Source organism: Silene latifolia, chromosome X, assembly GCF_048544455.1.
Source record: "Silene latifolia isolate original U9 population chromosome X, ASM4854445v1, whole genome shotgun sequence".
In the NCBI taxonomy this organism is placed as follows: Eukaryota; Viridiplantae; Streptophyta; class Magnoliopsida; order Caryophyllales; family Caryophyllaceae; genus Silene; species Silene latifolia.
Window position 1 is genome coordinate 340358402 of NC_133537.1, and position 72089 is coordinate 340430490.

The following is a 72089-nucleotide window of genomic DNA, read 5'->3' on the forward strand; positions in this document are numbered from 1 at the left end:
TAAAACAGATCTGCTGTAAACTTGTTCTCATCAAGCAGCACTTGGTAGCATGTGAGGAGCTAAGGCAGATCTGCTGTAAACTTGTTCTCATCAAGCAGCCCTATGCCTGTTGCTGCTTACCATCAGCAGCGGTAGCCACGTCTTCTTCATTGGGCAACCCAGCAGCTTTCTTAGCAGCCTCAGCTCTGGCCTCGGCGTCATCAGCCGCCCTCATTCTGTCAGCTTCCTCCTTGGTCGCCTTAGCCTTCTCAGCAAGAGCAGCTCTCTCCGCGGCCGCCTCTTCCTCAATTTTCGCCCTCACCGCCTCCTGGGCCTTCTCCGCCATGGCTTTCTCCTTAGCCGCCAGCTTATCATCGAGCAGCTCGTTATATCTGACCCACGGAAAGGCATCCTCAAGAGGAAAAAGCTCCTCGATCACTTCCCTGGCGGCTCCTTCAGCCAGATCTCGGAATTCGGCGCACAGATTGGGGAGCATGACGGTCTGGAGCATCTCAATGTCCTCCTCCTTCTGCTTGATGACGGCCTCTTTGCCCCGAATCACCCCCGCCTGGGCCTTAAACAGGCCCTCGGATTCGTTCCTCTGCTGGAGATAGAGGTCAGCACGCCCCTGTACAAAGTTACACTTCTCCAACAACTTCGCAGCTTCGGCTGCCGCCGCCTCGGCCTTGGCTCTCTCAGCCAGGACGTCCTTTTCAGCGTCCTCCCTGAGTTTTCTCTCAGCCAAGAGCGCCTTCTCAGCATCTTCCCTAAGCTTCCGCTCATTGAGGAGATCAAGCTTCGCCGACGCAGCCACCCGCTTAGTGGCATTGCGCTCATGAACAGCTCGAGCCACGGCCTTCTCTTGCTCCATGAGACGAGCACCGGTGATGACGTTCCACCTTGCCAGCTCCCTAATCAACTTCGTGCCTTCCTCCATAAGCTGGGAGACGGAAGCCCTCTGGGATGAAGGGACGGTGGTGACAGTTTGACCACCAGCCCGCGGCTGGGAGGAGGAAGCCTTTTGGGATGAAGGGTTGACGGTGACGCCTTGATCACCGACCTGCGCAGAGGACCCCCCTACCTGCTGCCCAACGAGACCAAGAGCCGACTGCGGTTGGTCTGCAAGAATTTAATAAAGACATCAGTATCAACCTGTATCGACATATCAGAAAGCCCGGCTGAATTTGAGTCACGAGATAGTTAGTTACCATGCTTGGCCTTCTTGACCGGAGGAGGCAACTCCTCGCCAGCAGTAGGGGCTGTCTTCTTCCTCTTACGGATGAGAGGAGATCCCTCCCCATCAGAGTCCCCCTCAGAAGGAATATCAACAATCTCCACTTTCTTGGGGGGAGGGATAGGAGATGGAGCCGGGGTCAATGGAGTTTTTCGCGTCCGACGCACTACACCGCTAACGATCCTCGCCTGAGCCTCCTCCACGCTCAAGCTCTTCAGCCTTTGTTCCATAAGGTCATTCACCGACTTCCTACGGTCGTGGGCTACAGCTTTCGGATGCAAGTTAGCAACGGTCCCATCTTTGTGCAGTCCCATTCTCCGAAGAAGATCCTCAGACAAGTCTTTTCCAAAGTGGTCTGCGAAAGGAACAAAGCAAGAGTTAGGAGGAAATAAACCAAAATCCAAGGAGCAAGAGCATTAAGAGCGGCGATGGGCCTCACACCGACCCCACTCACCCTGTGCTAGGGCCGGTATGAGGCCCACGTGGCAGAGCGGCTCATCCTGAAGGATGATCTGCGTCGGGGGAATCCATTTTTTCGGTACCCCACTCTTATCCGTCTCGAAGAGCCTCATTGCCAGCCTCTCATTCAATTGAAGGTAGACACTGCTAGCATCCATTTTGAGCTTCTTCCGGGAAACCCATCTATCATGCTCCGCCTGAGTCTCACACCGCAAGTTAACTCGGTGCTGGAAGAAGCAGGGCAGCGGATAGTCATCCGGCACCTTAACGTACACCCACCGGCCCTGCCAGTCCTTACAAGAAGGAAGTTTGTTGACGGAGACATAACCCGGCTCCATCTCCACACTGTACCATCCGACGCGGCCAGAAAATGGTTTGAGATGGTGAAGCCGGCGGAATAAATTGACCGTTGGAGCCTCCCCTTTGAAGAGACAGAGCCAGACAAAGCCGATTATGGTCCTCATAGCCAACGGGTGCAGTTGTGCAACGGCAACGTTCATGGCTCTAATAATGGCCATAACATACCCATTCAGCGGAAACCGGAGCCCATACTCCAGATGGTGCATATATACGCCGGTGTGGCCCGGTGGAGGGCAACAGACGGCCTGACCCTCCTCGGGGATAACTATTTCGTATCCCCTACCGAAGAAAAAATGGCCCTCGAAAAATTTGTCGCCTGAACAACTGGCGAGCTTATGAGTCCAAGCACGGTCAAGACGAGCCTTACAGGCGTCGCCGTGATCCATAACGTACTGCCTCCCTTCATTACGACGAGGCCTTTCCACTTCATCACCAAAATCATCACCAAGGTCACCATAGGAATCAGAATCCTCCCATTCCTCAAGAATTTGAGGATCAACTTCAGGAGAAGGAGACCTAGGGCCCCCCGACGCAGGTATGCTAGGTCCAGCATCAGCAAAAGACATGTTCACAACGAATTACCAACGAAATAAAAGAAAAGTTGTTTGATTACCTCGAAGAAATACACTCGCCGGATCGACAACCGAAGATTTGAAGAATAGAAAGCCCTTGAGAGTTTAGAGAGATGAAGATTTTGGGAGAAAATTTTCGAAAATTTGAGGAAATGAAAATAATGGCCAAAATCACGGAATAACTGCCCTATTTATAGGAAATAGCCCATGAAGAAGGACCAATCAGGGCACAGCCCATGAAGCGTCAACCAATCAGCAAGCAAACACGTGTCGAACATGCAACCATGGAATGTCAATCAATACTACAGTTACCAAGCGTATTCAACACGCCCATTCACATCTCTCCGCCTGTTCATCTCCCTCAGAAAATTCCTAAGTTCCCGCTCTCCGCCGGCCACACGATCGACCAACCCATGAAGCACCGGCCGGGGGCAATCAGAAATAACCGGCACTCACAGCCCTGGTCTCGGCCGGCATCATCATTCTTTCCCACATCGGATACCCTTTACGCATCCATATGGAGGGGGGATATAGTAGGCCTACGAATGATCAAGCCGATGCATCAGAAGAAGCCGACGCAAAAATTTTTGCAAAATACTTGCGCAGAATATACGCTCAACATACATCGGAGCCCATGCCACGGCATAGACTACGCTGGGGGCAAATTGATGGGGCATATTCTGCACCGCTGACCAAGTCAACATATCGAGCAAGGTCAAGGGTATCCATAGCAAAATCAACGACTTAGACAGCCTAGCCGACACAATCCATCGGCCTGTCACCTGGGTCTCGGCCAGACAACTAGCCAGCCGGGACGCATATCCGCGTACTCATATCCAAGACCCTCGGCTAGCCTCCTCAGGTCCATCGGCCGAGGGTAAAACGGTCTTTCCACCTAATGAGCCACTTGGCCACTTGGCCACTACGTGACAAAAGGTGAATGCCTATAAATACTCCTCAACCTTCATTGAGGAAAGGATCCACAAATTGACCTAATAACCACTATTCATCTGGTAATATCTTCCTTATCTCTCTACGATACACTCTTAGCCAAGTAACAACGACTTACCTCTCTAAGTTTACTGACTTGAGCGTCGGAGTGAGTACGCTCGGCCAAAGCCGAGCCCTCAGTTTGTTCATCGTTTCAGGAGACCGCAGGAAGGATTCTAGCAAGGACATCATTCTACTAGCTACGAGTGGTATCAAACATCTGCTCTGGATTTACACCCGGAACAAACCTAATGATTCTGTTTCGGTTCACACCGTAATTGAGTCAAGGGATGCGATATTTGATGAGAGTCGTTTCTCATCAATGCCGAAGCCAAGGGATCTAGTACCTAGTTCTAGTGGAGCTATTGAGGGAAGTGACAATGTCACAACTCAAGAAGCAACACCTGAAATTCGTAGGAGTAAGAGAAAAAGGATTGCTAAATCCTTTGGTCCCGATTTTCATACCTATTTGGTTGAAGGTTCAAGGGATGGATGTGAAAACTATTATCCATATTGTTTTCACATTGATGAGGACCCTAAGACATTTGATGAGGCGATGAGGTCTCATGACTCTTCCTTTTGGAAAGAGGCGGTGAATGATGAGATGGATTCCATAATGGGCAATAATACTTGGTTGCTTGCGGATTTACCTCGTGGTTGTAAACCATTGGGTTGCAAGTGGATCTTCAAAAAGAAGATGAAAGTTGATGGTTCTATCGACAAGTTTAAAGCTAGATTGGTTATCCAAGGCTTTAGACAAAAGGAAGGGATTGATTATTTCGATACCTATGCTCCCGTAGCTCGCATTACTACTATTAGGTTGTTGATTGCACTTGCTGCAATTAATAATCTAGTGATCCATCAAATGGATGTCAAGACGGCGTTCTTGAATGGTGAGCTTAAAGAGGAGGTGTATATGAAACAACCGGAAGGATTTATTATGCCCGGTAATGAGCATAAGGTTTGTAAATTAATTAAATCATTGTATGGACTTAAACAAGCTCCTAAACAATGGCATCACAAGTTTGATGAGGTTGTTTTATCTAATGGGTATAGACTAAATCAGTCGGATAAATGTGTGTATAGCAAATTTGATGACAACGGTAATGGAGTCATTATTTGTCTATATGTTGATGACATGTTGATCTTTGGTACCGACCAAAATCAAGTAGATCTTACTAAGGCCTTTTTGTCATCAAGTTTTGCCATGAAAGACATGGGTAAGGCGGATGTGATACTTGGTATAAAGATCAAGCGTGAGAACAAGGGATTCTCTTTGACACAATCTCATTACATTGAGAAAGTGTTAAAGAAGTTTAATCATGGAAATTGTTCTCCGGTTAACACTCCAATGGATCCTAGTGTTAAGCTTATGCCTAATAAAGGTGAAGCTATTTCACAACTTGAGTACTCTCAAGTGATTGGGTGTTTGATGTATGCCATGACAAGCACAAGACCGGATATCGCCTTTGCCGTTGGCAAGTTGAGTAGATACACAAGTAATCCTAGTCTTGAACATTGGGTTGCGGTAAAACGTGTATTGAGATACTTGAAGCAAACCATGGATTATGGTTTGAACTATGTCGGATTTCCTTCCGTTTTAGAAGGGTATTCCGATGCTAGTTGGATCACCAACATGGAGGATCATTCATCTACTAGTGGATGGGTCTTCTTGCTTGGTGGAGGAGCTATCTCATGGGCTTCTAAGAAGCAAACTTGTATAACAAGTTCGACCATGGAGTCGGAATTCATTGCTTTAGCTGCGGCCGGTAAAGAGGCGGAATGGTTAAGGAATTTGGTTTATGAAATTCCGGTTTGGCCAAAACCTATTCCTCCTATTTCTATCCATTGTGATAGTTCGGCGACTTTAGCTAGGGCTTATAGTGAAGTTTACAACGGAAAGTCTAGACACCTTGGTGTTAGACATAGCGCGGTTCGTGAGTTGATTACTCAAGGAGTTATTTCCGTTGATTTCGTGAGGACACATCATAATTTGGCTGATCACTTGACGAAGGGATTAGCTAAGGACTTGGTTATAAAGTCGGTAATCGGGATGGGTTTAAAGTCCGTCTAGATCTTTATGATAAGATACCCAACTTCCCTCTAACAATTTTTAGAGGCTAAGTTCAATGTGGAAGGCTTATTGTGGAAGATTGAGGCACATGTTATAATCCCGAAAGGTATGTGCATGACCTGCATGACAAGAGGTTGAAGTTTAATACTTCTTAATGAAATCTTTGACAAAGTGCATTTTGCAGGTGCACGATGAAAGATTCACTTATGTGAGTGTGAAGTGTAGCCGCTTCAAGAGGCTTGGACTTGGCTTCCTATACTCTCATGAAAGGATATGGACACAAGGCGGTCAAAAGTGTCAAGTTTGTAACTTTAAGAGTTTATTGAGTCTATGTGTATGTTATCTTCATGTATTCAATATGGGTTGAAAGGTTCAATCCGTGGGACACCTTGATTCTCGAATATTTGGAATGTGTAATGTACTAATGTGGAAGTTCAATCCTTGGGACACTTTCATTTATGCATAGATTTGTTTACTTTGTTGTCGTATTGGAAACAAGGAATACACTTAAATGGGGGAGGAATGTTAGTGATTTTGATCACAAAAACATTTAAGTGAATTCGGGTTTTCGAGTCAAAATCGGGTTGAGCTCGTAATGGATATAATGTGAGTCGGGAATACGGAGTGTATGCTCATATAATCGTATATCGAGTTCATGTTTGAAATGGATATGTTTATGATAATGTAATTTATCATGTTTTGAAGAATTTTCTAAGTATTAATGTCGATTATTGCGTCCCCTATCGGGATTGGATGATCGGGGTTGTGTTTTATTTATACTTAGTGAAATTCGAGAAAGCAAAAATGACAATTATGCAAATGGTTACGTACCCGATCGGGGATGCTAACCCCTATCGGGGTTGGATTGTTTTACGGAAAACTTTTGTGAGACTTTGGAATGTCATGCATGAAAACATGTGTCTGTTTGGCAGTTGTCATTGTGTTTGATTGGCTGGTAACAACCAACAAACATGCTTATCCATTTATTGATATATTTTACGGAGTATGTGTATTACACATGCATATATATATATATAATGTGTAGAATTTATACGTACAAAAATTCTTGAGCATTTCTTTTCAGATTTTGACAAAATAAAGTAAAACAAACTCTCTTATTGTTCTTTGTTCTTTGCTCTTTGCCTTAAGACAAAGGAATCGTCTTATCCTACAGAGATTTCGTGATACCCAAAGGCTATAGGGTCGAAATACTCTAAGGAAAGTGTGTTCAACACGATTCGATTGGGTGTAATAAACCGTCTTATATTGTTTTCATTTCTGTTTTAGTGCCTTTGTTTGTATTAGTTACATATTGTAATCTTTTGTAATACAAAAAATACAACATATGTGACATAAAACAATCTTAGTCGGGAATACGAGTTGTTGTCGAGAATTTTAGCGCATTCCGATCGTCCAACATGCCGGTCCAAAAAGTGAATTTAATTCACCATTCGGAAACGACTTGGGAGCTATCTTTCCGGAATCCATTCAAATTTGTCACTGAGGGTCCTTAAGATATGTAATGAAGTGAGAAACCTCAACTGAGTCTCATGACGTGTAGTTAATCTCCCTTAAGACGGAAGTATGTCTTAATAAGACGAAAGTTTTTTTTGTTATTAAGTATATATACAGAGTAGTACATAATTTCATAACATAATTATGAATAATAACTAGTTTTGCTACCCGTGCAATGCACGAGATTTTCATATTTTTGTCGTTATGTATTTTATTTCAAAAACTTCTTATTTAACTACTATAATAGAAAAACTATTGACTAAAGCTTCTGGAAAACAAAACTCTATAAGAAATGGAAAGTTTTCGCAAAATTTTTGCTTCGATTGTTTCTAAAAAAATTTGGATAGTCTTGTCACTTTGTATAAGATGGTTTTACATAAAAAAAGTATAAAAGGGATCCAAACATTTAAAAAAAAATATGAATAAAGACCCTTACTAAAATGACCGTTTTATAATAATCTTGTTGAACTCTGCGTTACACAAGTAAATGGGTAAGAGTTGTTGCTTGGTGGACTTTTCTTTATGAAATGGGTAATGAATACAAGGGATGATGAAGAATTGTTGCTTGGAGGTCTTTTCTTTATTCTTTTTCTTTTTTAAGAAAATGTGTTGGTGAGGTGGAGAGTAAATGAGTGAATAAATGGTAAATGTTTATGTGGCAAAAAGTTCAATTTTTAGTTTGTGTTTTTATTATTATATATAAATGTCAATAATACACTCGAATAATATAATTTCATTAAACATTGTATTTAAACTAGCGATTAATAAAAGTGTAAGACTCACGAACTTACAACCCAAAATGATATTGTTGCTTATTTTTTTTCATCTAAACACGACCAAAATAACGAGTTACATTCCCCTAGTACTTGTCGAAAGCAACCAGGGGAGGGGGGAGGAGATAGCTGGTTGCAACTTGCAAGGGTAGCATCTCCCACCCCAAACTGGAAAAAATCAGTCAAAAAGTCTGTTTCGTGCAATCCTAAATATTTCTTTAAATGGGACATGTAGAAAACAACGCATAGAATTAATCATCCAATCCTTATAGATCTAACGTTACACATTTTGAGTGATTAACTCTGGCCCAGGGGCGGAGCCAGGAATTCAATTTACCTAGGGCTAAATAGTACAATATTGCAAAGTGATATCGAGTAAAAAAAAAAGATAATTCTTTTGACGTTTAAAATATAAGGTAAGTATAAAAAATGGTAAGATGTTAGTTTATAAAAGATTTTGTGGATATATAATATTTTACACTCCTCTTTGAGCCAAATATAAAAATATTAAGCACAAGCCACTAATTTTTATTCATATTATACTACTACGTATTTATTTATGTATGTTGAATATAACTAATTTTTAATTCTTCTAACAATTTTTTAGTGACGAATTATTTATTGTACTCCTAAAAAATTTTAGTAAAATTCTTTTAAATTGATGTAGTGATACTCCAATCTAAAAACAAATATTTAAATTAGGACGGAATCTTTGAAAAAAAAAATGTATAAACATCATTGTAATGGAAGAGTTTTTTTCATAGTAACAAATGGATATGGAAATAGGAAGAACCAAACTAAAGATTAAAGAAGGCACCATTAAAGTAATGAAAATTTCCACCATAAATTAAGGAAGACACAATCAATAATCAATATAAGGAAAATATTCACCACAGCAATAGCAAAAACTTCCACTAAAGAAAATATTTAACGCAAATTAAGAAAGGAACAATAAATGTAAAGAAAATCTTTAACTATTAATTAATAGCAAAAAGCCAAAAACTGTTTTCATTTATGGGTTTCGAACCCAGGTCTCCTATGTGAAAAGCATGTACACAAACCACCACACCACAAAGACATTAGTGATATTCTAGTAATGGATATAATATTTATCTTTTTTCCAGAAAACTACTCGGGCTTAAGCCCGAGTAGCCTAGCCCTAAATCCGCCCCTGCTCTGGCCTCACGCATTTTTCATATATATTGCATTATTGCACTTTTCCTTTTTTTTTACAACTTTTTTTTTTCATACCCTAATTTTTTTTTTTTTTTTTTTTTTACAATTTTCCTAACCGGGGGAAATCCTGACTCGGCCCCTCAACGCAACCTTAATACGACGCCAGATTCTGCCAAAGTAGTAACTCAAGCCTGATGTTATTCCGATGAGGGCGAGTACAAAAAGAACGACTACGAGAATCACCAGAGGCACCGGGGCTGACGGCTCGGGATCCTTGGACTGCACTGGTGATACCCCACATCTCGTGTGGGCGCACTCCAGAGCAGTGGCTCCGGTAGTAGTGGCCACGAGTAAAAGAAACAAAGCCTGCAAAAAAAAACACAAAATTTACTATATTTGACTATATCTATACATGTGAGTTTATTTAACGCGTCATAATTCAGAAATATGAGAATTTGTGGACGAGTCTTTCTATTTGTGCATGGTAGGATAGGACGTAGTGGAGTTGTAACAATATACCTCCTTGATAATGCACGAGGGTATTATTTACAGTTCGACTTAACCTTGTCCCATCCTCTTACCATTTTTAGTTTTTAATCTTATAGTGTTGAGAATTAATTAGACCGAGTCGCAGTGGCGGATCTTTTGACATACTTTAGATCTTACCAAAATGTACTATATAAACTCTATAATACATAATCAAATATAGATGCAGGGTTTTCATTTTTCAACTCACATGAACCGCTCTCATTAAGTTTGACAAATACGAAGTAATACAAATTATAAATGAGTACGAAACTCTAGATATATTGTATTAATGTACTTCGTAATACATTTTATAGAGTAAGGGAAGACATAAGTATTAGGGTAAATATATGTGAATATATTTTACACTAATATACTTTGGTTATAATATCTCTAACTAATGATAGACCGTCTCTCTTAAGAATTTGTCAAAATTAATAGAGCATTATACTCCATATAATTTGTGTTGGATAAAAAATTTTTTTGATGGAATTTATCAATGGTGAATAATAAGTTAATAGCAAAAACCTGATCCGATATTAAACAACCTAAGCTATACGGTAATAATTAGAAATAAGAGTAGTTATTGTGTGAGATAGTCTTACACGGTGAGACGACACTATTATGTAAAAACACAACTCATATTATTAACATTAAATGAACAATGTTTTTATAAAAATGGACTCTCATAGTATGACACCGTCTTACTCTGTAATTTGAGTGAAAATAAAACTGTAGAGTTTTCTTATCTACAAAAAGTGTGTTGTGCACATTTCATTAAAAAGAAATGCATCAATTAAATATTTTATGGTAAAGTTCATGCTATTAACTTGGTGGGAAACATTAGAAAATGTGATTATCACCATAGTCATTAAATAAGGTAATAAAGATACTCATAAGCCATAATCCCGTAAATGGTAAACTTGGGCCTGGGGTAAAAATACAAGGGGGGCCAACCAATAAAATCATTCCATTTATGTTGCATCTAATAGAATATGCTTTGGAGTTGTTGAAACTTGGGCTGAACTTCAGGGGGGCCTGGCCCCGGTCCAGGACAACCAAAATCCGCCACTGCTTACAAACTCAGTTCCGAACGCCGAGTCGAGTCGGAAGACTCGGAACTGAGTTTGTAAATATGAAATTAACTCAAAAGTATCCAAACACTTTTAATTACTCCGTACGTTTTTTTGTACATTTTTAGCATTCAGTAAAAAAAGAAGGATAACAATATTGTGAAAAAAAGAAAAACGACCTTTATTCTTTCCATTCGAAAGGCCGGGTTGAGAATATTCCGATGAAATAATATCCGCTTTGGTATCGGAGCCATTTCTAACTTTCGGAAGTCGTTCGGTTTCATCCATCCCGGATCTCCAACCGTCACAATTGGAGTCGGACCCTTCCACATGAAGCTTTTTCCACCTGTCCAGATAAATCAAGTAAAAATGTGTCTAAGTCTAACGCTTAAATAATAAACCTACCTCAAAAATGTCCGTACCGTCTTTAAAAAATTGATTTTTTTTTTCCGAAATTGCTTTTAGTTGCTCTGTTTTGTAAAGCTTTCGACTGTATTGATGATCATTTCCAGTTTTTTTTTTACCAAATCACTTACTAAGTAACATTGTCGTATCGGTTAGTACTTAGTCATATACCACACAACTGTAAATTATTGACTTTATATATTATCGAAAAGAATAAATTAAAAATTACTCTCTTTTAAAATTCTGTTTTCTAAAATTACTCCATTATATAATTTTTACCTAAAATTACTCTCTTAATAAGCGCTTTAATCAAAAATTATTTCAAAATCCCCATTTAGGTGACTTATTACGTCTTTTTCTGAACTTATTCTCAATTGACATACGTTTCAAAGTATAAATTGATCAAGAAAGAAACGAAAAAGTTCATAAAATGACGGAAAAAGTAATTTAAATTGGTGTTTTGAATCAATTTTTGATAAAAGTGCATTTTAAGAGAATAATTTTAGAAAAAAATTATATAAGAGAGTAATTTTAAAAATTGGATTTTAAAAGGAAGTAATGTTAATTTTACTCTATTGAAAATTAAGAAGTATTAGGAAATTTACCGTATAATTTCCTCAAAGTGTGGTGGTACGAGGAATTGAGCCTGCGATGAGAGTCATTAGAGAAAGTCGGCATTGGCTTCGACACTGCTTCAAGACGAATCCCGGCTTCTTCCTTGGACACTGTCTTCATTACCACAATGGAGTACAACAATAAAAGGCCTTGAGCCCTTGACTTATATTTATAAAAGACTACTACCAGCAATAATATGTAATGCCGTGTGAGTTGTGATGTCTAAATATAGTTACTTCCCAAAATAGAAATCATTACATCATTTCGCATTAATTCCATTGTTTGCAGTCCGTCTTGTTTCAGACGGACTAAAATAATACGGACCAAATGTCACCATTTTTTAAAAGAATGTAATCATTTAATGACAAAATATTATAACTATATAAAGTTGTCAATTTTTACCATCAAAATGATGGTAATATTTTATCAGAAAATAATAACATTTTGCCCGTCTTATTTCAGACTGGAAATAGCCCGTCTGAAATAAGAATTTGCGCATTATTGTCAATAGGTGAAGTTAAAGAAATTCGAATGTTAAGCTCTTTGATTTGAGTTTTGCATAATTAATCTGGGTTATCTTACAGTGTATGCCATAACGCATGCATGAGTGCATGACATAGTACTGATAGTAGTCTGATCTAACTGCAACATTTTGGATGTGTTGGTTTCCGACTGAAATTAAGACGTGAAAATATATATGTTCACACAAATGAGAGACATTAACCAAATGTGTTTGGTGTAGTAGTTGCTCACCTCAGATCAGGAGTTCGATTTATGTTGATGAGAATAGAGCAAACTCTTTGGCCATTGTTATCGACGTGGATGTCCCGTTTTTACACACACAAAAAAAAATGTGAAACGTTAATCATTATTACGTAATCAATGATGTTAAGGAAACATCACGATCCAAAACATTCTTGTTTTGTGTAGTTATTTTTGGGAGGACAGGTGTCTACCCTAAATAATAGATAAATTATTATTAGTGCTTGATATAAACATTAATAGTGATTCAATGGTTAGCTCTCTCCATCGGGAGCAATAAGTTTGAGCTAAGGTTTTTCCATTTCTAGATGGTCTATTTTTTTCAACGGACCCGAAAGGAAAAGGGGCATTAGCAACCAACTGAATTGGTTGCAAATGACTAAAAATCGGTCGCTAATTGGAATTACAGTTGGTCGCTAAATTAGTTTACCTTGACTTTCCATTACACTTTCGTTCTTCCTTTTTGTTTTTCATCTTCCCTTTTTTTATTCGCATTTTGAGGCGTGCGTTCACGGTTCACCCATGAACAGTTCGAAAGGATGATTCATGTCAGCCGACCCCAAATCATTTTGGGATTAAGGCTCTGATGTTGTTGTTGTTGTTGGTTATATACTCACATAGTTCTTTATTGTTTATTTGTTATTGCATCATGTTTATATTATTCTCTTTTGTTATTTATAGCCAAATGATATCGTTTTTACTCGACATCTAAATGATATTTATTCTAGTTTTCAACTTTATAAAAATGCTGATATCTATTAAAATAGTAAGTAACATCAACCATAATTATATTTTTTATGTTTGAAAATAGTAACTATATTGAAAAATTAAAACATATATCACTCATTTTCGCTTAACCATTGTTATATTTAAATCAAAGAAAAACAATTTAAATGAGATGGATAGAATAGATAAAAAGAAAGTTAAAAATATGTTACTATTTGGTAGTCAAAATACAAGGAAAATATAATTTTTTTAGTCAATACATATGTAATAGGGTGTTAATATCAATCACAACAAATATACTAAACATTATAAATTAATGAATACATTAAAAAATATTTCCAAAACATTACATTGATATTAATTAAGAATGTGAGATTAAAAAGTGAAGGCTAGAATTTGGCCAAGCTAGAGTTTTATTCACCAATTTTGGACATCCTTCCGCCATAGTACGTGGATGGTGATATTCGATCATCGATAATCTCAAGTGTTATTATCAATATTCGACTATACAAAAAACGAATAATACAATACAAATGCTTGTTAATTCTTCTCTTTTCTTCTCTTTTCCTTCTTATCGATCTCTTTATTTCTCGTTCATTTAATTCCAACTCGCCACAAAAGAAATTTATATATGTGAATCTTTTGAAAATCAATCAAATGAAAACAAATAGGTAAACTAGATTTCTTATCAATTGATCTTATTTTATAGCTAAAAATTGTTGAGGGTTTCATAAGCGTAGAATATGAAAAGTTTGATATTAAAGAGGGAGAAATTGTAATTATGAAGTAGATTAATGTTTGAAAGATAAAAAATTACATAAGATGGATGATTATATATTATGAGTAGGTCTCCTGAGAGATATATTATTGAGAGACGGTCTCTCACTAAGTTATTGAGAGACCAATATTTCGTATCCTTTTATTTGTATTTCGTACCTCTTTTGTTTTTGATCGTAACATAGTAATTTCGTACCTATTTACATAATAAATGTACCCATCTCCTATTTACTAAATGAATAGGCGAAACTTCAATTTTCCCCGCCTAAAAATATCTCCTAGAATAACGCTTGATATTTTTAGCATATACTATATGTGTGGACATGATAAGTTATAAATGGATATAATCTTTTGTATTTAAATATTTATAACATCTAATATTTCACGCACAAATTTATCTCCGATCTTTTTAGCATAAGGAAATTTTTTTTAAAGAACTTATTGATAAAAATTTATTGACTTGTTAAAATTTATTGATAAAAAGTTGCGGTTAAAAAATAGGAGTATTGTATTAGTAAATATTGTTTAAAATTCATTTTTATGATAAAAATTTGCAGCTAAAAATATGTTATTTTAGTAAATATTTGTAAATTAACATCATTACTTTCTCGGTAAAAAATAAAATAAAAAATTCAAAAAAAAAATACTCATTTTATTACTTCTTACGAATTAAACTTTTATCTATTTCTCTAATCAAAATAAGTAAATTGTCAATTTAAATTCTATAAATAATACACTAAAAAGTTAAATTCTCTAAATACCGTGCATATATTGCATGAGGTTTATATTAGTAACTCTATATATAAATACCGCGCATTCATTGCGTGAGATCTAAACTAGTTTTTATCATTAATCATAATTTGTACCTATTTTATTACCTTTAGTACCACTTTTTCTTAAAATTGTACAATGGTCTCTCAATAAAGCTTATTAAGAGACCGTCTCTCCGGAGACCTACTCATAATATATTGATTATTACTTTGCCTTTTTGTATTTTGTTTTTAATTCATTTTTTCATTAATTCTTAATCTAGCTTTTTTTATGTTATTATATAGCTTGTATTGCACCACGTGTTATTTTATTAACTACTCAATTTAAGTTTTTTATGTTATTGTATACTCCCTCCATTCAACTCCACTTTGCAAGTTTGCTTTATCACGTTTGCCAACGCAGCTTTTACGCGATAAATATCATTAGCTGCGTATTTGCAAAAATTATAAAAGTTAGATATTTTTAATGTACTCTTAAAGACGAATCAAACAAGATCCCACATGAATATATTTTCACTTGTGTATCGAAAGAAAATTGAAGTTGAATGTTCGCTTGTGAATAGTGCGCAAAAGAGAAACTTGCAAAATGGAGTTGAATGGAGGGAGTAGATCTTAGACAGAAAATAGAGAGGACTTGTGGGCCTCAGTGATTCAGTGGTTAGCTTGAAGTTTTTGATCTTTTGATTGCTATTTGTTGTTCATTGTTCGCATAAATTTCGAAGATGAAATTAAAATAATGAAGAGGGTTTTTTGTCAAACACAACCTTTAAAACACTTTTTTTTCAAACACCACCTTTAAAAAAAAAGTTTGTCAAACACAACCTTTAATAATTTATTTTTTGTCAAACACGACCTTTTGGTCGGGGAGTTTCTGTGAGATTTTCATTAGGGTTATGATGCTTTATTTGGTCTGAATTTTGGTATGTAGGTAGAGGGGAGTGCAAGGTAGGTCGTAGTTGTAGTGGTTGCGGTGGTTGTTGCTTGCAAGTGGTGGTTCGAGAGGAGTAAATTGACTCACGAATAAGTCATACTCTAACTTTTTTTTTTTTTTTTTTGTATTTACCTCCACTTCGCTCCTCCATCCCTACTTTACACACCGATATACCCCGTATAAAGCCACCTATTGTCACCATATTGATAACCCCTGCAAAGCTTACACTCTCACCTTTCCAATGAGTCTAAAAACACCTCAAATCGACCACGTTTGCTATTTCAAACATTGACTGAAAATCACCGCATTACAAGTGATCAAACTTTGGCCAAAAGGTTGTGTTTGAGAAAAAAAAAATTATTAAAGGTTGTGTTTGACAAACTTTTTTTTTAAAGGTAGTTTTTGGAAAAAAAAAGTTTTTTAAAGGTTGTGTTTGACAAAAAACCCTAAAGAAGAAATGTATTCTTAACTTGTACTATGATTATGTTTGCAAAATCGATTACACTTTTATTGTCCACAATACAAAGAAGTTTAAGCATGCATGGTTAGCTAGAAGAGCATTATATTCCAGCCCAAACTGGACCCCCGTAGAAAATAATGCGACCCAAATTTGGATCGCTCTTGTAATAATCTAAAACGGTATAGAGTAAATTACAATCTTCAAATCTTTCGGTGTCTGGGGGATTTACATTGTTAAATCTTTCGTCGACGACTGTCACTTGGTTAATACACGAGGAATCATTTGTGTCTTCAATGGCCTGCCTCCCATTTCCCATTCCCGGCGGGGGATTTACCATGCCTGGATTATCTATCTCCCCTCCAAAATCTATTTGATTAGCGACATCTCTTAACGTTGTGAATAAGTTTTTCGGCCAATATCCAACTTTCACATCAGCTACTGTTAGCCACCAATTTCCATCATCTTGATGCTATAATCAAGTAAATCATAATCCAAATAAGCACATATATATGCCACCCATGTATCATATTCAATTATTTAACTCTTTTTTTTTTCAATAGCGCTTAATCAAAGTTACATAAATAATCAGAACAAACAAAATTAATATAAATGGTTTTAAAAACATGATTATATAAGTAGGATTAATCAAGTAATAAAATTATAGATTATAGTTATGCATATTTTCATACAAAAAAAAATTCTTTTAGTTCTACAATAAACGTTTGTGTAAAACCAACTACTAAAGGCAATAATGCCCTTATTATTCTAGAGGGGGCCATAAAGCGATTTTGATGCCGACGAAATTTAAATTCATGTCATGAGCATCACTTCTCATAACTTAACCAACTAAGCTACCTAATAACATTCCTGGTTTAATTTATTGATGTTTAAATTTGAACTCATAAGCAAGTTCAATGGTTGAGCAAATATTTACCATCCTAACTTTACCAAATTAAATTTTAGGCTACAATAATTTTAAGATACAAATTACACCAATGGTTTAGCCAAGGTACTTGTAGTATGGATGAACCCCACATATCATATTTTCTTATTTATTTATATCACCACTACTTATTGGTTATTTTATTCTTGTGGGCTCATTTAAGCTAATAGCTTCATGAAGCTACTAGCTCAAACTAAGCTTGTTTACTGGAAGCCTCCAATACCATTAGCTTTCAATTTTCTAAAATTGGAAGCAAGTTCTCAAACCAAACCATTGGACTTGCTCTAAAACCACCCTAAATAAGTAGAGTAAATTTATACCTTGTTAATCGATATGCTCCAACCAAATTGTCTTCCTCCAATTACTGAATATATAGGCGAAGCTACACCCAATGGTATATCAGTCGACACTTGCACAAAACCTGGGCAATCCATATTTATGCATCGTTTCCCCCCCGCCTATAACATCAATATAAAACAAAGCAATGCATAATTTTTTTTTTAAGAGATTTAAGATTAAAGACACGGATAAGGTCAATGTTCTTACGCTAAAGCTTGCGTAAAGATGAGCTTCATTATCTTTGAACTCTTTGGGATTAACCTATATGACAAAGAGAAATAAACTAGGATTAGAGATTTAAAAATTATTTTCAATACAAAGCACATAAAATTAATTAGACAATTATACAAGATAAGAGTAATTTTGTGCCATAGAAAAGTTGTAATACGATGTCAAAAAGTCGGGATTAAGAATCTAACCATCCATCCAGCTTCGATACTCTCGGCTCCATTTAAAAGCTTGACTCGAGCAGAAGACCATTGAGAACTTTGAACTAGAGGTTTGAAAATATTGACGTGACCACTAACTCCAAAGAATTTTTTATTCGGATTATTTGCTCTTGTTTGAATTTTAGCACTCTGCATTAGGAAAATAAATTATTACTTCGGATTAATTGTTATTTATTTTTATATGTGGTAAGTTTTTCCTTATAAGAGAATATTTACAAATGGGTGAAGTAATGTAAATAATGTTTGACGTAAAAATATACATTAAGAAGCTAAAAAAAAAGAGAGATTTACATGATTATTCCATTAACACAAATTAGGCTAAAAATGAGTTTGAATATTACTTTCTCTGTTTCTCATGATATATTCTTAAGAATCTTGCTTACGTTTTAAATATTTTGTCTAAGGATACGCGTTAGAAAAACCAATTCACTACTTGTTATAAACATATAAACACAATTAAAAACTGGTTCGCTTATTATACACTAAGTTTAGTTTCCGGGTCTTTATAGAACAATAATAGATAATTTTTGACCGAAACTAGAATTAATATATGTGTTAAGTACATAAGGACAGTAAAATATTTCTTACAAAATCATGGAAACATAAAACTTACGCAGTGTAGATCGCGGTTTTCAACTGCATGAGGTAAAGAGTGTGACTTAGGGACAATAAACTCATCGTCATTTTGTTTAGAGCGAACCATAATTGGAACTGTACCGATAGGGCACCTTCGACCTTCAAGTCCAAAATCACTTGCACTTTGTTGTTGTTGAAGTTTTGCCAAGTTTGGTACCACCTGTTTATGTAAATTACTTGCATAATGACATACTCGATCTGTAATTATCTTAAATTCATAGTAGTACGTTGAATAACACAGAGGTTTTGTTTGGTAAATAACATGTTAGTAATGACAAAAGTAGATTACGAAAATAAATGATTACTCCCTCGTCCTGGTCAATTGTTAATTATTTCTATTTTAGTGTGTCTTATTCATTTGTTTACCTTTCTATATTAAGGGTGTTTTTATGAGTATTTTGATCGTACATATCCATCCATAATTATCCATTTGTCATTCAATAACACAAACCACAAATGGTTCCCTCTTATATCCTTAATAATTGTTTTTTTTTGGCGTTAATAATTGTGTCAAAACCAAAGATAAACAAATGGCAGTTAAGAGGGAGTACTACTAATGTATTAATAGGTTTAATCATAGTATATAATTAGTAGAGTTTATTAATGACGTTTGATAATCGTCAATTTAAAAAAAAAACATATTGGTAATTTTTCTAAAAAAAAGACTAATTGCATACTGTAGCCTGTAGGTAGGATAGAGTCGCATATAGTAAAAGAGTATACTCCATCTTAATTTATAATTTTAATATAGAAAACGACAATAAAAATTTGTAAAAAGGTGTGGATTTGTAAAAAGGTGTGGCGTTAATTAGACCCGTTTTCGACTCAAAACCTGTATAAACCCTACCCCTACAAACCTGTAAATTATGATTCCAAAATAGACCCGCTCGTATTTTACGCGAGTGAAATGACAAAACCTGTGACCGTCCGTCCGACCCATTTAACAAGTCCAAACTTCAAATGTAGTTGATTTTTGCTTTAAAATTATCATAATCAATAAGTGTGATAACTTTACCTCAAGATTTAACGAATGATTTCCAAATGCTGGTTGTTTATAGTAATCAACACACTCGTATATTTGTCCATTATTTGCCTGTAAGTGGGAAAATATTATTGAAAAATAAACTAATTATCAGATTATATGAATAGAAGACAACTTTTGATCAAAATAAACTTAAAACTGACCTTGATAAATTGTTGGCCAAAATACGATCGTCCCGAAACTACACCGAGAGTTAAAGAAACCAAAATCACGAATAATGTCATTTCTTTCACCATAATTTGTTGTTAAAAAAAATTTAGTTATTGTCTTCTTAATGTAACATAATCAGCATTCTTAATCGTATCCTTTTATATACATATACATACATATATTTATATTTCCTCGCAAGGAAAGCAATCGTTTCATATTAAGATTTTGGAAAAATAAGGAAACAAATTCTTAATAATCTCCATTTTTAGGCGGACATAATTATCATGACTTGTTAAATTGGGATCAAGATTTGACAAGATAAATTATTGTGAAACTATTTAGTAAAAGGTAATTTACGATTTTTCTAACACGTGTCCTAAAGTACACATGCAGTTAAGAATGTTCATTGGTTCGGGGGGACCGGATCGGACCGGACCAAACTCTCCGGACTGAAGACCGAATAAAGGTTAAGAGGTGGACCGAGGACCGGACCGTATTAATATTGGTCCGGTCCGATCTGGACTAAAAAATCGCGTAGACCGGGCCGGACCAAAGTGGACCAAATATGATCGTCATTGACATTGTTTGGCATGTATTTATAAAATTAGAATTCGAGAATTTCGTAACGATCAAAATAAGCAACATTATCTTCTTTGTTTTAAGTAAATATATTACACATCTTATAATACTGTAAATAAAGTAGAATATAAAATCAACAATATTCATTGCCTTTGTTATTGGGCAGGTTATGAAGTAGAAAATAAAATCAACAATATTCAGAAAATATATTACACATCTTATAATACTGTAAATAGAGGTAGTGGTTCATCGCAGGTTTGTAATTGTGTGTGGGATATTCATTACGAGTATTTAGTTGTTTCTATTGGGGTAATCTCTTCTATTTAACCTCTTTTTATTGTTATTGGAACCGTTTTATGCTATAAGACGATTTTATAGGAGAGTTACTGTATCGCATTACTTTGCCTTTGTTTTTGGGCTTCACAAAACGTTATTGGGCTATATTTTCACGCATCTCAGTTTGCTGAATGGACCATCCTCATATTGGGCCACATATAATCTACTGCGGGAAGTCTCACTTAAGACGGTCTTACATATTTGATTTGATGCATTATCAAACAATAATGTGATACATGTCATCTTCGACTTCTCCCTGTATGTGACAAAAACAATATTCGTCGGGGAGACGAGTTGTTGTCGAGAATTTTAGCGCATTTCGACATGGTCGAATATGATGGTCCAAAAAGCGAATTTAAAGGCTATTCCGTATAATTCACCATTCGGAAATGACTTTAGGAGCTACCTTTCCGGAATCCATTGAAATTTGTCACTAAGGATCCTTAAGATATGTAATGAAGCTAGAGACCTCAACTGAGCCTTTTGATGTGTAGTTAATCTCCCTTAAGACGGAAGTCATTGTCTGATAAAACAGGTCAAATATCATCCCACATGAGCATTAAAACATTTTTTTTGCTTTTTTGGGCCTAAAATCAAGAACTCGAATATGATATTCGTACACAACTTCATTTTACTTTGCCTTACGATTACTTGCTAAATAAAGTTCCGGCTTATCCGATTCCAGATTTTCTCGTCACTAATACTTTGGGATCCGAACCAACCGTCCATACTCCATACACACCCTACTCGGCTGGCAGCTAGCATATTCCAACATGTTTCAGTTTTTCTTCAAAAATTACGATTCATACAGATGCTAAGCTCTTTTCCCCCCTTTTGATCAGTGTTAGTATCGGTATGTTTTGATTAATGGGACGGTTCAAAGATATCGCTTGCAAGACTTTTACAACAGGTTTGCTTCATCATCAAGAGTTAATTTCAAAGATGTGTAACATGTCATGGAAGAAAACTGTACAAACACTGTAATTGAATTTATGAAATTCAGGAAATGCTCAAATACTATTTCGGAAACCCAAGCGCGTGGATCCAACTTCTATTAAACTAACACAAGGCATAATTACCACTACGACAAATTCTACGAAGGTGAGCGAAGAAGTATCCCCGTGACAAATTCTTTATGGAGTATCCCGTGTTTCAAGCAGCTACTTAGATTTGTTTATTCCATTGACTGACACATCGGTGTAACAAATCGGGCAAGCCTGGCAAAATACGCGAGGCTCAGTACATGAATGTTCAGGTTCTAACTTCTGAAATATAAAACAGTGTCGAGGGTGATACCTTATTTATGCTAAGCCATTTGGTTGCGCAGCCCAGATGATATTTATGTTTGCAGGGAAGGGTGATAAGACGAGCTCCCCGTTTGTATTCCATCTGACATATTACACACCTGGTTCAACACTCGACCATGTCAAATCAACAAATATTATTGCAGGAGAAAGGAAAGAAAAATTATCTCGATAAAGATTCAGGTGAACAAGTTGAAAAAAAAAAAAAACAGCTGCGAGTATTAAACTCTTGGGATGACGAACAAAGAAAGTACATCAATGGCAGGAATTACAGTTACTACCAACAAGCATCTGATGCTCATTCTCTCGAGTTTCCTAATAAAATGATCGATCTTCATATATTTACGACTAAAAACACTGGGGTAGTCAGGAAAACAAAAGGTAAAAATTAACATGAAATTTGCAGATGTATAGAAGTACAATAGTCTGTGCTGATTTTAGGTAAAAATGTAAAAATGGTTAAATAGGGAAAACAAAGTTACCTTTCAGATCGGGACTTTCTTCTCAAGAAACAACATCTAAACTTTGACACTGGGAGTACAGAAATCTGTTCGTGTGAAAGACCTCGACTTTGACTTCCCACTGTCTCGCCTAATTCTAGTAATTCCTGCATTATAAGAATGAAAACTAATGAATTTAGGTTTAAGGTGGATAGTGACGGGAAGAATAATGCCATCAGGAATTTTAATATTTGAAGAAACAAAAGTAGGAAAACTACAACTCTACAGTCTACACAGCTAGGAAACCACGCTTTCAGCTTTCAAACATACATTTAATCTTTATGTTTTACCAAATATGGTGTACAACTGTACAATTTTCAGAAAAGAAATCCACCCATGTACAGGGGTAGACAATCTGAATATCTGATCTTGCACAAGCTAAACAAATATATGGAGGCATGAAATGAATTGTGCAGGTTCAACTATTCTCCTATATTCCACTTGCAGTTAGAACCACATTACAGTCAAAATAGGAGGACTCAATGGCAGTCGGCAGACATACATATAGTTTAATAAAACGACTCTCTCAGATAATAAAGTTCGTGTACAGCCTACTTTTAAAACGAAAAATTCAGTTGCCATCAAATGCCCAAACAGTGACTGAATAATCAGCTAGTTTTTCTAATAAATGTTTGCAATTCTGAACCTCTTCTCTTAACGAGACCAACTCAATCGGACATTACGAGAGGAAAGGGAAGGGGAAAGAAAATGAAACAAATGAGTTTTCCCTCCACCATATCTCTTCGATGCGGGAGAGAATTTAATTTGCCTTCTGGGAGGACTCCAATCCATAAACATCCAACTTCATTTTCCTAACCCAACAAGGAAATTCCCCCTCTCCCTCTCCCTCATTCCCCTTCCTTTCCCTTTAGATCCTTCCATCCAAACAAAGGGTTAAGTAATTCCCAACTCTTTTATCTAGACACATTCTCTCTTTATATATGTTGTATGAGTAATAAGGATGCAGCCTGCATCACCCTGCACTTTCACAAGTTTACAACCCCGCTCTGGAAGTTAATATTTTTGCTGTTGTTGACATTCTAAGTCACAATCCTAACTATTGTCTTCTATACACCGCTTCCATAACCATTTGCAACACGTTATTCACACTACAAAGTACTGGGCACGTAAGTTATGATTATTTTAGGCTTGACAAAAAAGAATTTCTGGCTGTTCATTTCACAGCAAGCATAATTACAATGTTTTATGTAATCGGTTATTCACGTATGAACCGTAGGGGAACAAGGAATCAAATATCAAATTACCAAAATACCAAAGAGAGGAGAGGGAAAACAAGAGAGATATGCACCTCATAACTCATGTGGTCTGGATCTATATGGTCCTGCCAAATAGCCTGCATTGTACAATGGCAATCAAGGACAGAGAATCAAAAACGCTGTTGAATTTTACACCAGTGATACAATCTGAAAATATATGAGCCCAGCAAAATAAAGTTCCATAGCAGTCCAAAATAATCAAAAATACTAAGTTAAAAATGTAGAGGCAGACATATCATAAACAGCTAAAAGCTTACAGTTGTATAACATACTGCACATATTCCACTAGAAAAAAATTTGACTTGAGAAGGAAAGGAATTTACCTGAAACTCCTGTGTATTATTGTGACTTCTGGGGCCTGAAAAAATCAATCAAAATAAATCAGAAGATTGAAATAAGCAATCTATAACTCTATAAGAAAGAATATTGCAACAGTCATCATAAAGCCAAAATATTTGGCAGTATTCTTTGACACAAGTTTGCAGAATTCAGGCTTAAGATTACAATATCTACAGCACCGGACCCCCCTCCCTCTCTCTGAAAAAGCAGATTACAAAAGACGCAGGTCCTCATCAACAACTTACTGTTTTGTATTCAAATATCCGAATAAAGTAATTGCAGTTATCCTATCTGTCAGCAGTATGCATTGAAATGGGAAAAATGAAACTGATATGACAATGAAGGAACCACAAGGGCTTATGTTTAAGGTCCATTGGCCATGAGGATGAGCTAATCGAACATATTACAGAAAATATATACGTTATCTGAGTTAAAGTGGACCAAGACAGCTTCATTTGGCAAAGCAATTCAAACATCAATATGACGACCAGCAGAAAGATACTTCCAACAAACATGGAAGACACAGCCATGACTAATATCCGATTTCATTACGTAAGCAAATAGAATAAATAACTTACAATTCCTATTCCTCGTATTTGACACTATATCCGACTGCTGATTTGTTGTTCTTGTTTGTTCAGTTGTCAGTGTAGAGGGAAACTCGCTATCCCTTCTGCTGTATTCATCAATCCCCACCAAATGGTCGAAAACCTCATAAGACGGACTATTACCGTAGTATTGTGTTGGAACAGGGTCAGAATAACCATACTTGTAATAATTCATACTATCCGGTGAATATGCATCATCCTGCACCAGTTTATACCGAGTGTTAAGCAACAGAATAGAACATGACCCACAATCATTATTAAAAAAACACTTTAATACAACTACTCGGGTTAGATCCGTTTATGGAAAGAACTATCAAATGTCAGTCTTCTACCCCTTTCGATAGTGCATCTTACACCAATAACGGTCTTAATAGAGATAGTCAATAGATCGTTTAATGCACCAATGTCAGTCACCCCTTTTATGAATAGTTCGTTTTTATGCACACATCAGTCATGCCTTTTGAAACTAACACCAATGACGGTCTTAATACAAATACTGCTGTATCCCCAACAAACATAAGAAGAAAAGCGTATATACACCTGCAATTGGGAAGAGCCTGAAAAGATGAAATTGACATGATCATAAGTAAGACCAGCAAAGAAATCCACGAAACTTCCAGCACTGTTATAAGGGGAAGGGCACGCCGCGTAATGTGAATCCATTTGGGAATTCCAACTCATTTGAGCAAAAATCCTGTGATCCAAAAAACAAAACTAATCAGTATGTACACGAAACTTCCACAGCACTGTTTAGCTGAAATTCACAATTTATGAGAACAACCACCAGAATTATTAGTCTGTATTAACCTTGATATGGTAACAATTTACGAAGGCGCTGATAAATTAACTCAGTAATAGCAGACAGATTGATCAATGCTGAATCGCCGTTGCATTAACCTGCATAACAAAAACACAAATTAAGTTCAGTTCAACTAAAGCATAGACAATCAGCGAAATTAAAGCGTAGACAATCACGGATCACACCCAAAATCGGCAAAATCTAAGCATAGACGATCAGGAATCACGAAACATAGATATTGAAAAAAAATCAATCAGAAACATGATTAAAAATAGAATAAAAAATTATGCACATTCATCAGATCATAAACAAAACTAAAAAAAAAAAAAATTAAAACTAAAGAAATCAATTTGAACCATTAGCTGTTAATCACATTGATCATTAACAACATGTTCAACAATAATTAAACTAAAGATTGATCAACAACATTATCACTATCAATCAAAAACTACATCATCATTATATTTAGTAAAGATGAGGATAAGTACTCCATCCGTTCCAATTATTTGTTTACCTTTGATTTAAATACCTCTTGCAAAGAACATAAACGTAAACAAATGATTAAGACGGAGGGAATACACCTCATAAACATCAAAAATATCTCCAAGATTAATCCTTTTACATCCTAATCTGAATCTTCAAACATCATCAATACATTTATTGAAGACGCTCCGTCCCAATCATTTGTTTACCATTGATTATGAAACCGCTGACAGAGAACATAAAACGTAAACAAATGATTGAGACATAAGGAAACATCTCCGATTAATCTATCTACATTGTACTCTCTCCGTCTCAATCATTTATTTACCTTTAAATTAAAATATCGCTCACAAACAATACAAAACGTAAACAAATAAACGAGAACTAAAAATGATCATAGAATCCAGTAATCCACACTGACAACAAATGTAAACCAAAACAGATTCAACATTCAGCAACGCAGTAGACGAATCAAATCATACGGAATTCATCAATGATCAATAAACCGACGTCGTTCGATGACGGAACAAAAAGTAATAGTATAATAAACAAAGTAATAGAGATAAATGAGAAATGGATAAAAGAGAGAATAAAGGTGAAAGAAAGAGGACCGACATTGATATGGTTGTTAAGGAAATGTGTTGTGTTATCTTGAAGCTTTCTCTCTCTTTTCTGTTACGTTTCTCTCTCTACTGGTTTTATGGAGGAGAGGAGGATGCAATGGAGTTCACGCATCAAGAGAGAAAGAGAGAAGCTAGTTATTATGGAGTGTTGGTGGGTTAACCATGTCAGACTTTGTGGCCTTGTGACACATCATAATAACCCCATTCTCGTATAAGACCGTCTTATAGTAGACTGATGAGTCGTTTTTTCTTATTTTTCTTAAGTGTATATTTGTGACCGCAAATTCTCATTTGTGATATACGTTTAAAGTTGGATTTGAGTCTGGTTGTACCAATAAGTTTTTTTTTTGGCGCTCATCAGAGTATCCTCTATTGACACGACTACATTTTCAAGCCTTCCGGATATCAACTAACATAGTTTATAAAATTATAAAAGTGATGCTCATGATCTCAGTTTAAATTCCGTAAACACTAAACCATTATGACCCCTTTTACACCAAAAAGAAACATAATACATTTTTATTATGGGGAAATAGAGTAATTTTGTAACTAATCAATTTTTTGTGTAAAAAATAATTATGTCCGATGAATGCTTAAAATGATTGATACTATAAGAGTAAATTTAGACTTTAAACAATTTTAGTAATAAATTTTTCTTGTATTGGAAAAAAATGTGCATTGACGTGAGAAAATTTGCACGGGTTTAAAATTTATACTTCTTTAATCTAAAATATAAACCTGTGCAAATTTTCACGAATTTAAGACCAGTTATATTACATTTAACATCTCTCTTTTCTTATCCTTTTCATAAAACTTTATAAATACATTAAAATTTAAAAATACACTAGTATTAAAAAAATGTAGTAAAACAAAAGGGATCATAGTATATCATGATCATCTCATGTTGTGAATTTATTTAAGATATAGTACAAAGTACTAAAGAGTAATCTATCTATATGCAGACATTTGGAATCTTGGATAGTCATCCGATTTGCTACATGTGTTGCTTTACTCTTACTACAAGAGTCAAAACTAAATAAATATAATATTTTCCCTTAAATTAAATAAATTAATATAATATTTGGGATTGCTTCTGCTTAAAGTAAAATGTAATATCATATTGCATTTCGATGTTTGCTATGCAAATCACATTTTACACTTAATAAACTACATGTGACAAACTGACAATCATAACAGTATTTACAACCGAAATAAGTAATGTTAAAAAAAAAGGGGGATGCGAGATGCAAATTCTTTCGCCACTTTTCGTAAGAGCACCCGCGGCGAGGGGATTATATACTGTTGTCGACGGTGGACACCCCGATTTACACCAAAAAAAGTTTGTGACCGTCACAAATCACAACAAGACGGTATATTATCTGTTTAAATTATTAACCGTGTCATATCGTCACCTTTTACTATAATTTTAGCCAACATAAATCGTAATGGAGATCTCAATAATCGCTAATTATATTACCATTCCAGGGTTAAATTAATTATATTACCATTCCAGGGTTAAATTATTTCACTAACTATTTCCGTTTACGCCACTTTCATAGCCCATATACACTGAAGAAAATGACTTTAGTATGTCCCTACCAATTATTAATAGGCCCCATATCCCCGTATAGTACTTGTATATACTCGTATATATTTGCGACTTCATTTGTCACACATTCTGGGAATACCATATATGATTAAATTTAACATTGTTGTATTTTTAAGGCGTGTTCCCAAAACATCCGGTTAAGTTATAAACTCCTTACTTATTGATCTTACGTGTTTATAGATAATTTGTCACAAATACTATATCGTCTTAAATTTAAAAGAGAGTAAATATAATAGGTAAGATAACATTATCTAAAGACTAACAAAAAAAAAACTTTTCTCAATTATCCAAGATGAGTGTTAATAACCCATTTTCAGGAGTAACAAGGGACTTTTAAGGGTGACGGTAACCTGTCAAAACTCGACCCGGTCCGAAAATCCGACCCGCCCGACCCGTTTTTAGGGTTACAGATCCGATTTTTTCGACCCACGACCTGTTTGACCCAAACCCGAAATGACCCGTTATTTTAGGGTCGAGACCCGACCCGAACGGGTCAACCCGTTGGGTCAACGGTAAATCAAGAATTTTATTAAACACAAATTGTTCTGTAGGACTGTCTTATAACATAAGACCAGTCCATAATCCAAAAGCCCAAACAATTAACTTATAACTCACCTTTTTAATCAAATAACCAAAAGGCCAAAAAAATTAGTTAATAAACTTATAAAAAAATTATTTTATTTTGATAACCTAGAGTTTTGTATTAATAAATTGTATATTTAAATATGTTAGTTTTTATCATAAAATGTCGTGTTGTCAAAATAAAATTAAATATAAATTAAATTAAGTATTATTTTTGGGCTACTCTCCTTTTGGGCCAGTCCTATGGTATAAGACGGTCATATAGGAGAGTTGTTGTTTATTAAAATATTACTTATATTTATATATTATATTTGAAAAAATAGTTAAAAAAATATTTTTTTATTACTTAAAATTACAAAAATAACTAAAAAGTTAATTTTATATAACTTTTATAATATTTAATAATAAAATAATTACTAAAAAAACTTTATTTTAATAATTATGTCAATATAATTAATGTAAACATTGAATATGATTAAAATATTAATTTTAAATATGATTTACATTTTTAAAAAATATTTTTTTAATTAAAAAAATCGTTTAAAAAAGACGTTAGAAATTATTTCTTGACCCGTATTCTGACCCTAACCCGACCCGTGACCCGTATAACCCGACCCGTAGCTGACCCGACCCGTATTCGGCTCGGGACCCGACCCGCCCGACCCGCTTGACAGGTCTAGGTGACGGTATGCAACAAACGCGCCTTATGCAGAAATCGGATAATTAAGAACAATGAGTTAATAAATGTTATTTGGGGTTGAAATCGAATATGGTAGCTCCAGATGCGATCCCGAACACGTAGTATAAAAAACCGGGAGGAAAAGAAAAGGTGACCCGGTACGACCTCCGGAACGGCTTAACTTGAAGTATATATATAATACACGGTTTTCGGGATTGTAGAGTCTCGGAACAAAAATGTCCGTAAATCACACAAGCGGTTTCTCTGGTCAAATTAAGCAGCCACACAAATTTTAAGGACGGACAGAGGACGTTAAAGAGCGTCGGTATGCAACAAACGAGCCGCGTGCGAAAATCGGATAATTAGGAAAAATGGATCAATATTTCTTATTTGGAGTTGAAATTGAATAGGGTAGCTCCTGATGCATCCCCGAACACACAGTATAAAAATCGGGTGAAAAAGAAAAGATGACCCGGTACGACCTCCAAAACAACAAAAATGAAGTATATATAAATTCACGGTTTTCGGGGGTCTCAGAACAAAAATGTCCGTAAATCACACAAACGGTTTCTCAGGTCAGATTAAGCGGCTATACAAATTTTAAGGACAAACACAGAACGTTTAATGGCGCCAGTATGCGATAAACGGGTCGCGTGCGAAAATCGGATAATTAGGAACAATGGATCAATAGTTTTTATTGGGAGCTGAAATCGAATAGGGTAGCTTCAGATGCGATCACGAACACGTAGTATAAAAATCAGGAGAAAATAAAAGGAGACCCGGCACGACTTCCCGGACGGCTGATATTGAAGTATATATAATACACGGTTTTCGGGATTACAGGGTCTCGGAACAAAAATGTCCGTAAATCACACAAACCGTTTCTCGGGTCAGACACAAAATTTAAGGACTAACAGAGGGCGTTAAAATGCAATAAGCGAGCCGCGTGCGAAAATCAGATAATTAGGAACAATGGATCAATTGTTCTTATTTGGAGTTGAAATTGAATATGGTAGCTCCCCATGCAACCTCGATCACGTAGTATAAAAATCTAGAGAAAAAGAAAAGGTGACCCGGTACAATTTCCGGGACAGCTGAAATTGAAGCGTATAATACATAGTTTTCGGTATTACAGGTTCCCAAAACAAAAATGTCCGTAAATCACACAAACAATTTTTTGGCCCAGATTAAGCGGCCACACAAAATTTAAAATTTAAGGACTAACAGAGGACGTTAAAGGTCGCCGGTTTGCGATAAGCGAGCAGCGTGAAAAAATCAGATAATTAGGAACAATGGATAAATTGTTCTTATTTGGAGTGGAAATTTAATAGGGTAGCTCCCGATGCAACCCCGAACACGTAGTATAAAAATCGGGAGAAAAAGAAAAGGTGACCCGGTACGACCTCCGGAACGGCTTAACTTGAAATGTATATATAATACACGGTTTTCGGGATTGTAGGGTCTCGGAACGGCTGAAATTCAAGTGTAATACACGGTTTTCGGGATAACAAGGTGCCGGAACAAAAATGTCCGTAAATCAAACAAACGGTTTCTTGTGTCAGATTAAGCGAAAGCGGCCATACAGATTTTAAGGACTGACAGAGGACGTTAAAGTGAGCCAGTATGCGATAAACAAGCCACATGCGAAAATCGGATAATTAGGAATAATTGATCAATAGTTTAATTTGAAGCTAAAATCGAATAGGGTGGGTCCAGATGCAATCACGAACACGTAGTATAAAAATCGGAAGAAAATAAAACGTGACACGACAAAACCTCAAGGACGGCTGAAATTGAAGTATATAATACACGGTTTTCGGGATAACAAGATACTGAAACAAAAATGTCCGTAAATCCCACAAACGGTTTCTTGGGTCAGATTAAGCGGCCACGTCGACCATACAAAATTTAAGGACTAACCGAGGGCGTTAAAGGACGCCAATATGCGATAAACGAGCCGTGTGCGAAAATCGGATAATTAGGAATAGTGGATCAATTGTTCTTATTTGGAGTTGAAATTGAATAGGATAGCTCCCGATGCAACCCCGAACATGTAGAATAAAAATCGGGAGAAAAGGAAAAGGTGACCCGGTAAGACTTCCGAAAGGCTGAAATTGAAGTGTATAATACATGATTTTCGGGATTCAGGGTATCAGAACAAAAATATCCGTAAATCACAAAAACGGTTTCTCGGGTCAGATTAAGCGGCCACACAAATTTTAAGGACTACAGAGCACGTTTTTTTTTTTTTTTGGTGCGTAAGGACTACAGAGCACGTTGAAGGGCGCCGGTATGCAATAAACGAGCCGCGTGCGAAAATCGAATAATTAGGAACAATGGATCAATACTTCTTATTTGGAGCTGAAATCGAATAGGGTTGCTCCAGATGCGATGCCGAACACGTAGTATAAAAATCGGGAGAAAAAGAAAAGGTGACCCGGTAAGACTTCCGAAACGGCTGAAATTGAAGTGTATAATACACGGTTTTCGGGATTCAGGATCCCGGAACAAAAATGTCCGTAAATCACATGAATGGTTTCCCGGGCCAGATAAAGCGGCCACACAAAATTTAAGTACTAACAGAGGATGTTAAACGCCGATGTTATGCGATAAACGAGTCGCGTGCGAAAATCGGATAATTAGTAACAATGGATCAATTGTTCTTATTTGGAGTTGAAATTGAATATGGTAGCTCCCGATGCAACCCCGAACACGTAGTATAAAAATCGAGAGAAAAAGAAAAGCTGACCCGGTACGACCTCCGGAACGGCTGAAATTGAAGTGTATAATCCATGGTTTTCGGGATTCCAAGGTCACGGAACAAATATATCTGTAAATCACAAAAACGGTGTCTTGGGTTAGATTAAGAAGCCACACAAATTTTAAGGACTGACAGAGAACGTTAAAGGCGCTGGTATGCGATGAACGAGCCGCGTGCCAAAATCGGATAATTAGGAACAAATGATCAATAGTTCTTATTTGGAGCTGAAATCGAATAGGATAGCGCCTATAGATACGATCACGAACACATAGTATAAAAATCGGGAGAAAAAGAAAAGGTGACCCGGCACGACCTTTGAAACGGCTGAAATTGAAGTGTATAATACACGGTTTTCGGGATTCTAGGGTCACAGAACAAAAATGTTCGTAAATCACAAAAACGGTGTCTTGGGTTAGATTAAGCGGCCACACAAATTTTAAGGACCGACAGAGGACGTTAAATAGCGGCGGTATGCGATAAACGAGCTGTGTGCAAAATCGGTTAATTAGGAACAAATTATCAATAGTTCTTATTTGGAGCTGAAATCGAATAGGGTAGCTCCAGATGCGATCACGAACACGTAATATAAAAATCGGGAGAAAAATAAAAGGTGCCCCGGTACGACCTCCGGAACGGTTGAAATTGAAGTGTATAATCTACGATTTTCGGGATTCGAGGGTCACGGAACAAAAATATCCGTAAATCACAAAAACGGTGTGTGGAGTTAGATTAGGAACAAATGATCGATAGTTCTAATTTGGAGCTGAATTCGAATAGGATAGCACCTATAGATGCGCTCACGAACACGTAGTGTAAAAATCGAGAGAAAAAGAAAACGTGACCCGGTACGACCTCCGAAACGCTGAAATTGAAGTGTATAATACACGGTTTTCGGGATTGTAAGGTCCCGGAACAAAAATGTCTGTAAATCACAAAAACGGTGTCTCGGGTTAGATTAAGCGGCAACACAAAGTTTAAGGCGTGACAGAGGACGTTAAAGGGCGCCGGTATGCGATAAACAAGCCGCGTGCAAAAATCGGATAATTAGGAACAAATGATCAATAGTTCTTATTTGGAGTTGAAAACGAATAGGGTAGCTCCAGATGCGATCACGAACACGTAGTATAAAAATCGGGAGAAAAAGAAAGACACGTTCGGGATTGTAGGGTCCCGGAACAAAAATGTCTGTAAATCACAAAAACGGTTTCTCGGGTCAGATTAAGCGGCCACACAAATTTTAAGGACTGACAGATGACGTTAAAGGACGCCGGTATGCCATAAACGAGCCGCGTGCGAAAATCGGATAATTAGGAACAATGGATCAATACTTCTTATTTGGAGCCGAAATCGAATAGGGTAGCTTGAGGTGCGATCCGAACACGTAGGATAAAAATAGGGAGAAAAAGAAAAGATGACCCGGAACGACCTCTGGGACGCCCTAAATTGAAGTGTATAATACACGGTTTTCGGGATTACAGGTCCCGGAAAACAAATATCCGTGAATTACACGAACGGTTTCCCGGGTCAGATAAAGCGCCCACAAAAATTTTCAGGAGTATCAAAGGATGTTCAAAGCTGCCGGCCGGTAAGCAATAAACGCGTACGGGCCTGAAGCAAAAATCGGATAATTAAGAACAATGGGTTAATAAATGCTATTTGGAGCTGAAATTGGTACGACCACCGGAACAGCTGAAATTGAAGTGTACACATACACGGTTTTCGAAATTATAGGGTCCCGGAAAAAAATGTCCGTAAATCAAACAAACGGTTTCCTGGGTCAGATATAGCGGCCACACAAATTTGAAGGGCTGACAGAGCATGCGAAAATCGAATAATTAGGAACAATGGATAATTAGTTCTTATTTGGAGCTGAAATCGAATAGGGTAGCTCGAGATACGATCCCGAACACAGTATAAGAATCGTGAGAAAAAAAAAGGTGACCCGGTACGACCTCCGGAACGTCTGAAATAAAGCGTATAATACACAGTTTTCGGGATTACAGGGTTCGAAACAAAAATGTCTGTAAATCACAAAAACGGTTTATTGGGTCAAATTAAGCGGCCACACAAATTTTAAGGAATGACAGAGGATGTTTAAGGGCGCCAATATGTGATAAACGAGGCTCATGCAAAAACCGGATAATTAGGAACAATGAGTTAATAGATGCTATTTGGAGCTCTCCAGTCTCTAGATGCGACCCTGAACATGTATAAAAATCGGGAGAAATTTAAAAGATGACCCGGTACCACCTCCGTAATTGCTAAAATTGAAGTGTAATACACAGTTTTCGGGATTTTAGGGTTCCTGAACAAAAATTTTCGTAAATCACACAAATGGTTCATCAAGTCAGATAAAGCAACCACACAAATTTTGAGAAGTAACAGAGGACGTTTAAGGGTGAGAATATGAGATAACCGAGCCTCGTACGAAAATCGGATAATTAGGAAAAATGAATTAATAGTTCTTATTTCGAGCTGTAGTCGAATAGGAGCTCGAGGTGGCGACCCCAAACACGTGTTGGTAAAGATGACGCGGTACGACCTCACGAATAACTCAAATTATAGTGTGTAAAAATGGTCACATCTAGAGGTGGCAATCGGGTCAGTCGGGTCGGGTTTGGGTCGGGTCACGTCGGGTCGGGTCATATCGGGTTCGGGTCATATCGGGTCAGCATACCCTTTCGGGTCGAGTCGGGTCGGGTTCGGGTCATTCTGGGTCAAATGATGTATCGGGTCGGGTCGGATTTGGGTCGGGTCATTATCGGGTCCGATAACTTAATCGCATTACTATAATTTTTTACCATTAAATTTAGTTTTTAACCTATTATTTGGTTTAATTAATCCATTACTAAGTCAAACATATCAATGTAAACAAAAAATCACTTTCATTTTGATCAAAATTAAGCTTAATAATTGTCGGGTCATCAATTTAATCGGGTCAATATCGGGTCGGGTCAATATCGAGTCGAGTCTGGGTCGGGTTCGGGTCACTGATAATCGGATCGTGTCGGGTTACGGGTCGTCATTGGGTCGGGTCGGGTCGTTTCGGGTCACAATATTTTCGAGTTCGGGTCGGGTCGGGTTTGCTCGGGTTCGGGTCAAGTCACTCGGGTCGGGTCAGGCTTGCCAGCTCTAGTCACATCTAACGAAAAAAAAAATGGTTCCATAGCACCCGTCTGAAGCATACTAGAAGTAAATAACAAGGCTATTATAAATAATTGGGGGTATATTTAGGCACAAATTCTCATTGAATACGGCACTATCCGTCACAAGCTGAAGACGGATAGTACCCCTCTCACAATATGCAAGTGACACTATTATAGGGTGCTCCATTTCCCTCCCACTTGTCCCCCCACTTGCCTTATTGTGAGAGGGACACTATCCGTCTTCAGCTTATGACGGATAGTGTCCGTTATAAGTAAGACTTATTGATATTTAGGATTAGATTTTGGGATTTGATAGGTATGGGATAGTCAAAGCAACACTATGGGATTTGGTATATTGGTTGGAGCAGTAATAATAGAAAAGAGTAGTTTGGAAAAGAGATCACCAAATTCAGCTGAATTTCCAACTTGTTGTTTACAAAAGGAAGTTGGTATCGGTTGCTATGGCCGTTGATATCCCATCAATTTTCCCGCCAAACAAACATTCATTAAATCAACAACATAAAAAAAAGCAGTCACAAGTTCTTTGTTTAGTTCCTTTATTTCACGTACTAAAGTCCTTCATGTGGGGTACATTTTACATTCAAGTTTTATTTTTTGCTGGTAGAAAATGTTACTAGCACAATAATTTGGTAACATTTTTTTTTTTCGGGGACAAAAGACGCACTCGTATGAGTTACAAGTATTATTTCTTGAAAATTTACAGATTATTTAGAAAAAAGGGTTATGTCGTCTATTGTCGAATTTTGTAACTATAGTATATCTTAACCTGTTCTATTCTTCGTGCTTATATTATGTGGTAGAATTCTACTTTTTAATATTCTTCACAAATTTAAGGAAAAGGCTCTAAACTTCGCTATAAACATATCAACCACAATAGACAAAAATGTAAGTCATCATCAAAATTTAGGACACATTTTATCCACAGTAATTATACGAAAATGAAAAATATTTCTGAAACGGATGAAGTCGATGATTAATTGACATTTTGGTCAAGTAATGCAAAGCCAAAATATTAATAATTGCTAAAAACATTTCCCACTTTTTTCCAACCTAGTTTGATGATGAAAGATATAAAATGATTCCCTCTTGTAAAAGGGGACACTGAGCACATCCAGCTAAGAAATGATAAATGTGCAGCAAAATCATGTCTATAAAGAAATGTATTGGGAGTTTGGGATGCATATGGGGTAATTTTTTGAGCCACTACTTTGCAATTCCATGCGTCCATTATTAATATTTGAGCATGAATAATGTGGCATAGAGGCTAAAAGTAGGGGGAAATTATGTTGGGTTTTTATCACTTCTATAGTTCTATCAATCATGTTATAACTCGACAATGTAATTAACTTGTGTTAAAATGAAAATAATACGGAGTAGAAAGTTGGTCTCTAGAGTAGGATCGGAGGTTGCAAACTAGGGGAGCTCATTTAACGAACCATTGAAATTAGTTCGATTAAAATAAATTTCATATTCAATCTAGAACTAAAATCCTCTCTATATGTGTTTGAATCGACACCCTTTTTGTACTCGACTCAAATTACAGTATTTACCATTAACAATGATGTAAAGTTGTAAACTAATGTACTGAAGCATAAAATATTTTCTCTATCTCGACCATTTTTCTTACGTTTTTTTTCCTTTTTTTTTTAATTCATGTTTATTTACCTCAAGAATCTAATAAGCATAAATTTGCCCGAGTAACAAGCAATCAGGAGTCACAGACTCACAAATCACAATAGTATTTGATACCCTAAACATCAGACGTAACTTTGCCAAATTCACAGGAGACAAACACTAGGATAGTGGGTCACAAATGGTGTGCAAAAGAGGATTTCTAAAATGCTAATAATGGCCCCATGCCATACACATAATGTTTCAAATATAATTAGAGAAATGATAATGCTAAATATGAAATGTATAGACATTTGTTACTGATTATGTAAGAACATTATTTTAATTATTCAATTCCAAGTTTTTTTTAGAGTATATTTTCGACTCTCTATTTATCACCTATAATTATAATAATTAGAAAATGGGTCAAGAAAATACCCATAGTTTTTTTGTTTTTTGGAAAATAGACTTTTTTTATAGTTAAATTAGTTTGACTTGAAAATTTTACGTTTTTTTATACTCCTTCCTATTTTGAAATAGCCCTGCCTATTTCTATTTTTGGAAAGTGTTTGCGTGATCCAATTTTAATTATATAGTTGAATAGTGTATTTTCTTAATCTTTGTGTCAAATGAAAGGAGAAAGTTATGTAGAATATGAGGGAGTATATAGTTGTTCCGGGTATAATTTCCGGAACAGTTATTAGTTACCACCCTTGACTTGTTGAATAATGTCTTGAGCTGAATCCTTCTTGCTCCTATCGTCCCACTCGGCCTCTCCTGCAACAATGAACGAACTGAGGGCTTGGCTGTGTGCCAAGCGTACTCACTCCGACGCTCAAGTCGCAAAACTTAAAGGATTAATTTGTGTTACTTGGCTAGATGCGTATTGTAGAGAGATAAGGGAGATATTACCAGATGAATAGTGTATTTAGGTTATAATTGTGAGATGCTTTCCTCAATGAAGGTTGAGGAGTATTTATAGACTTTCACCTTTTGTCACGTAGTGGCCAAGTGGCCAAGTGGCTAGCGGTGGAAAGATCGATCTACCCCTCGGCCGAGGGACCTATGGCGGCCGGCGGACAATGTTGACTCGCCGCCGAGGGGTCTTGGATATGAGTACGCGGATGTGTGTCCCATTGCGGGTTGTCACGCCGAGACCGGTGGCGAGCCGATGGGATGCATCGGCTAGTCTATCTAAGTCGTTGACTTCTTTGTGGATATCTTTGACCTTGCTCGGTGTGTTGACTTGGTGGCGGTGCGAGAATATGCCCCATCAATTTGCCCCCGCGTAGTCTATGCCGTGGTATGGGCTCGATGTACGTTGAGCATGTATTCGCACAAGTAATTTTTAGAAATTTTCTGCAGATCGGCTTCTTCTTGTGCATCGGCGTGGCTCTTGCTAGGCCGTGCCGTATACCATATCCTAGGCCGTGCCGTATACCATATCCCCCCTCCACATGGATGCGTAAAGGGCACTTGATGTGGAAAAGAATATGACGCCGCCGTGACCAAGGCCGAGAGTCTTAGGTTGATTTTGATTGCCCCGGCGTGCTTCCTAGCTTGGTTGATCGGTGGCCGGCGGAGACCGGATACCTAGGAATTTGTTGAGGAAGATGAATAGTTGAAGGGATGTGAACGGGCGTGTTGAAGACGCTTGGTCACTGTTGCATTGATTGACGTTTAACTGTTGCGACGATTGACATTCCGTGGTTGCATGCTCGACACGTGTTTGCTCGTTGATTGGTTGTTGCTTCATGGGGTGTGCTCGATTGGCCCTTCATTGTGGGCTTTTTTCCTATAAATAGGGCGCTTTTTTTCGTGATTTTGGTCACTAATTTCATTTTCTCAAATTTTCTTCAAAATTTTCGTCTTGCTAAATCGAAGGGCTTCTTTTTTCTTCCAATCTTCGGAGTTTTTGATCCGGCTAGCACTTTTTCCTTTGAAGGTAAACAAACGAATTTTTCTTTTCTTTGCTAGTAATTTGTTGTGAACATGTCTCTGCCGATCTTTGGACCTAGTGGGCCTGTGTCGGAGGGTCCTAGGTCTCCTTCTCGGAGGTTGATCCTCGATTACGGAGGAATGGGAGGATGAAGATTCTTGTGGTGATTTTGGTGATGATTTTGGTGAGGAGGAGGAAAGGCCTCGTCCTAATGAGAGGCGAGACGTCATGGATCACGGTGATGCCCTGTAAGGTTCGCCTTGACCGTGTTTGGTCCCATAAGCTTGCCGGTTGTTCGGTGAAAAACTTTTCGAGGGCCATTTTTTCTTCGGTAGTGGATACGAAATTGTCATCCCTGGGGAGGGTCAGTCCGTCTGTTGTCCTCCGCCAGGCCACACCGGTGTGTACATGCGGCATTTGGAGTATGGTCTCCGGTTTCCTCTGAATGGGTATGTTATGGCCATAATTAAGGCTATGAACGTTGCCGTTGCCCAACTGCACCCGTTGGCCATGAGAACCATAATCGGCTTCGTCTGGCTTTGTCTCTTCAAGGGAGAGGCTCCGACGGTGAATTTATTCCGTCGACTTCATTATCTGAAACCATCAATCTCTGGCCGTGTCGGATGGTACAGCGTGCAAACGGAGCAAGGTTACGTCTCTGTTGACAAGCTCTCTTCTTGCAAGGACTGGCAGGGTCGGTGGTAGGGGTGAGCAAAACCGTATACCCGATACGGTTTTACAAACCGTATCGGGTACACGGTTTTTAAAACATCATTTTTTTGATTCCGGATACGACCCGGTATAACCGGGTATACGGTTTTCGGGTACCCGGTTAAACCGGATATACGAAATCCGGATACCCGGATACGGTTTTGTTGTTTCCCTATTAAAACAAAAGAACCTTCCTGTAGAAAAATGCCCAAATATACCATGCCCAAATGCCAAATACTAAATCACTCAAATCACTACTTCAAATAGTCAATACAATCAAATATTACATGTCTATTACAAAAGAAAATGAAGTTCAAATGAGAAAATTCCAAACGGATTTCGCAGTGGGAGACGCTGTGTATGATTGACAAACAATTTATTAGCGGTGGAGAAGTTTGTCATTGAAGAATGATTTAGTGGCGGTACGGATGGTCGTCGTCGACCGATAATGACCGACAATATAGTGGGCGGTGGACGCGGTGGCTTTGGCGGTGAAAGGGGGTGAGATGCTGGGTGTCGCGGTGGTGACTGTTGATGATAAGGAGAGTTTGAGAAATTTTAATTTAGGGTTTGAAAAAGGTTGGTCTTTGGGAGTAATAGGGCTGAATCAAGGAAATAAGGGAATATGGGCCGGTTGTGTCTGGTTAAACTTATGTGAGATAATTATTTTTTTCAAAAAAATTTAAACCGTGTCAAAACCGTATACCCGGTTCTCTTTTTTGGCCGACCCGGATACGATACGGTTTTTCTAAAACCGTATCGTATATACGGAAATTCGTATCGTATATACGGAAATTCGTATATTTAAAACCGTGTATCGTATCGTATCCGTATTTTAAAACCGTATCGTATATTTTTGCTCAGCCCTAGTCGGTGGGTGTACGTTAAGGTGCCGGACGACTATCCGCTGCCCCGCTCCTTCCAGCACCAGGTTAATTTGCGGTGTGAGACTAGGGCGGAGCATGACAGATGGGTCACCGGAAACATCGAAAATGGATGCCGCCAGGTCCATCGAAGGAGGATGAGAGGTTGGCGATGAGGCTCTTCGAGGTGGACAAGAGTGGGGTGCCGAAAAGGTGGATTCCCCCGACGCAGATCATTCTTCAGGATGAGCCGCTTTGCTATGTCGGCCTCATACCGGCCCTGGCGCAGGGTGAGTGGGGTCGGTGTGAGGCCCGTCACCGCTCTCAATGCTCCTTTTTTCTCGGGTTTCGATTTATTTCCTCTTCTTGATTCTTTGTTTCTTTTTTGCGAGACCACTTTGGACCAGGACCTATCCGAGGATCTTCTTCGGAGAATGGGGCCGCATAAAGACAAAACCGTTGCTAACTTGCATCCCAAGGCTCGGCCCATGATCGCGGGGACGTCGCCGAATGACCTTATGGAGCAGGCCGGGTGAAGGGCTTGAGCAAGGAGGAGGCGCAGCCGGGTGGTGAGCGGCGTAGTGTGTCGGACGCGGAAAACGGCGTCGAAACCGGTTTCAACTCCCGTCCTCTCCCCTAAGAAGGTGGAGATTGTTGATATTCCTGATGAGGGGGACTCGATGCGAGAGGGATCTCCCCTTATCTCGTAGGAGGAAAAGGACGGCTTCGCCGCCTGGCAAGGAAGTGCCTTCTCCCGCCAAGAAGGCCGGACATGGTATCCGTCATCCCGTGGCTTAAACTTAGCCGTGCCATTAGGTGTTCTGATAAGTCGGTTGATACGATGCTTTAATTGAATTTTTGCGGATCGGCCGCGATCGGCCATCGCTCACGTTGGGCGGCGGGCGGTGGGCTTCTCTCTGCGCGGGCTCGCGATCGGGCGCCACCGTCAATTCTTCATCCCGGAAGGTTTCCTTCTCCCGGCCCGCAGTGGTGGCCAAAGTACCACCGCCGTTCCCCCCCCGAAGGCTTCCGTCTCCCACCTTATAGAGGAAGGCACGAAGGCGATTAGGGAGCGGCGAGGTGGAACGTGGCTACGGGGCTCGCCTCAAGGAGCGGGAGAGGGTCATTGCTCGAGTGTTTTCGAGTGTAATGCCACTAAGCGGTGGCTACGTCGGCGGTTGAATCTCCTTAATGAGCGAAGCTCGGGAGATCTTTGCGAGAAGGCGCTCTTGGCGAGCGAAAGCTCCGGAGGACGCCGAAAAGGGGGTCCTTCTTGAGAGAGCTAAGGCCGAGGTCTGCGGCGACCGAAGGCTGCGAAGGCTCTTTGGAGGAATGTAGCCTTGCTCGAAGCGTGCGACCTCTGTCTCCAGCAGAGGGATCAATACGAGGGCATGTTTAAGGCCCAGCCGAGCGATTCGTGGCAAAGAGGCCATCATCAAGCGAGAAGGAGGCGGACGTCGATATGCTCCAAACCGTCATGCTCCCCAAAGCGTGCGCCGAGTTCGGGACTTGGCCGAAGATCTTTGTCGGGAAGTTATCGGGGAGCTTTTCCTCTTGATGGCTCCTTCCCGTGGGACGGGTTCGACGACGTCTTGCTTGATGATGAGTCGCGGCTAAGGAGAAAGCGCGGTGGAGGCGGCCAAAGAGGCGGCGAAAGCGAAGATGGAGGGGGAGGCGGCCGCGGAGAAAGCGGCTCTTGGCCGAGAGGGCTAGAGTGGCTAAGGAAGAGGCCGAAAGGATGAGGGCGGTGAGGATGCCGAGGCCAAGGCGAGGCGCTAGAGAAGCTCTTTGGGTTGCCCTGGGGAAGATGCGGCCGCCGATGCGATGGCGCGGCGCGACGAGCCTAGGAGAGCAAGTTTCTGACAGATCTGTTTGACTCCTCACTAACATGTCTTTGCTTGATGAGAACAAGTTTGGTGATCGATTTCGATTGTCCGTGGGCCAATTACTCGGCTCTTCCTTCCCGCTATCTCTTGGTATAATCGTAGCTTTTGCTTTTTGTACAACTTTTAGTAGGTTGTGTCTCGGATTATCCCCGCGGGGACGGCGTCGTCCGTATTCTTCTCACTTGTAAATCTTGTAACTTATCTTCTAATAATAATTCGTTTCTTTCGCTGCGGCTTTGGCCGTGGTCTTTATCTCATCTCTGTCGAGTTGTCTTCGTATTCTTAATTGAGCGCCCTTTTGTTTTCGCCCGGCTTGGCGGCGTGCGTTTTGAGTGCGTATCTCATTGTGTTTCAACGCTTCCAAGACACTGTGAATGTTTTTGCGAGTGTAATGTGCGATGGCTCTTGTTGGATTGACCGGGGAAGCCGGCGTTGGTTCTTAATAGCGTGTTACGTGGCGTCTACCACTTGGAGTGACTGCGACGGCGTCTACCTCTTGGGGTGACTGCCGTGGCGTCTACTACTTGGGGTGACTGCGACGGCGCTGTAGTTCTTCATAACGACTGCCGCTCTTGTCGGTATGACAGTGTGAGCCGGCGTCTGTTTCTTGATAGCGTGTTACGTGGCGTCTACCACTTGGAGTATTTGCGACGGAGTCTACCTCTTGGGGTGGCCGTGGCGTCTACTACTTGGGGGGTGCGACGACGGTTGTATTTCTTCGCAACATTGCCGCTCTTGTCGGTATGACAGTGTGAGCCGGCGTCGGTTTCTTGATAGCGTGTTACGTGGCGTCTACCACTTGGAGTGACTGCGACGGCGTCTACCTCTTGGGGTGACTGCCGTGGCGTCTACTACTTGGGGTGACTGCGACGGCGCTGTATTTCTTCGCAACGACTGCCGCTCTTGTCGGTATGACAGTGTGAGCCGGCGTCGGTTTCTTGATAGCGTGTTACGTGGCGTCTACCACTTGGAGTGACTGCGACGGAGTCTACCTCTTGGGGTGACTGCCGTGGCGTCTACTACTTGGGGTGATGCTGACGGCGCATTGTATTTCTTCGCAACGATGCCGCTCTTGTCGGTATGACGGTGTGAGCGGCGTCGGTTTCTTGATAGCGTGTTACGTGGCGTCTACCACTTGGAGTGACTGCGACGGAGTCTACCTCTTGGGGTGACTGCCGTGGCGTCTACTACTTGGGGTGACTGCGACGGCGCTGTATTTCTTCGCAACGACTGCCGCTCTTGTCGGTATGACAGTGTGAGCCGGCGTCGGTTTCTTGATAGATAACTGATGGGAAAATTTTGCTTTGATCGAAGGCTTGACGGTTTCTCATTAGGTGAAAACATGCGTTGGGGTGTCCACAGATATTTTGGACACCTCCGCGGCTACATAAATTCTTGCGAGATTACCGATGCCCTATCGGCTCATTACAGGCACACTTCCTCAGTCAGCCCCTAGTTGTATCCATTTGGTCGCCCTCTGCGCAAGGACGGACTCTTCCCTTTTCGGACTTTCTCGCCTCTTTGAGGGACTGCATGTTGCATCCTCGGGCGGCTATCCGGGCGTTGATCACCTCATCCTTCTCGTCTTTGGAGACGAGCTTATGCGCTTCCCCCCGGTCCGAGACGTACATCAGTGTTAGGGCCCGGATGGACATCACTGCGTCGGCCTCGCTTAGGGTGACCCGGCCTATGAGGACGTTGTATGCGGACGAGCCGTCGATGACCACAAACTCGGCTAGGACGTTCTTGGCTGACGTCTTTTCGCCGAATCTCACCGGGAGCCTAATTGACCCCGGTGGTACGGCCGGCCCCGGAAAAGTCTGTATAGCGGGTTGGTGCGGGGGCTTAAGTCTTTGATCTTGGCCGAGGCCGAGGAAGCATTCTCTAAACATGATGTTCGTGTATGCTTTGTGTCAATCAGGCACCTCTTGACCAGGTGGTTGGATATGTCTAAATTGACTACGAGCGGGTTTGTGAGGGGGGCGATGACCCCTTCGTAGTCCTTTCTTCCAATAGTCATGTCGGGGATGCTTGCAGAGGGGATCCCTGAGTTGGGCACAAAGTTGATGGCCTGATATAGCTCGTTTAGGTGTCGTTTGTGCCCATGAGCGGACCCTCCGTTCTCGTTGCCCCCGATGACAACGTGAATCACTCCTATCCGTTCGAAAACGGACTTTTTATCTCGAACTGCGGCGTCGTCTTTTGGCCTTTTTATGACGTACTTGCCGAGGCTTCCCTTCCGGATCGGTTCCTCTATGGCATTCTTGGATGGCGACGATCGTTGGTTAAATGGCGGTGTGGCCGTGGTACTCACAAGATCTTGGCTCGTGTCACCGTCACTTTTTGGCTTGGGGGTCTCTCCCCACTCGGCCCTCGTTTTGCTCGGGCGAAGACCTCGGCGGGCGATACGACGAGGGGGTTTTTCACTATACCGCCTCCGGTGGTACGTTCCCGAATTCCACCGGCGCCCACCGAGTCTTGCCTCCGGTCGGATCTGTCCGACCGTGATCTATTATTCTCACGGCGTTTTCCATCGGACCGCGAACCGTTGTTGTCGCGGCGTTCTTCGTCTGGTTGTCCGATGGTGACTCCTCTTTTCGAGTGCTCGGCTTGGCTGGGATCTACCCAGGTCTTGTGATAGTCTTCTACCTTGATGGCCTGGTCGGCCGCCTTCTGGCGGCGTCCCGGCCTAAGCCTCCGCTCTTGATGAGCTCGTTTTTAAGGCTCCCCTCGGGAGGCCCTTCATCGCGCGAAGGCCGCCGGCTCGGGATTAATTTCTCGAATCTGCTGGACCTTTCCATCAAACCTCTTCACGTAGCTCCGGAGAGACTCGCCCCCCTCCGTCGATAGTTAGGAGGTCGGAGGTCTCTACGGCCCTTCTCTTATTGCGAGAGTCTTTGGGTTAGGAAAGCGCCCTTCGGTCGGCGTAGTAGTACACCGAGCCATCGGGAAGCCCTTTGTACCGGCTCCGAGCCATCCCATGCGAGTTGTTGGGAAAATTCGGCACCGGACCTCGTCGGGCTGCTCCCATACCGACATGTAAGACTCGAAAGCCTCGGCGTGGTCGGGTGGATCGCTATCCCCCTTGTATGATAGGGGTGGCGATTTTAGCTTGTTTGGCAGGACTTCTAGGACGTAGGCGTTGAGGGGTTGCGACCACGTGTTGAATGACACGTGGCGATCGGCTCCTCGCATCCCTATCCGGGCTTCTCCCCTCGTAGCGGGAGGGGCTCCTTCTTCGACTATGACTCCTTCTCCAACTCGCCGAGTCGGACTCCTCCGGCTCCTTTGGGGTATGCCTCGTTCGTGTGGCGGGGACGCTGTCCTTCCGCGAGTGCGGGAAGGACTTAGGTCTACCGCGCCCACTTTGGGCTCCCCCGGCGTCTTGACCGGGTCAACTTCTCCTAGTGCTCCGTTCAGATTTCTCGGAGTCACGTTTTGGGCCCCTGTTATCCTGGGACGGTTTCCGCCGCTCTTGTCGGTGTGACGGTGTGAGCGGGCGTGTTGTTGCCGATTAGGTCGGGGAGCATTTTTAGCTTTTCTACGTCAACCACATGCCCCATGATGGTGACCTGGTTGGTTGGCACCGGCGCGTCGGGTATTATTGGCATCCCGAACTCCGGTTGGATTACTCCGCCCGGTGGAGGGTGCATGACTCGGAGTTGTTGAAAGCGTCATCTTGGTAGAACGCGGTTTCGTCGGTCACGACTGCGTCTTGCTGTTTCGACATTTTCTCGGCTTTTTGGGTGGGTTTCTATTTTGAGTTTGATTTTTGTTTGGGAATGAATGTGACTAGCTTCTAGTGTCTTTCCCACAGACGGCGCCAATTGTTCCGGGTATAATTTCCGGAACAGTTATTAGTTACCACCCTTGACTTGTTGAATAATGTCTTGAGCTGAATCCTTCTTGCTCCTATCGTCCCACTCGGCCTCTCCTGCAACAATGAACGAAGGCGAGGGCTTGGTGTGTGCCAGCGTACTCACTCCGACGCTCAAGTCAGTAAACTTAAAGGATTAAGCTGTGTTACTTGGCTAGATGCGTATTGTAGAGAGATAAGGGAGATATTACCAGATGAATAGTGTATTTAGGTTATAATTGTGAGATGCTTTCCTCAATGAAGGTTGAGAAGTATTTATAGACTTTCACCTTTTGTCACGTAGTGGCCAAGTGGCCAAGTGGCTAGCAGGTGGAAAGACTGATCTACCCCTCGGCCGAGGGACCTATGGCAGGCCGGCGGACAATGTTGACTCGCCGCCGAGGGGTCTTGGATATGAGTACGCGGATGTGTGTCCCGGGCGGGTTGTCACGCCGAGACCAGTGGCGAGCCGATGGGATGCATCGGCTAGTCTATCTAAGTCGTTGACTTGCTGTGGATATCTTTGACCTTGCTCAGTGTGTTGACTTGGTCAGCGGTGCAGAATATGCCCCATCAATAGTAATTACACCGAAATTAACTTCACCCTATCAATTCCGGATACGCCACTGGTCATGAAATGATAACCCTAATAAAAAAAGAAGACAATAACTACTATAAAAAAAATCTTATTGAAAACACTAAGAATTTCTAAAGTTGATTAATTATGATTAATGATTAATTTTACCATAAGAACTAGCTTAAATAAGTTGGAGAATCATAAAAAGTGCATTGGAGCACATGATTTTGCTCTAAGAATAACCAAACCTAGCGTGCAAGTAATGACAAAGTGTTACATATTCTTCTTTATATTTTGTTCCTTTTAAGCTCAATCAAGTATATCAACAATTGAGCAATGCATATTTCTATATGGGTATCACATGTTAGGCTTACTTACTCTCTCTATAAGAGGGTGGGAATTAATACTAGATTGCTAAAAGAATTCTAATGATATTATAGAAAATTACTAGCTAGCTAATTAAGAGGAGGTCTCCTAAGGTTACCAATTAAAGAACGAGATCATTTTCCAATGACTCGAGAATGAAAATTGTGTCCAAAACTGCATTGAATGACTATATTTCACAATAAAAAACACAGCCAGTTTAATGAAAATTGTGTCCAAAACTGCATTGAATGATCATTTTTTTTGGTCTAAACACAGTACCAATCGTTGGTTGGCGCAGTGGTAGCATGGGGCTGCGCTTGGTAGGGAGGTCTGCGGATCGATCCCCCACAACTGCGATTGGGAGGGGTTTAAATACCGTAATCCTTGGACACGCCCCGAAATCCGGATTAGTCGGCCCAATGTGGTTCGGATTACCGGATGGTTTAGACCAAAAAAAAAACAATAAAAAACACAGCCAGTTTAATGAGTCATTTTGCTTTATTTTGTCGTAATCCATAATCAAAGAACGGAAAGTCTTTGACTCTTTTGAAAATGGAAATTGGATAGTAACATTCTATAAAACCGGACGAAACGAGACCAACCTTCATGTCAATTCTCTAATGAAATCATTAGTAAATGAATATCAATCAGAAGGTGCTTAAGGAAGAAACAAGCAAAAAGTTACCAGTTTCCCAAAAATCACATCATATCAGGTAAGAAAGGATGCTTCACAAAGACAACTTAGCAGATTCCAATTTTTTTTGCAGCAAAATTGATAAATAAGAAGTAATTGAACTGAAGGTGCTTTTTATAAAGATAATAATCAAACTTTACCTGTAGCCTGTAGGTTTATCTAGGAATGTCAATGGATCGGGTTCGGATCGGGTGAAGTCTCATCCGTCATCCATCCGTCACATTAAAATCTCATCCAACCCATCCGTCATCCATGAAAATTATCATCCGTCATCCACCCATCCGTCATCCATGGATGAAACGGGTGGATCGGGTGATAAACGGGTGATAGTATATATGTATGCTTAAGACTAAAAAATGATAGACTTTTTATTCTTTACAAAAATTATGTGATATAATTATTTTAATGTGACTTTTTAGTGTGTATTTTCACAAAATATATATTTTCAAAGTAGAAAAATTAGAGAAATTGAATATTTTATATCTTAAAAATGTAATACATATATTTTTTCAAAATAAAAATTAGTAAAATCGGGTGGTGGATGGATGACGGGTGAAATTTCTTCATCCAACCCATCCATCATCCGCCATCCGTTCCATCCATCATCCATCCGTCATCCATTTAGGTCGGGTTTTCATCCGTCTTTTAGGATCGGGTGGATCGGATTTTGATCGGGTGCGGGTGAAATTGACATCCCTAGGTTTATCCAATTCAGTAGCTCCAAAGTCAAGATATTGTGTATTTTATTGCTTTGCCACAGCATTCACTGCCCAAATAGTCAGAAACTCACATGAATGAAAGAGTAATTAAACTTCACAACATTAACCCAATGCCTCAAGGGCTCCAGTAGATTGCGAGATAGGGGGTCAGATGTAGTATGTACCCAGCCTTACCTTTGTGTTAGCTACAAGAATAGGGTGTTTCCAAAATATCCAAGATGAAAGTTGCATCGAGAACTGCATCAAAAGAAACCCAACTAGTTTAGCAACTCGTTCTTTATTTCATCATAGATTCAGAATAACCAAAGAAGAACGAGTCTTTAATTCCATTGGAATTGGAAATCATACTCCACGACATACAACATTCACAGCATAATGATAAGGAAAAGTATTAGTATAATTATAGGAGACGAGTAACTGACAGTGAAAAAAAAGTTGATGTTATAGATTTTTCGGGTCACAACATACAGTGACGGGTATTCAAACCTGAAACCTAATTGATGGGGCATATTCTGCACCGCTGACCAAGTCAACATATTGAGCAAGGTCAAGGGTATCCACAGCAAAGTCAACAACTCAGACAGCCTAGCCGACGGAGCCCATCGGCCTGTCACCTGGGTCTCGGCCTGGTTACCAGCCAGCCGGGGCACACATCTGCGTACTCATATCCAAGACCCTCGGCGAGCCTACCGCAGGTCCATCGGCCGAGGGTACAACGGTCTTTCCACCTGATAGCCACTTGGCCACTACGTGACAAAAGGTGAAAGCCTATAAATACTCCTCAACCTTCATTGAGGAAAGGATCCACAAATTGACCTAATAACCACTATTCATCTGGTAATATCTTCCTTATCTCTCCACAATACACTCTTAGCCAAGTTACAACGACTTCTCTCTAAGTTTACTGACTTGAGCGTCGGAGTGAGTACGCTCGGCCAAAGCCGAGCCCTCAGTTTGTTCATCGTTTCAGGAGATCGCAAGGAGGATTCAAGCAAGGACATCATTCTACGAGCTACGAGTGGTAACAAACATCTGCTCTGGAATTACACCCGGAACAATTGGCGCCGTCTGTGGGAAAGACACTAGAAGCTAGTCACATTCATTCCCAAACAACAAAAACAAAAACACAAAAAAAAACCCACCCCAAGAGCTAAGAAGATGTCGAAACAACAAGAGGTATTCGTGAATGACGAAACCGAACCACACCAAGATGATACTTTTCACATGCTGGAGTAGTGCAACCCTCCACCGGCGGAGTAGTCAACCGGAATTCGGAATGCCGATAATCCGGACACCGCCGCCCGTCAACCAGGTCACCATCATGGGACGGGTAGTTGACGTAGCAAAAGCGAAGACACTCCTGGACCTGGTGGGAGTACACCGGCTCTCACGGTGCACGCCGACACGAGCGGCGGAAGCCGTCCAGGAGACCAGGGCCCAGAACGTGACTCCAAGAAACGTGAACGGAGCACTGGGAGAAGCAGACCTTATCAAGACGCCTGAAGAGCCCAAGGTGGACGTGGTGGACCTAAGCCCTTCTCGCATCCATGAGAGGACAGCGTCGCGCGCCGCAAAGACCGACGAGGCACACCGGAGGAACCGGAGAAGCCCGACTCAGGAGAGTCGGAGAAGAAGCCCGAGTCGGAGAAGGAGTCCTTCCCGCTACGAGGAGAGAAGCCGGACTAGGAATGCGAGGAGTCGGTCGCCGCGTGTCATTCGACAAGTGGTTAAACAGCCCCTCAGTGATTATGTCCTAGACACCGCCGTGCCAGCCAAGCTGAAGTTGCCGGCGTTGACGTACAAAGGAGATAGCGACCCAACCGACCACGCCGAGGCTTTCGAGTCTTACATGTCGGTATGGGAACAGCCCGATGAAGTCTGGTGCCGAGTCTTCCCGACAACCCTGCACGGGATGGCTCAGAATTGGTACAAGGGGCTTCCCGACGGCTCGATATACTGCTTCGCCGACCTAAGGGACGCCTTCGTAGCCCAATACTTCTGCAACAAAAGAACGGCCGTGGAGACATCGGACCTCCTAACTATCAAACAGGAGGAGGCCGAGTCCCTACGAAGCTATGTGAAGAGGTTCGACGGCAAGGTTCAGCAGATTCGGGAGATCAACCCCGAACTGGCGGCTTTCGCACTAATGAAGGGCCTCCCGAAGGGAAATTTAAAAGACGAGCTCATCAAGCACGGGGCACGGGCCTAAACGCCGCTAGAAAGATGGCCGACCAGGCCATCAAGGTGGAAGATTACCACAAGACCCGGGGTAGGCCCCGGCGAGGCCGAGCCCTCGAGAGGAAAAGCCGCCGGGATGACGGCCGGGATGAGAGACGCCGCGACAATAACGAGTCACGGTCCGATGAGAAACGCCGTGACAATAACAGTCACGATCGATAGATCCGCCAAGAAACAGGACTCGACGGGGCGGGGAGTTCGGGGATGTTTTACCAAAGGCATTACCATGACAAAACCCCTCTGGTCGCATCGGCCGCCGAGGTCTTCGCCCGAGCGAGCGAGCGAGGGCCGGAAGTGGGAACGGCCTCCCAAGCCAAAAGGAGACGGTGACTCGAGCCGATCGCGAGTACCACGGTAGCAAGCCACCTCATCGACAACCGCGCCGGCATCTGAAGAATGCCATCGAAGAGCTAATCCGGAAGGGAAGCCTCGACAAGTATGTGGCCAAAGGCCAGAAGACTGACGCCAGCGGCTCTGACAAGAAATCCGTTTTTCAACGGATAGGAGTGATCAATGTGGTCATCGGGGGAAACGAGAACGGCGGGTCAGCTCATGGGCACAAACGGCACCTAAACGAGCTGTATCAGGCCATCAACTTTGTGCCCAACACGGCGACCGCCCCCGACATTCCCGATATGACTATTGGGAGGAAGGACTACGAGGGAGTCATCGCCCCTCACAGCGACCCACTCGTAGTCAACTTGGACATATCCAACCACCTGGTGAAGAGGTGCCTGATTGACACAGGCGCCTACACAAACATCATGTTCAGGGAGTGCTTCCTTAGCCTCGGCCTGAAAGTGAAGGACTTGAGCCCCTGTACCAATCCACTGTACAGCTTCTCCGGGGCTGGCCTGGTACCCATGGGCTCAATCAAATTGCCAGTGATGCTCGGCGAGCGGAGTGCGGCTAAGAATGTCCTAGCTGAGTTCGTCGTCATTGACGGCTCGTCCGCCTACAACGTCCTCATAGGCCGAGTCACTCTGAGTGAGGCCGACGCAGTCATGTCCATCCGGGCCCTGACACTGATGTACATCTCGGACCGGGGGGAAGCGCATAAACTCGTCTCCAAGGACGAGAAGGACGAGGCGGTCAACGTTCAGGTCATGCAATCCCTCAAAGTGGCAAAGCAATCCGAGAGGGGGAAAAGCTCATCCTTACAGCAGGAGGGCGACCTCATGGACGCGACCGACGGCTGACAGGGAAGGAGCGCCACCGAAAAAGCATTAGGGAACTAGTTGACCTTGTGTAGCGGCGGAGGTGTCCAAAATGGCTGTGGACACCCCGACGCATTTTTTTTTTATATATCTAATGTAAAAATCGACCAAGTCTCCCAACAAAACGTTCTTTTTCCCATAATCACTAGCAAGAGGCCGACGCCGTCTCATCCTGTCGATTCGACAAGAGCGGCAGTCGTTATGAAGAAAGAGGCCGACGCCGTCTCATACTGTCGATTCGACAAGAGCGGCAGTCGTTATGAAGAAAGAGGCCGACGCCGTCTCATACTGTCGATTCGACAAGAGCGGCAGTCGTTATGAAGAAAGAGGCCGACGCCTCTCATCTGTCGATTCGACAAGAGCGGCGATCGTTATGAAGAAAGAGGCCGACGCGTCTCATCATCTGTCGATTCGACAAGAGCGGCGATCGTTATGAAGAAAGAGGCCGACGCCGTCTCATCTGTCGATTCGACAAGAGCGGCGATCGTTATGAAGAAAGAGGCCGACGCCGTCTCACCTTTGTCAATTGGACAAGAGCGGTGGTCTCCATGAAGAAACGTAGTCTTTGTGGCGATCACCCCAAATAGTAGACGCTTGGCGATCACTTAAAGTGGTAGACGCCGCGTAACACGCTATCCGCACGCCACTCACTTTGTCATAGACAAGAGCGGTGGTCTCCATGAAGAAATGTAGTCTTTGTGGCAAAGTCACCCCAAATAGTAGACGCTTGGCGATCACTTAAAGTGGTAGACGCCGCGTAACACGCTATCCGACGCCGACTCTTCTTCGTCAAATCGACAAGAGCGGCGATCTCCATCGAAAGCAGAATGCGCGCGTCGCGCCAAAGACGGTTGATAAACAGATCAAAATGCCTTAAAAGCGTTAAAAAAAAAAAAAAACAGTTGAGATACACACTCTAAACTGCCTCGGCCAAACCAAGGCGAAAACAAAAGGAGACACTCAGTTAATAACGTAAGAGGGCAACTCAGACAAAAACAAGAAAAGACCTCGGCCAAGCCAGAGGCAAAGTGGAAACACTAAATACCGTTGAGACGCTCAAAAGAAATAAAGACCTCGGCAAGAACTCTTATTAATAATAACAGTTTACAGGCGAAAAGAATGGAGATGACGGCCACCCCCATTGGGATAAACCAAAACACAATCTACCAAAGTGGTACAAAATACAAGGAAAAAAGCAAAAGCTACAATTATGTCATGTGAAGCACCAAAAGATGGCGGGGAGGAAGGGATTAATGCTCGGCCCCCGAACAGCTGAAACAGATCTGCTGTAAACTTGCTCTCATCAAGCAGCACATGATGGTGTGTGAGGAGCTGAAGCAGATCTGCTGTGAACTTGTTCTCATCAAGCAACCTATGCCTGATGCTGCTTACCATCAGTAGAGGTAGCCGCATCTTCTTCAATAGGCAACCCAACAGCTTTCCTAGCAGCCTCAGCCTTGGCCTCGGCGTCATCAGCCGCCCTCATTCTCTCAGCTTCCTCCTTGGCCGCCTTAGCCTTCTCAGCAAGAGCAGCTTTCTCCACGGCCGCCTCTCTCTCCACCTTCGCTCTCACAGCCTCCTTGGCCTTCTCCGCCACGGCTTTCTCCTTAGCCTCGAGCTTATCATCAAGCAGCTCGTCATATCTGCCCCACGGAAAGGAACCATCAAGAGGGAAAAGCTCCCCGATCACTTCCCTAGCAGCTCCTTCGGCCAAGTCCCGGAATTGAGCGCACAGATTGGGGAGCATGACGGTTTGGAGCATCTCAATGTCCTCCTCCTTCTGCTTGATGATGGCCTCTTTGCCCCGAATCACCTCCGCCCGGGCCTTAAAAGGCCCTTGGATTCGTTCTCTCTCCGGGAGATAGAGGTCGGCACGCCCCCGAACAACTTTATACTTCTCCCGGCAGCGCAGCCTTTGGTGCCGCAGCCTCGGCCTTGGCTCTCTCAAGAAGGACCTCCTTTTCAAAGATCCTCCCCGAGTTTTCTCTCGGCCCAAGAGCGCCGTCTCAAGATCTTCCCTAAGCTTCCGCTCTTTGAGGAGATCCGGCTTCGCCGACGCGGCCACCGCTTAGTGGCATTACGCTCATCGCGGCTCGAGCCACGGCCTTCTCCTGCTCCATGAGATGAGCACCAGTAACCACGTTCCACCTTGCCAGCTCCCTAATTAGCTTCGTGCCTTCCTCTATAAGCTGGGAGACGGAAGCCTTCTGGGATGAAGGGACGGTGGTAATAATCTGACCACCAGCCTGCGGCTGGGAGAAGGAAGCCTTCTGGGATGAAGGGTTGACGGTGGCGCCTTGATCACCAACCTGCGCAGAGGACCCCTCCACCTGCTGCCCAACGAGAGCAAAAGCTGACTGCGGCTGGTCTGCAAAATTTTAATAAAGACATCAGTATCGACGTATATCGACGTATCAGAAAGCCTGGCTGAATTTGAGCCACAGGATAGGCAGGTACCATGCTTGGCCTTGTTGGCCGGAGGAGGCACTTCCTTGTCAGCGGTAGAGGCTGTCTCCTTCCTCTTTCGGACAAGGGGAGATTCCTCCGCATCGGAGTCCCCCTCAGAAGGAATATCAACAACCTCCACCGTCTCCTTTTTAGCTGGGGGGGTGGGAGTTGGAACCGGCGTCGACGCCTTCGCCGCCAAAGACTTTGTTCTCCGCGTCCGACGCACCACGCCACTGACAACCTTCGCCTGAGCCTCCTCCACGCTCAAGCTCTTCAGCCGTTGTTCCATGAGGTCATTCGGCGACGTCCTGCGGTCATGAGCCAGAGCCTTGGGATGCAAGTTAGCAACAGTTCCATCTTTGTGCAGCCCCATTCTCCAGAGAATATCTTCAGACAAGTCCGTTCCAAAGTGGTCTGCGAAAGAAACAAAGCAAGAGTTAAAGGGAAATGAATCGAAATTCGAGGAACAAGAGCATTAAGAGCGGCAATGGGCCTCACACCGACCCCACTCACCCCGTGCTAGGGCCGGTATGAGGCCGACATGGCAGAGCGGCTCATCCTGTAGGATGATCTGCGTCGGGGGAATCCATCTTTTCGGCACCCCACTCTTGTCCACCTCAAAGAGCCTCATTGCCAGCCTCTCATCCTCCTTGAGATAAACACTGCTGGCATCCATTTTGAGCTTCTTTCGGGAAACCCATCTGTCGTGCTCCGCCTGAGTCTCACACCGCAAGTTAACTCGGTCTTTGGAAAGAGCGAGGCGGCGGATAGTCATCCGGCACCTTAACGTACACCCACCGGCCTTGCCAGCCCTTGCAAGAAGAAAGTTTGTCGACAGAGACATAACCCGGCTCCATTTGCACACTGTGCCATCCGACGCGGCCAGAGAATGGTTTGAGACAGTGAAGCCGGCGGAATAAATTCACCGTTGGGGCCTCTCCCTTGAAGAGACAGAGCCAGACAAAGCCGATTATGGTCCTCATAGCCAACGGGTGCAGTTGCGCAACGGCAACGTTCATGGCTCTAATAATGGCCATAACGTACCCATTCAGCGGAAACCGGAGCCCATACTCCAAGTGCCGCATATATACGCCGGTGTGGCCCGGTGGAGGGCAACAAACGGCCTGACCCTCCTCTGGGATAACAATTTTGTATCCCCTACCGAAGGAAAAATGGCCCTCGAAAAATTTCTCGCCCGAACAACTGGCGAGCTTATGAGTCCAAGCACGGTCAAGACGGACCTTACAGGCGTCGCCGTGATCCAGGACGTACTGCCTCCCTTCATTAGGACGAGGCCTTTCCACTTCATCACCGAAATCATCACCAAAATCACCATAGGAATCAGAGTCCTCCCATTCATCAAGAATTTGAGGATCAACTTCGAGAGAAGGAGACCTAGGGCCCCGACGCGGGTTTACTAGGTCCAAAGCATCAACAGAAGACATGTTCGCAACAATTCTTGACGAAATAAAAGAAAATTTGTTTGATTACCTTGAAGAAATACGCTCGCCGGATCAAAAACTCTGAAGATTAGAAGAAATAGAAACCCTTGAAAGTTTAGAGAGATGAAGATCTTGGAGGAAAAATTTGAGAAAATGAATTTGGTGGCCAAAATCACGGAATAACTGCCCTATTTATAGGGAAAAGCCCACAAAGAAGGACCAATCGGGCACGACCCATGAAGCGTCAACCAATCAAAGAAACAGACACGTGTCGGACATGCAACCACGGAATGTCAATCGTTGCAACGATTAAATGTCAATCAATGCTACGGTGACCAAGCGTATTCAAAGACGCCCATTCACATCTCTTCGCTGTTCATCTCCCTCAACAAATTCCTAGGTACCTGCTCTCCGCCGGCCACATGATCGACCAAGCCAAGAAGCACCGGCCGGGGGCAATCAAAAATAACCGGCACTCTCAGCCCTGTTCTCGGCCAGCGTCACGTTCTTTCCCACATCGGATACCCTTTACGCATCCATGTGGAGGGGGGATATGGTACGGCCTAACAAGAACCACGCCGATGCATCAGAAGGAGCCGATGCAGTAAAATTTTGCAAAAATACTTACGCAGAATATACGCTCAACATACATCGGAGCCCATACCACGGCATAGACTACGCTGGGGGCAAATTGATGGGGCATATTCTGCACCGCTGACCAAGTCAACATATTGAGCAAGGTCAAGGGTATCCACAGCAAAGTCAACAACTCAGACAGCCTAGCCGACGGAGCCCATCGGCCTGTCACCTGGGTCTCGGCCTGGTTACCAGCCAGCCGGGGCACACATCTGCGTACTCATATCCAAGACCCTCGGCGAGCCTACCGCAGGTCCATCGGCCGAGGGTACAACGGTCTTTCCACCTGATAGCCACTTGGCCACTACGTGACAAAAGGTGAAAGCCTATAAATACTCCTCAACCTTCATTGAGGAAAGGATCCACAAATTGACCTAATAACCACTATTCATCTGGTAATATCTTCCTTATCTCTCCACAATACACTCTTAGCCAAGTTACAACGACTTCTCTCTAAGTTTACTGACTTGAGCGTCGGAGTGAGTACGCTCGGCCAAAGCCGAGCCCTCAGTTTGTTCATCGTTTCAGGAGATCGCAAGGAGGATTCAAGCAAGGACATCATTCTACGAGCTACGAGTGGTAACAAACATCTGCTCTGGAATTACACCCGGAACACTAATAGTTAATGGGTTGTTCAATCTATTGTTCGAGTTTCCCTTTTAAGCACGCTAATTCAGCGACTTGATGCAAATCAAATTCACACAAGTACAAAACCTATAGTACATACAGGAAATGCTTAATTTTGATCTATCCGAGATTGGTGTGGTGGGGGAAGAGTGTTCAGGAGCCTAAATAAAGAATGCTAGTACAGGTAAATTACTTGTATAAGAGATTAAGAGGCCTTTGTTGCGCAGAGAGCGATATCATCATAAATCTTTCTCATGCAAAATATTTCCTGTGTGATATTTCAGGACTGCGGCGTAACTGTGCAAAAAGACCAATGAAAACAGTAAAAATTTGTTAAAACCAGCAAGTTACCAAATAATGCACAGTATTAAGTTATTGACACAGAAAAGGATAGCCTTAGCCTTCTGAGATAACAACCTCGAAATTTTGGTAAAAATTGATGCACTACAAATTTAAGGTGCTTTCTTAATGTTTCTGCTGTCGGTATCAGAATACATATCAGCCAAACCAGTGACTAATACAGCACTGCTGTCGGTATCCGAATCCCAATGTCACCTCATCAAACACAACATTCAGTAAACAGTCCATCAGCGCGTTACAGTCATACGCTCAGACTCTCCATTAGGAATGCAACGATAATTCGATCACCTGATCCGATATACTCCAATTGTGCACACAAAGCAATCAACTCAATTATCGTCACCTGATCCGATATATAATCCCATTGACCATTCAATCATTCATCCAAGTAACCAATTACCTTATACTACCTTTCTCTCGGTAATTTGTTTACCTTTTATATTCTTTGTGAGTATAATTTTAATAAAAGGTATACAAACGATTGGGACGGAGGAAGTAGAACTTTCACCGAACACCTGGTGTGCAAACCAACAAATGAACAACTCTGCTATGTACATACACAAAACACATCAGACTCAAACCACAATTTTAAACATGAAACTAACCGCACCGTGCATACGCGGTAAGGCAAGTAGAATTTTAGATGATGAGATGAATCAATGCTTAACAGTTCTCTATACAAAACTATAGCTTTAACGCGAATTGAACTCGTAAATTCAACGAAAAAATCTCTAAAATCTATACCTGTTTTTGATAAAGAACATGATTTTTTTGACGAAGATGTTGGCGGGAGATTAAGGAGAAAATTATGGGAAGATGAGAAAAATAATTTGAATTTATTTGTTTGGAAGGAAATGGCGGGAAATAGAACTGTGCGGTTACAGTTCAGAATTTCAGATAACGGATTTTTGTTTGTGTTTGGGCTTTTGAAAAATGTGGTATGAATAAGACATTAAGACCCTTTGGGCCTCAGACCATCATATTCAAGCCATATGGATATGGACCAATGGAGACCCATGTGATAGTATACTATACTCCCTCCAGCTTCGTTAACCTTTGATTATAATATTTCTCATAAAAAAATAAAAAAACGTAAGCAAATGATTGAAAAAAATAATTTTTTTTCTTAGACGAAAATATAATAGGGTGGATAGATAGATATCTACGGAGTAAGGGTTAAACTGTCATCCCTAACCTATGAAGGCCGATGTAGGACTGTAGGAGTACACTATAGCTTTTAAGTAGGGTTGTAGCTAGGGGTGGGCATAATCTGATCTGGACCGAAAAAATAGACCGGTCCGGACCAGAACCAGAATTAAAAATTCCAGTACGGTCTCCGGTCCACCATTTTCCAAGATTCCGGTCCGGTCCAGAAGCAGTATTTTCCGGTCCGGGCCGGTTTGGACCGAAATGCCCGGAATTATTGTTAGTTGCATTTTTTTCCCTTAAAATTGTATATTTATTCCAATCCGATCCGGTCCCGGACCGGAATTTTTGTAATCCGGACCGGTCCGGTCCATGAATTTTGTCGATCCCGATTCCGGTCCGGTGCCCAGCCCTGGTTGTAGCCCTTGTAGGGACGATGAGACTGGTTCAACGTACGTGAAACTTCAACTGTACGACCATATGTCCGTATCCTACCAATACTCCACTTGATTCATCTTGTAATTCACAAAATTTATCACTGCCTCACCAACATCTAATTATTCATCACCAACAAAAACCTGCCTAAACTCTTACCATTTCATTCAATGGAAGGCAACGATAATTCGATTTCATGACAACATTAACCTCATGTACCGAAACAGAGCAACCTGACTACAACTAGGCGCCACAAATAAACAAGTTTGTAACTATTCGAGCAACAATTATGACGAAAGACTGGGGGATTACCTCTAAGTACCTACCTTTAAACTAAGGAGTACATTATAACAACTCTCAAACCAAGTATCTGACCACCACCTCACTAAAAAATTTCATCATTATCTACCACTACCGAAAAGGGCAGTGGGTTAAGTAATTAGGCACCACCGGAACCGTACTTCTTTCCAAAGACGAGGACCTGGAGCTTGTCGTAACCAGCCAACACTCCAGCACCGGCAACAGCACGAAGGATGTTGGCACCAGCGCCCTTGAAGAGGGACTTGGCACCCTCGTTCTTCAAGATCTGAGCAAAGCAGTCCATTGAGCCCTTGTACTTGACTGCCTCACCTGAGGTCATCATCATTCTTCTACGCACGGTATCGATGGGGTAAGAAGCAAGCCCGGCACCGTTGGTGATGACCCAACCAAGTGCAAAACTAGCGAAAAAGCTATCCTGCAATTATTTAAACCATATAACATGTTATAAACTAGCTCTTTGTTTGGAAGGAGGTAAAGGGAGGGGAAACAAAAGAAATCAACGGCAGGAAAATATTATAGTTCCATTGCCTACCCCTCTCTACTCCCCTCCTACGATTGTATCCAACCAGACAACACAAATATGTGACACATAAAAACACAATGTTGGGGGTGAGAGCTTTTGAACGACCGCAAAGGAGTAGAAGCCAGCACAGTTTCATTTTACAACTATGTGTAATAGACTTGGGGCCATCTCTGAGATTTCAGAGGCCCTATAATTAAAATCTTAAACGAGGCCCCAAGTTTGCATTGTTAAAAGGAAAAATGCTACGGAATACTATATTTTTCCAATATTATAATTTTTGTTAACTTAACTAAAAGGTTAACAAGAGGTTGGTTACATCATATTGTGACTTTGTGAGTACATATCAAGCAGAACTAATGAAGGAGATAGCGGGCCGAGAAAGTTTATAGCAGCCGAGGTTTGAGTATGTGTTCATGTAACAATTCATTTTGTCTCCTTTATAATGTCACAATTAACTTCATTTAGTCAACTTTGACGGTTATTTTCTCAAAATATATAATAAAACTTTTACTAGAATAATTATTTCCTCGAAAGAACAAACTTCATTCTCTTATTTCTTCGCAAAGAGGGGAAAAATAAATTGTCAGGTTACACTTTCCTATTAATACAACAAAATACAACTTTCCGACTAATAAACCAAGCAATCTCCTTTCTTTTTCAATATCGTACTCAGAGTCTACACTTCAATAGTTCACTACGGAACATAAATGAAGAAACATTCACTAAGTATATAATCATGCAACTAGAATAAAAACTACTCAAACTGTTAGTAATGATGAAAAACTGCATGCTCTAGAGTCCAGACCATCTCGGTCTGTTATTATGTAACTGTGGTGCCACGAATCTCTAACCGTTGCTTCTTTAATTTTTAGTTATTTATATTTTTAAAGGGTTTTCCCCTCAATAGGACAGAAATGCAATAAACAGAAAAGCATTTACAACTTAAAAAAACTCCGACATTCATGAATTCAAGAGACTGTTAAAGACATGACGATGGGTAACAACTAACAAGCTGGCAGAACAATGACATAATGCAACAAGAATCGAAAGAATTACGGTTCAAGGAAAGAAAGTTACCTGCATTTTTCCGGTCAAGACCACAGGCTTAACTGAATCGTACAGTCCAAAGTACAGACCACGGTAGACAATGATACCAACGCAGGAAATGTTGAACCCACGGTATAACCCAGCAAGACCATCAGATGCCCATGTCTTACGGTAGACATCGACAAGACCATTGAACTGCCTCTCTCCTCCCTTCTTGGCAGCCTTAGAGTCATTAGCAAGACGAGTACGGGCGTAGTCAAGTGAGTAAACAAAGAACAAAGATGAGGCACCAGCAGCACCACCAGATGCCAAGTTTCCAGCAAACCACTTCCAGTAACCGTCTCTGTCCTTCTTGAAGTTGAACATTCTCTTGAAGTAGTCCTTAAAAGCAAAGTTCAAGGCCTGACAGAAACAAAACATGTTAGGTGTATACTAATTAAATGATTGAATAAACAAAATTGAAAAAAAAAAAATGGCCTTACGACATACCTGAGTGGGGAAGTAACGGATGACATTAGCGGTGTTTCCTCTCCACAAGGCAAGCATACCCTCTTCCTTAATTGTTCTCCCGAAGCAGTCACCAATGCCCTTGTAGGGCTCGGAAAGACGACCAGCCTTGAGCATTTCATCTTGGTTCTGAATCAAAAGCTTCACACGCTCAATTGGGGCAGCTGCGGTTTTAGAGACGGCGGCAGAAACACCTCCCATAAGAAAATCGATTGCAAAAGCACCCAATCCTTTCTCTTGTGGAGCATAAGCAACAACCGGGCTAGTCATGTTGTTAACAAATGATAGATCTTGGGTAGCACGGGTTGGGAATTGAAAGGCTGCATTTGTGTAGTTTCCGTAGGTCCGCCTTTGGTGAACACCTGGGTTTTGGAATGACCCATAACGAGCTTGTGTGATTTGTGATAAGCCATTGGGAAGGTAAAGTTGACCAGCTGTTTTCTTGTTCATCTCAGCCATTGCAACTAATCCCCTGGAAGATAAAAGTAGAAATTAAAAAAAACATGTGTAAGACGACAAGAGAAAAACAACATCATCTAATGCACAGACCAAACATCAGCACTCGAAAAGCCTAAGCTAAGCATTGGATCGAGGCAGAAGCAAACCAATAAAAAGTCGAGTCTCATGTAACACAGTTTTATACTCCATAACTTTTAGTGTCAAACTAAATTATAACTAAAGCTTAAATGGTGAATAATCACCGTTAACGTACAAAATTTTACTCCGTACAAACTAAAATGATCAGTACCAATGGTAAACGGGCCACTAACAATATGCAAATAATCACTAACTAAAACACACAAAGGTGGCATTAAAACTTAAAAGGGTCACTAATAATAAGCAACCACTAGATTTTTTTATAAAAATTATATTCCAGAATGCTAATGCAAAGCAGACTTGAACGAGTTTTTAGGAAGATTTCCACAACACTGTATTTGCACCTAAATCAATTTCTACTTCAGTAACATATTCCCAGCCATCAGTCACTCAATAAGAGAATTCCGGATTAAAATACTCCCTCCACACACTCATTTTCACCCCATTTCATTAAAATACTCCTCATATATTAGAAAAATGCGGTGAAAATGAGTGTCGAGAGGGAGTAACAATTTATCAATAAATAAATGATAGTGTGCAACACCGCTACTCTCCTAAAATCACGACGCAACGCATGATCGACACTAAATCACTCTCAATACCAGCAATTTTTTTTCGCAAAACAAGCAAAATACACATCCTGTCTATAACACAAAACATGACTACTAATCGTAATTCAACAGCAACAGTGTAATCTTACAATTCTACGATACAAACTAACCGATCAAGTGAATGAACAACCAATACAACTGGAAAAACACGAACTCGAACAAAATACACTAGAATTTCATAACAACGGCTGAAAAAATTGGCAATTATAAACTACTTCAATGGAATCATTTCATACAACACTCAATTTTACGATTAATAACTAGTTCAAATCGATTAAACAAATTCATCAGAAAAACAACAAATCAATATATTCAAAATGCGAATAAACTTGAAATTAATACAACAAAATCGGGTCAATTGATCTACATAATCAAAACAATCGAATCTAAACACGATAAAACATCATCCAAATTTATAAATGTAACATAAATCAAATCAAATTAAACAACAAAATTAATGAAATTCGAATTAATTATATGAGAATTAATTTGGCGAATTACCGCAGAAAACCTAATTTAATTTTCGTCGATGAATAAATGAATATAAAAATAAGAAATGGAAAGAGAAATTGGGGAAAAGGAAAATGAGAGAAAAACCTGGAAAATACGTCGCCGGAGATAGCTGAGAAGGATGGAGAAGAGACAAAATAGAAGATTGAAGAAGAGAGTTTAAACCTAGTGTCCACTGTCAAGTGTCCGCTCCGGATTAATCCGGTTAACCGGTTTTTTCGGAATTTAAAAATCGGTTTTAAAAAATGGTTTTTTTTTCTAAACCGAATCCGCTCCGGATTAATCCGGTTAACCGTTTTTTTCGGAATTTAAAAACCGGATCCGTAAACCGGTTTACCCGCTCCGTTTTTTATAACCGGTTTCAAGAAAGATCCACAATCAAATGCATAGAAACACAGAAAAATTAGGTTACCGTTTTAAAAACCGGTCTCCGGTTTTGAATTTACATTATTTTTGACTTTTAGTTTCTAAAAAAGAAACCAGTTGGTTTCAAAAAAATAAAAATAAAGAACCCGGTTTTGAATTTTCTACAGCCGAATCTGCTCCGTTTTTATAGTAAAAAATCTGGTTCGGTTACCGCACCGGAAAAAAAACCCAATATTCGGACTCCACAATTCGGTTTTTGGTTCGATTTCGGTTTAAAAATACGGTTCAGACTTTTTTGCTCAACCCGCAGTGACTAGTCTCTTATATTACTCGAGTCAAGTCGGATCGGAACGGATCTGGTCAGGTCATATTGGATGGGGATGAGTTTCAAGTTTTTTTTTTTTTTTTTTTTTTCGGTGCTCAAGAGGGGCTAAGCCCCGAAAATTAATTGTTTGTTACAATGCGAGGAGTGGTAACTCCGAAAACATCATCTCTAAGAATGGTACGAAGATTATCAAAAGGGGTATCTAAATGAATAGGAGTAATGCTAGACTCTATTCCTCGATTGGCGAGCATATCGGCTGCTTTATTTCCTTCTCTGTATATATGCTCCAACTTGACGGACCATGTGGGATCATTGATAAGGCTCTTGCATCGCTGTATAATAAATTTTAGGCTATTGCTAACCAATTGTTCTCCATTGACGATATCCACACATGGTGAATTATCCATGTGCACTAAGAGCTTTGGGATGCGTAGTTCCCTAGCTCGTTCCAGACCAGTTAGTAAAGCTAAGAGCTCCGCCTTCATGGATGAGCAGTTCCCGCAAGATAAGAAGAAAGCTGAGATAAAATTACCGGTCGGGTCTCTGAAAATACCACCTCCTCCAGCTGGACCCGGATTCCCCTTAGCAGCACCATCCGTATTGAGTAATACCCATCCGTAGGGCGGCGGAGACCACCGAATCAGTAGCTCCACATGACGGGACCGTGGTGTAGGAATTAGGAAGTCGAATTTATCAAAAGCCTTTTTGGTTACCTCAAATTGCTGATATAAGAAGATATGAGGGTGTAGGGGATTTTCATTCTCACGGCCGAAAACGATATTATTGCGCCACCGCCATATCCACCAACACGTAACTGTAAAATAAACGGGCCAATCAGGGACACTAACCTCCACGTCATTGCTTGCATTTCTTAGGATCCAATCATTGAAAGATGAATTGTAGAAGTAATCGTTGTTATGGTCGATCCCGACTAACGACCAAATTGAGCGAGAGATTTGACAGCTTCTAAGCAAATGTTCAGTAGTCTCCTCCGCGCTTTCGCATCTCGGGCAAATAGGATTGTCGCTCAAATTTCTTTTAACCCGATTTACATTAACCATAACCCTATCATGAGCATCCAGCCATAAAAACATTTTGAGTCGTTGTTGAACGGGTAGTTTCCATATTGTTTTCCAGCACGAGGTTTCGGTTGGGATAGCAAGGTCCGATTCTCGTAAGTAACCGAGTGCTGAACTAATAGAAAATTTACCAGAAGTCGTGTCACGCCAATAAAGTGTATCTTCTTGGTCTGGGTCAGGGACAAGCGAAACAGAGGCAATTTTTTGAAGAATAGCTTCTGGGAGGTAATTAGAGAATAGGTCCCAATTCCATCCGTGATTTTCGATCCACATATCGCTAACTGTTGATGACAAGCTAGATTCGGGAATAGGAGAGATAATATGATCAGCTAAGCATATACCATCTACCCACGCATGGTCCCAAAAAAGAGTACGACGGCCATTACCTACAGCTGTAGCCGTTCCTTTGACAATAGTCTTAGCTTGCGATGAGATACCAGCCCATACGTTTGACATACCTGCTTTCGGTTGGAATATGTGAATGTCACACCTGTTTTTGCAATACTTAGCCCGTAAAACTCGGGACCATAAGCTATGAGGTTCCGAAATAACCCTCCATCCAAGCTTCGTAAGAAAGGCAGCATTAGCCTGCCGTGCTGAAGTAATACCGAGCCCTCCTCGAGACTTCGGTTTTTGAAGTGTTTCCCAGCTGACCAAATGGATAGTTTTCTTATCTTCTGTACCACCCCATAGAAAACGTCGAGTTTTCCTATCGATATTATCGCAGAGTGCCCGTGGGATTTTAGCCGTCTGCATACTATAATTGGCTAAAGTAGTTAAAGTAGATTTAACTAAGGTCTCTCTTCCTGCAAGAGAAAGTCTTTTCGTGGCCCACCCAGACAAACGCTTGTGAATTTTTTCTTCTAGATGTGCAAATGTATGTCGGGTAACTCTTCCATTTATAGTAGGCATTCCGAGGTAGGTTCCAAGGTCATCTGTTTCCTCAAAACCCAAAGCTTGACCGACTGCTTGTCTCGTGGTGGGATCTGTGTTTTTCGAAAAGAACACTCGTGACTTTGATGCACTGACTTTTTCACCAGAGACCGAACAGAAATTATCTATCACATGACGAATAACTAATGCCTGTTCTTCTGTGGCTTCAGCAAAAATAACCATATCATCCGCGAAAAACAAATTAGTTATCGAGGGTCCATTTCGACCTAAAATGATTGGTCGCCAATTTTTCTTGCAGACTTCGACATCTATTGCTTGCTGTAATTTTTCAAGACACATTACAAACAGATAGGATGAAAGAGGGTCACCTTGCCGAACCCCTCTAGTTGGAATGAATTGCTCAGTCGCTTCTCCGTTCCATAGAACTTGTAATCGAGTAGAGGTCACACATTCCATAATGACGTCCACTATAAGAATCGGAAATTGCATGTCTTGTAGGGTATCCCTAATGAAAGACCATCGTAGCCGATCATAGGCTTTTTCAAGGTCTATTTTTATAGCCATGAACCCAGTTTGGCCCGTCTTTTTTCGCATAGAGTGGATAGCCTCCTGGAACACCACTATATTATCGGTAATTTGTCTGCCCGGAACGAACCCGCTTTGAGTTTCAGATATTAAATGGGGTAGAACTTTTTTAATTCGATTGGCTAGGATTTTGCTAATAATTTTATAGGAGACATTACATAAACCAATAGGCCTGAATTGAGAAATAGTTTCGGGACTCGTTACCTTAGGGATAAGAACAAGATGTGTATCGTTAAGACCTTCGGGAAAACCTTTACCCTCAAGAGCTTTGAGCACCATCTCACACAAGGATTGCGAAATTAGGCTCCAATTTTTCTGATAAAATAGTGCTTGAAAGCCGTCTGGCCCAAGTGCTTTTAACGAACCCATATTGTGAACTACGCTCTCAATTTCCGCGATGCTATAAGGTCGGGACAGCCAATCCCAATCTTTATTGCTGAATGCCTGAAATAGATCCCACGGGAGACGATCTTCAACCGGCTCGATTTGATCATCCGTGAATAGGTTTTTGTAGAATTGGACTATTGTGTTTTTAATTTCCTCGGCATCCTCAGTCCATTCCCCTTCACTGTTTTTTAGCGAAGTTATTTTATTCTTCCATCTTCGAACCAAAGTACTCACATGAAAATAGGAAGTGTTACGATCCCCGTCTTTAATAAATTCGAGCCTTGATTTTTGATACCACAATAATTCCTCCTGCTCCATTACTTCGTCGAGCTCCCTCCGTAGCTTAGCTTCTAATTTAATTAGATACGGAATTCTTCGCAGCGATAACTCTCTCTGACAACCACCAATTCTCGCCATCAACTCCTTCTTTTTACGAAAAATATTACCAAAAATTTGTTCATTCCAGTTTTTCAATTTCGATGCCAATGTCGACAATTTTTGCGGAAATATTCCCTCCTCCGGCCAGCTTTCCTCTACAAACTCCGTAAAATTCTCATGCTTCATCCAGCAGGCTTGGAATCGGAAAGGCCTATTAATAGTAGACAGTGGCGCGAATCCATTAGGTGATATAAGAAGGGGACAGTGATCTGATTGAAAAGCCGGCAATAAGTGTTTCACTAATGCGTCTTCATGAATAGTACTCCAGCTAGCATTACAAAGGGCACGGTCTAATCTTCCACTCTGACGTGTCTCAACAGAGTTTCCTCTAGCCCATGTATGTGCCGAACCTAAGAAAGCGAGCTCGATAAGGTCGCAATTGTCAATCCAATTATTAAAGTTGTCACACCTACGGGCCATGTTGGCATCCCCACCATGCCTTTCACTTAGAAATCGGGTTTCATTAAAATCTCCCGCTAAAAGCCAAGGGTGATTATTAGCTTTAGCGAAGTTTTGTAGTTCGACCCAGAGCTCCTTCCTGTTCGTCGGATCCGGGCTTGCGTAAACAGCCGAAAAAAACCACGGTACTTCCCCTGTTCTCGCTATTTCAATAGTAATGTACTGTTGGTGCTCTGCCACTGTCGAGACAGAGACTATGTCAGGTTTCCAGTACAGCCATATGCCCCCACTGTAACCTTGAGCGTTCACTCGGGCTTGTCCGCTGTAACCGATGATACTACCCAATTTGATAGCATGTTCGTTATTCATATGGGTTTCAACTAAAGCAATAACAGTAGGTTTAAATAATTTCGTGACTTCCTTAATTGCATTGATTTTTTTTGTACTCCCTGTACCCTGGACATTCCACACTAAGAAAGAGATTTGTGGTAAATTTGGAACCAAATTCGGGATTTGTGTATTCATAAAATCAGGTAGATAAGGTAACGATGTTAGATAGGCTCTGCTTACGAGTTTGAGAATACTATCAACACTCCATGGTATCGATAGCTCCAGAATCAGTTCCGTTGGATTGTTCACTGCTATCTCGAATTTGACATCCATTATCGGGCTTGCCGAAGTCATCACCGCCATATAGGGAGCGAGCATCTCCGGCTGGGTTCGTATTTTCGTTGTTTGGGTTGGCGGGATCATCACCACTTCCGGGCATTGAGAGAGGCATCTGGGTTGGGGAAGAGGGTGAAAGAGGTAAGATATGTAGGGTGGGGTGTCCATGATTTTCTTTATTTGCTTCTGATTGTTCGATTGTAACTGTAGCTGTGTTGAGAATTTGAGAGGCAGGGGTGTTTGAGCATGGGTTGGAAACAAAGTTGCTGCTTGTAGACGTGAAGTTGGTAATATCGTTCAAGATTAGGTTTGAGTTTTTTGGAATGGTAGAGGGAATATTTTGTGATTTTTTGGATTTTGGTATATATTTGGTTGATTTTTTTGTTTGATTATTTTGTGATGTGAATGTAATATTATTGTTTTTATTATGGAAAATAGGATTAGTTGCTAAACTTGTGGGATTTCGATTAGCAGTAGGATTGTTGCTAGCTGCTCCAACGGGCTGAGAAGGATTTGTAGTTGATTCCGTAAGATTTTGTAATATATCAAATCTCGTACTACCTCCCTTAGAATTATTCCCAAGATTGAAAATAGATTTGGCAGGTTGTGGTTGTACGGTCTCTGTTCGAGGAATCGACTTCCGTCTAGGAGGTTTCTTAACCATCATCCAATCCCCGTAATCATCACGCTCCTCGGGTCGAAGAGGCATCATGACTGGGTTAATAACATCATGCGATAGACTCTCCGAATTCTCCTCTGTTACTCCGTCCTTGTCCCCTGCATTTGATATTCTCAGACTTGGACAATTGTCCATTTCGTGACCTAATTTTCCACAGTGAAAGCAAATCATTCGCAAGCCTTCGTATTGGATGCAATATACTTTTCCGTTTAAACGAAACTTTGATAATAAAGGCTTTGATATATCAACTTCCACGCTTAGCCGAGTGAATTGGCCTCTCTCCGCTGAGGCTGTATTTTTATCGATACGTATCACCTTTCCTACCTTGGATCCTATCTTATTGAGAAACATCTCATTAAAATATTCAACTGGTAGTCTTGGAATTCGAATCCACGCAGTTAGATACTTGATATTATCATCCGTTGGAATGAAGTTAGGAACCCATTTTCTGATAGTTAAATAATGATCATCAATCATCCACGGACCTTGTGTTAAAACGTGCTCGTAGTCTAGTTTCGAGGAAAATCGAGCCACATAATAATTCTCCGTTAAATCAGTCAGAGTAAGTTTACCTTTGATCGCCCACTTGGTTTGGAGTTTACGCATTAGGGCAAGGTAACCAATTTTCTTATCGAACATTTTAATAATGAGCGCGTTTCTCCATGGTCTGCGAAGCATCGTCTTTTCCTCTTTAGTAAGGCAAATTCTGGGGCATGAATCTTCACCTTCATCTTCAATGTCGAAATCTAAATCATCCTCTGAATCTGACTCGAATTCTTCTGAATAATATCCGGGGACTGTGCAATCCCCAAAGGAGGCTCCCTGAACCATGTCTTTAAACGATGGGATGGCATTTTGATTGGGTGAACCCGCTCCTGTTGCTGGTAGATGCATTCCGGTTTGAATGCTACCAGACGCATTAGGGTTTGACGAAGGTGAAGATAAAAATTCTCCCAGATGCATCGTCTTGCGTTTTGAATTCTTTTGCGATGTGGGATTGGGGTGTACGATTGTAGTATCTTGTACATTAACCGTCTGCCCCAACACCGAGGGTGGAGAGGATGGGTTTGGTTCCGGCGGGAGGCCGGCCGAAGGTTGGGACATTTTCAAAGATTTTCTAAGATTTTCTCTCTCTAAGATTTTTTCTCTCTAAAAAGTGTGTAGAAAGTGGAAATATGAGTTTCAAGTGTTGTTATTAAGTTATTTACCTGGTTAGAAAGGTTTGGGTCCGATTGACTGGTGTAAGTCCAAAAGAACAGGACTTTAATGGGTTTAATGGGATGAACCGGTTAGTCGGGTTGAATTGTGGCTTGTTTAACGATTACTGAGTTAAAACAAATGGAGTTGGGTTATAGAAAAATCACAAAATCTCATTATAGACGGCACATATCCGTCTATAACTAAAGACAGGCCAAATACAATACCACATTTCTAATAGGACAAACAACAAGTGGGGTGGTGGGGGGCCAAAAATGTCACCACTTTCAAGCTATTTGACTCGTCTTTAGTTATAGAAAGATATATCCGTTTATAGCAAGACTAGCTGATTTAACAGGTCTCATTGTAGAAGTGATCTACAACAATCATATTGGTACAAGGAGAGGAGTATATGGATGTGGAGAAACTTCAATGAATTACCAGAAATTTTTAAACAAATAGTGCACTTGATACAATTATACAGAGTACAATTCAAGCAAAGCCGAAAAACACTATAAAGCTCGAAACTTGTACAAACTCAACTGTGATTCAAACCACACAAAATCAACAAACAGGAAAAAATTATTTCAACCGAAAGTAATTCCATTTCACTGCTACGAAAATTTACGTCAATATGTGTGTGTAACCTCCTTTGAACAAGCACTTTATTATCCAATCCATTTCATTTTTTCCGATGATGGTCGTATCTTGAGCTTTTTTTCGGTCACCCTCTAGTCGGTTCTTGTTTCATCGCTGTTCCTGGTTCTGCATATGACATATGACAAGCAACTATAAGTCTATAATTAATACTGTACTCCTGTCGAGAAAAACTTTCTCATTACAGTCAAGCTTAATCAGAATGCAAACCCGGAGTTTCTGCTTCGGATTCTAGTTCTTTCACGAGATTATGTAGCTCAATAGCCAACTCAAATCTCCGTTCCTCCTTTGCTTTCAGGCATTCAAAGTTCGTCCAACCTCCAGTTTCTGGTAAATTATGTTTGACATGAACGACAATCTTGGCTTTGTCTCCCATTTCTAGGATATCCACGCTATGAAAATTAGGAGCGAATCTTTCTTTCTTGCCATTAAGATAACTAGAAAACAAAAAGACGATAGTTAATTAAAGACTGATCACGCAATTAAATTGCAGGTCTAGGAGCAAGACGGTTGATAACTGATAACAAGGAAAGGCTCACCTTACAATTCTTTGTTTCAAAGGCTCAGTTATTTTCTTGTCCGGAGAACATGGAAATTCGATGTGATCATTCCAATTGAAATCAGTCTTGTAGTTGGTTATGTGTTTGGTGGCTAAATCCGAGTTTGGATATATTACTTGATGCTGCTCGCCAATATTGCGAACATTTGAAAACGTTGTGCTCCAAATACTAATTCGAATCACTTCCATCTATATACAAATCACAAGATATCACATTAGTTATCCAAATCCCCTATCCCCTATATACACTAAAAGAATAGGAAAAACTTCAAGTTTTCCCGCCTAAAGCACATTTCCTATTTTGATAAAATCTCTTATCTATTTTCTTATTTTGATATAATCCCTTATTTAAAATTTGTCTATAAAATTTTTGTGATAAAAAACTCGTTCTTTGTATGCTAAATCGTACCTAAAAGATATGCTAATAAAAAATTTATAAACAATTTCGTTAATTTTATTTAAAAATATATACATTTCATAACATTACTCAATTTTTTTGATTTGTTTTATAGTTTATAGTTTTTTTTTTATAAAAATAAAAACTCTATAAATACCGCAACAACACCACTACCACAATGCAACGAAAATGA

The 72089-nt window shown here is 40.8% G+C and overlaps 4 protein-coding genes across 6 annotated transcripts in view; all 4 read right to left on the reverse strand.

The window, feature by feature from the left end:
* Positions 1-16276: 16276 nt before the first annotated feature.
* LOC141621050 (protein neprosin-like) lies at positions 16277-19809 on the reverse strand. Its single transcript, XM_074437768.1, has 7 exons — positions 19729-19809; positions 19559-19636; positions 18521-18703; positions 17878-18036; positions 17666-17719; positions 17440-17577; positions 16277-16645 (listed from the first exon to the last, which is right to left on the reverse strand). Exons 1-7 carry the CDS (start codon positions 19807-19809, stop codon positions 16277-16279), a joined length of 1062 nt encoding a protein of 353 aa, XP_074293869.1.
* Positions 19810-21561: 1752 nt separating this feature from the next.
* On the reverse strand, positions 21562-26747 carry LOC141619399 (E3 ubiquitin-protein ligase BIG BROTHER-like). Of its 2 annotated transcripts, none has more exons than XM_074436415.1 (9): positions 26576-26747; positions 25486-25575; positions 25219-25372; positions 24649-24877; positions 24055-24089; positions 23764-23808; positions 22437-22561; positions 21947-22055; positions 21562-21867 (listed from the first exon to the last, which is right to left on the reverse strand). In XM_074436415.1, exons 3-9 carry the CDS (start codon positions 25357-25359, stop codon positions 21811-21813), a joined length of 741 nt encoding a protein of 246 aa, XP_074292516.1. In that variant the 5' UTR covers positions 25360-25372; positions 25486-25575; positions 26576-26747; the 3' UTR covers positions 21562-21810. The 2 variants fall into 2 exon arrangements, with proteins under 2 accessions (XP_074292516.1, XP_074292517.1); XM_074436416.1 differs by having other exon boundaries at positions 26443-26578.
* Positions 26748-59248: 32501 nt separating this feature from the next.
* Positions 59249-63456, reverse strand: LOC141619401 (ADP,ATP carrier protein 1, mitochondrial-like). The gene is made up of 4 exons (XM_074436417.1): positions 63356-63456; positions 61533-62022; positions 61074-61445; positions 59249-59888 (listed from the first exon to the last, which is right to left on the reverse strand). Exons 2-4 carry the CDS (start codon positions 62007-62009, stop codon positions 59592-59594), a joined length of 1146 nt encoding a protein of 381 aa, XP_074292518.1. The 5' UTR covers positions 62010-62022; positions 63356-63456; the 3' UTR covers positions 59249-59591.
* Positions 63457-70692: 7236 nt separating this feature from the next.
* Positions 70693-72089, reverse strand: part of LOC141619423 (mechanosensitive ion channel protein 9-like) — an 11128-nt gene continuing 9731 nt past the window's right edge. The window contains exons 5-7 of one of the 2 annotated variants that reach the window (XM_074436439.1): positions 71480-71688; positions 71151-71377; positions 70693-71048 (exon numbers count right to left, since the gene is read on the reverse strand). The gene's annotated coding sequence lies outside the window, so the exon portion shown is untranslated. Of the gene's footprint in view, positions 71073-71150; positions 71378-71479; positions 71689-72089 lie in introns of both variants that reach the window. The other variant, XM_074436440.1, reaches the window with a different exon arrangement.

Coding starts and splice junctions, on each gene's coding strand:
- LOC141621050 (XM_074437768.1), bottom strand. CDS start 19,809: ATGACATTATTCGTGATTTTGGTTTCTTTAACTCTCGGTGTAGTTTCG. Junction 18,037..18,520: donor AAAACCGCGATCTACACTGC/GTAAGTTTTATG, acceptor TTCCTAATGCAG/AGTGCTAAAATTCAAACAAG. Junction 17,578..17,665: donor ATCTTTACGCAAGCTTTAGC/GTAAGAACATTG, acceptor TTGATGTTATAG/GCGGGGGGGAAACGATGCAT.
- LOC141619399 (XM_074436415.1), bottom strand. CDS start 25,359: ATGAGTTGGAATTCCCAAATGGATTCACATTACGCGGCGTGCCCTTCC. Junction 23,809..24,054: donor ATAATACACAGGAGTTTCAG/GTAAATTCCTTT, acceptor TGTACAATGCAG/GCTATTTGGCAGGACCATAT. Junction 21,868..21,946: donor AATGGCTTAGCATAAATAAG/GTATCACCCTCG, acceptor GTATTTTGCCAG/GCTTGCCCGATTTGTTACAC.
- LOC141619401 (XM_074436417.1), bottom strand. CDS start 62,009: ATGGCTGAGATGAACAAGAAAACAGCTGGTCAACTTTACCTTCCCAAT. Junction 61,446..61,532: donor TCCGTTACTTCCCCACTCAG/GTATGTCGTAAG, acceptor TGTTTCTGTCAG/GCCTTGAACTTTGCTTTTAA. Junction 59,889..61,073: donor TCTTGACCGGAAAAATGCAG/GTAACTTTCTTT, acceptor AAATAATTGCAG/GATAGCTTTTTCGCTAGTTT.